Source organism: Camellia sinensis, chromosome 15 (genome assembly GCF_055761805.1).
Source record: "Camellia sinensis isolate YWXY chromosome 15, ASM5576180v1, whole genome shotgun sequence".
Taxonomy (NCBI): domain Eukaryota; kingdom Viridiplantae; phylum Streptophyta; class Magnoliopsida; order Ericales; family Theaceae; genus Camellia; species Camellia sinensis.
This window is the reverse complement of record NC_138975.1, coordinates 40,841,787-40,913,875: the sequence shown is the minus strand read 5'-3', so window position 1 is coordinate 40,913,875 and position 72,089 is coordinate 40,841,787. Positions and strand designations below refer to the sequence as shown.

Sequence of the window (72,089 nt, the reverse complement as noted above, 5' to 3'; positions counted from 1 at the left end):
CGGAGACAAAATCTTGTGTTAATTTAAAAAACTATGTTTTTCTGTTTTTCTGTTTTTGTACTGTCCGCTCGAGCGGAGACTCCTGAGCTCGAGCGTAGAGTAGCAGGTCACAGTAGTTTGACAGGACAAGCACAGATACTGGTGGGTGTGATTTTCCGCTCGAGCGGAAACTCCTACGCTCGAGCGCAGCTCTGTTTCTTCGTATGCAGTTTTTGTTCAGTCCGCTCGAGCGGGCTATGTTGAGCTCGAGCGGAGATCGCGGTTTCAGATTCTTATTTAAAGCTGCTAACGTTGTTTTGTTGGATACGTTTTTCCTAGATCTGATCAAAACAAACTAGGGTTGAGTTTAAAGTCTTCTTGGGAGATTTTTGAGAGTATTTCTTGATGTCTTGAGAAGAGTTCTTCACTCAGGATCTAAAATACATACATCAAGGAGTTGGTTTCTTTATATTCAAGAGAGAGTTCTCTTCGGTGGATTCCGAAGATTCTAGCATATAGTTTCAAAAGGTGTTTGATTCTATATGTGGGTGAGGTTGTGGAATCAACTTCAAGATTGATCAGTTCCGAGATGAAGTCGTGAAAAAGAGTTACAGAAGATTCGGAGACAGATTGACTAAGTTGGGTAATTTGTAAGCTATCTTTGTAATCTTTTTACTTCAGTAGTGGATTGATTTATGGCGTTTCGCCCGTGGTTTTTTAATCACAGTTGGAGGTGTCCAATTGTGGTTTTTTCCACGTAAAAATCTTTTGTGTCGATTTATTATTTAATCTGACAAAACAAACAATCTAAATCGCTTTCGTAAGTGCTTGTTGATTTAGATTGTGTGTTTTGGATTTTTGGGATTTGGAATATTTTAATCTTGATCTAATCACGAATCACTTAGATTTTCAATTGGTATCAGAGCGGGTCACTCTTTGTTTTTTCAAAACTATAGGAGTGTGATTTTGTGTGATTAGTATCATGGATTCTATTCGTGAAGGTAACTCCACTCATAGACCCCCTTTACTAGACGGTACAAACTATTCTTATTGGAAAGCTCGTATGAGAGCATTTTTAAAATCCATCGATGAGAAAGTTTGGCACTCCGTAATCTTTGGGTGGAGTGAACCTACAATCACCATTGATGGGAGTGATATTCCTAAACCCCTGGATAAATGGGACGCAATTGATTACCAGAATTCGAGTTGGAACAGCAAAGCTCTCAACTCCCTCTTCTGCTCTGTCACACCTGAAGAATTCCGTCGAATTTGCACGTGTGAAATAGCAAAAGAGGCGTGGGATATTCTTGAAACGATTCACGAAGGTACCACCTCTGTTAAAAGGGCAAAACTTCAACGTCTCACGTCCGCCTTTGAAACCCTTTTTATGCGCGACGATGAGACGTTCGATGAATTTTATGCAAAACTCAGTGATATCGTGAATTCCTGTTTCACTCTCGGTGAGAAAATCCCGGAAGCAAAAGTTGTTGGAAAAATTTTGAGGTCCCTTCCCGAGAGGTTCCAACCAAAGGTGACAGCCATTGAGGAGGCTCAGAATGTTGATACCCTCAAGCTCGATCAATTGGTTGGAAATTTGCAGACTTATGAAGCCCACCAAATTTCTAAGAAAAAGCAAAAAGAAAATATGGCCTTCACGAGTGCCCATGAGACTGCAAAACCTCCGGAGACTGAATTTGATTTAGAGTCTGAGATGACGGCTATGCTTACAAAACAGTTTAAAAAATTTTTGAAAAAGAAGCCGAATTTCAGAGCCCCTATTTCAAAAGATAAGAGTAATGACAAACCCAAAAATGTTCCACCAAAATTTGCTCAAACTACTGAAAAAAAGATTGTTAGGGGACCAGGGGTCAAGTGTTATGAGTGTCAAGGCTTTGGTCACATTGCCCTTGAATGCCCTTCGAAAAAGAATCGAAAGAAAGTCTACACTGTAACTTGGGATGATGAAAGCGGGTCGGAGCAAGAACCCGAAGAACCTGAATCTGGAGAAGACGGGGATAGTGCTTTTATGGCTTTTTGGTCCACTTTCACTCAAACTCTTCCAAAGCCAGCGGAGTTAGCTCGTGGTCAGAACTTGCATCATGCTCCTACTTTTGATGGGAGTAACTACCTGTTTTGGAAAATCAGAATGAGGGCTTTTCTGAGAGCCTTTGATCCAGAAGGCTGGCAGGCCATTGAAGAAGATACAGAAAGTGTTGACAGTCCGAGCAATCTGAGAGCCCTTAGCACTATTCGTAGAGCAATTTCTGCTGAAGAACAGCAACGGGTTGTTCGTTGCACAAAGGCTAAAGAGGCATGGGAAATTTTGAGCCAATTCCATGAAAGAGGAAACTCACATTCACCACCATTCAGCGACTTTTCAGTCTTAGTTGCAAGATTGGAGGAGGCAAAGGAGAATGAAGAGCAAAAAGAGGATGATGAGACATCTGAGGATAATGAGGAGATCAATGGCGATGAACTACAACAAGCCTACGAAAAGCTGTACGAGGAATCTTTGAATTTATCCAAACTCAACGACAGACTCTCTCTCAAGCTCAAGACATGTGAGAGTGAGAATGTCAGGCTGAAAGAAGAACTTGTAGCAGCAAAGCAGAATATTGTCAAGATCTCGAGTGACAGGCAAGACTTATGTGGAAAATTACTATCCTCTGAAACTGAAAGGAATGAACTTCTGAAGGTGTATTCCACATTTGAAGAAAAGCTTGAAAGTCTTGAGCTGTCACAAGCCAGATTGGAAGAGATAATCTGTCAAAAGGATGAAGAGCTTCGGGTTGCTAGAACCACTATTGCCATGTGGAACAAAGGTTCAAAATCCTTAGAAGACATCCTCGGGTCTCAACAAATGGGTTGCGACAAAAGCGGGTTAGGCTATGATGCAACAGCACACAAGGGACAGGCCTCTACTTCACATGACAAGAAGACTCAAGCAAAGGGAAAATTGAAGGTAGACCAGGCTGATCTCTCTCTCCGTCTACCGAAAGTTGGTAAAATCAACAAAAAGGAGGTAAAACCAGTTTTTATTTGTCATCACTGTGGTAGGTATGGCCACATTTGTCCTTACTGTTTTGAACTCTTTGGTAAGGTGTCTCAAAAGGGTAGAAATTCTAATACTTTTTGGGTTAGGAGACAACCTTACATGTCTAGGCTGAACACCAAGACTAAAAAGGTTTGGATTAGAAAAGAGGATTTGACTTGTTTTGTTGCTCACACTGCTCTAAAAGCACGTGATTCACACATGTGGTATCTTGATAGTGGGTGTTCTCGCCATATGTCCGGTAACAAATCCTACTTCACCTCCCTTGACAAATATGAAGGAGGAATTGTTACCTTTGGATACGGTGGCACTTCGAGAGTCATTGGTAAGGGCTCTATAAGTGTTGCTGGTCTTCCCAAGCTAGATAATGTTTTATTAGTTGATGGTCTTAAAGCAAATCTTTTAAGCATTAGTCAAATGTGTGATTCCCATCATGAAGTATTGTTTTCTAAAAATAAATGTGAAATTTTGGATAAAAAAGGAAATACTGTCTTACATGGGGTTCGCACATCTGATAACTGCTATGGGATTGTTACAACTAATGATCTCACTTGTCACTCTGCCATCATTAGTAACATTGATTTGTGGCATCAAAGATTAGGTCACATGAATTTCAATGACCTAACTAAGATTGCCAACAAAGAGCTTGTGAGGGGAATACCTAAACTAGGTAAGACTTTGAGCCATGTGTGTGGACCATGTCAGCTTGGAAAGCAAACCCGTGCTCCTCATAAAAAAGTGAACAGCTTTACAACCAAACGTCCTCTTGAATTAGTTCACATGGATTTAATGGGTCCTACTCGCACTGAAAGCATCGGAGGTAAAAGATACATTTTTTTAACTGTTGATGATTTTACTCGATTTTCGTGGGTAAATTTTTTAAGAGAAAAATCTGATACGTTTGATGCTTTCCAGGCCTTAGTCCCTAAAATCCAAAATGAACAGGGTGTTTCCATTGGGCGTATCATAAGAATCCGAACTGATCATGGTCGTGAATTTGAAAATAGTTCGTTTTCGGATTTTTGTGATATGCATGGAATCAAGCATGAATTTTCTGCTCCTATTACTCCACAACAAAATGGAGTTGTTGAGAGGAAGAACAGGGTTGTTCAAGAAATGGCTAGGGTCATGCTCCTTAGTAAGAAACTTCCTCCTAAGTTTTGGGCTGAAGCCTTAAATACTGCTGTTTATGTCATAAATCGCGTGTACTTAAGGCCCGGCACTTTACAAACTCCATATGAATTGTGGAAGGGGTTGAAACCTAATGTAAAATACTTCAAAACTTTTGGGAGTAAGTGTTACATCTTCAAAGATAGAGAGCCTTTGGGCAAATTTGACTCCCGAAGTGATGAAGGTATTTTTCTAGGGTATTCAACCACTAGTAGGGCATTTAGAGTCTATAACCTGCGAACTTCATCTTTAATGGAATCTATAAATGTGGTTATAGATGACACAGGTGCACCTACTCCAGCAACAAATGAGGATGATAATGATGAGTCTCCAATCATGGACACGGAATCACAAAATCAAGGAGAAGGTGTGGACCCATCACAAGAAATGGTTACAGAACCATCTTCACAGGTAAGGTCAAGTCCAAAGAGTGCTCCAAGGGACATAACTCCTGTTGCCCCGGTCACTGCGAGTCCTGAGCTTAAACCATCAGCTAGGGTGAAACTAAATCATCCAGCTCAACAGGTGATTGGAAGTGTCTCGGATCGAATGAAAACCCGAAGACAGATTCGGGATGAGGTATCACATATGTGTTATGTTTCTTTAATTGAACCTAAAAATTTTAAAGAGGCCTTGCTAGATGATAGTTGGGTCAATGCTATGCATGAAGAATTAGGTCAATTTGAACGTAACAAAGTTTGGACTCTAGTTCCCAGACCTAGAGACATGAATGTGATAGGTACCAAGTGGATCTTTAAAAATAAATCTGATGAGAATGGTACAGTTGTTAGGAACAAAGCTAGGTTGGTTGCTCAAGGCTACACACAAGTAGAGGGTGTTGACTATGATGAGACGTTTGCCCCAGTTGCACGTCTCGAATCTATTCGTATTTTGCTTGGTGTTGCATGTTTTCTTGGCTTTAAATTGTTTCAAATGGATGTGAAAAGTGCCTTTTTGAATGGATACTTGAGAGAAGAGGCATATGTTGAGCAACCAAAAGGGTTTGAGGACCCTAAATGTCCCAATCATGTCTACAAGTTAGACAAGGCTTTGTATGGGTTGAAACAAGCCCCTCGAGCTTGGTATGATAGACTTACTACATTTCTTCTTGACAATGATTTTCAAAGGGGTAGTGTGGATAAGACCTTGTTTGTGAAACATACTAAGTCTCATATTCTTGTTGCTCAGATTTATGTTGATGATATTGTGTTTGGATCCACTGCTGAACATCTTGTGAAATATTTTTCTGATTGTATGACACATGAGTTTGAGATGAGCATGATGGGAGAGTTGTCTTATTTTTTGGGTCTTCAGATTAAACAGTCTTCTTCAGGTATATTTGTGTCTCAGTCTAAGTATGCGAGAAATCTTGTGTCTAAGTTTGGTCTTGAGTCTTCCAAGCATGCACGCACTCCCATGAGCACCAGTCTTCACCTCTCCAAAGATTCCTCTGGTATTGATGTTGATCCTACCCTTTATAGGAGTATGATAGGGAGTCTTTTGTATCTTACAGCCAGTCGTCCTGATATTTCTTTCAGTGTCGGTGTCTGTGCTCGTTACCAAACCAGTCCTAAAGAGTCTCACCTTCTTGCGGTAAAACGCATCATCAAGTATGTTAATGGGACTTTGGGGTATGGGGTTTGGTTTTCCACTGACACTACAGCCGAAATTACTGGTTTTTCTGATGCCGACTGGGCAGGATGTGCTGATGATAGGAAAAGTACATCCGGGGGGTGTTTTTACCTTGGGAATAATCTGGTTTCTTGGCATAGTAAAAAGCAGAATGCCATCTCTCTTTCTACTGCTGAGGCTGAGTACATTGCTGCAGGGAGTTGTTGTGCTCAAATGTTGTGGATGAAGCAAATGCTTCACGATTATGGGATAGAACAGAACACTCTTACTCTTTTCTGTGATAACACAAGTGCCATAAACATTTCAAAAAATCCTGTCCAACACTCTCGCACCAAACACATTGACATTCGTCATCATTTTATTCGTGAGTTAGTGGAAGAGGGCCTTGTTGTTATTGAGCATATTCCCACTGAGCATCAAAAAGCTGATATTTTTACAAAACCCCTTGATCTTCTTCGGTTTGAGTTCCTTAGAAAGACCTTGGGTGTCATGCTCGATCACTAGAGTGTTACCTGTTTCTTGAGTAGGTGTAATTGGTTGTGCCTTATGAATGCTTGGATGTGATAATCTCATTATCATTGATATCTGTTTACTTGCATCCAATTTTTTTACACTACTCATGCTGCTTACAAGATCTCATTGTTCATTGGTCATAGCTCATTTTGAATGCCCATGCTCATTAATCTCATGATCTCATTCTGTACACATCCTTGAGATTAATTGTTGCAGGGGTTTCCGCACATGTGATCAAAGTTCTCTATGGACCACTAACAGTGTTTCTTGTACTTTTACTGTGGAATTGACCGATACTAGCATATCATGGGTGATGTTGAGTCTCTTAACCATCCACCATCTGTTTTCACTTCCACGGTTTCTCCCTCAGTTCCTTGAAGTCCGGGCATTAGGAAAAGGCTACCTCAGAGGCACCAACCAGGCCATCCTTTATGATTTCATTCTTCTCTGGTTTGGATTCCATACTCTTGAGAGTGAAAGCCACCAGTGAGTGCACAAAAACAAAAAAAAAGGGGGGACTCTTTGACTGAGGGGGAGCCTCCGCATTTACTCAACAAATACCCCGTGATTCCTAGTGGTTTGACTTTTCACTGTATTGTTGAGTTACTCTTGATGGAGGTCCAGCCATCCGATCACTACTAGGATTAACTCTAGCTCAGTGACCTCTCATGGATTGCACACACACACTTTTTATGTGAGCTCTCATTTGGGATTTTGAGGTGTACATTCTCATGTAGCTTATGATCACTGATTATATTTTTTTTGCTATGCTCATGATTTCAAGTGTCGTTTTCTTTTAAAATAAAAAAAAAGGTGCAAGTTCACACGATTCATGAATTGTGGATGATTTCATCGTGGTATTCATTTGGCTCTGTCTGATCATCTATTTTTGTTTCAGGTCTCACCCCGTGATTTTGCATATTGGATTGTTTTAAAAAAAAAAAAAAAAAAAAAAAAAAAAAAAAAGGGGTTTGTTTTTGTTTTGTTACGCTCGAGCGGCTTGTTTTACGCTCGAGCGTGGTTTTCACTCTTGCAGCAGTTTGTTCGTGTTTTGACAGTTCTGAGAGATGGTATTTTGAGCTCGAGCGGACTTTTTCACGCTCGAGCGTGAGTCTGCTTGCAGTATTGTACGCTCGAGCGGTACTAAGTACGCTCGAGCGGACCTGTTTCATACTTAACTCCCTCTCTTGCCTCTTCGAGGTATTTTTTTCTCTTCCTGTTTCATTCTCTCGATCTAGGGTTGGTCGTGTGGCTGCATTGTGGTCGATTCTCCTCCCATTCATCATCCTTTCCATTGATTTGCTCGTTGTGTCTTCTTCGGTATGGATCCATATCTGCTGCTATCTGCTGCTGCTGCTGGATATTTGCTGACCCATGGATATTGTTGATATATTGGTATATTTTGTTGATGGTTCTTGGATATTGTTGATATATTTTGTTTCGTTTTGTCTTTTGGTTATGATACATGGATATTTTTTGATATTTTGTTCCGTTGGTTCTATTGAATGGATACATTTTGTTATATTCTTATATAGTTCCACAAGTTTTGGTTTTTCTGGTATGTTGCTCGTTTTTTCACAGGTGATTGGTGGATGATGAATTGACTTGATGGATCGATATATGGCAAGATTGGAAAGTTTGTTTGTTCATAGATTTGTTTTGAGTGTGTTAGTATTAGTTTTTGAATCTTGTCTAGTGCTTGTGTTTAAGGATTTTTGTTTAGAGAAGTTTTGTCCGGGAATTGACAAAGGGGGAGATTGTTAGGTCCCTGTGTTGTCAAATCCGGAGACAAAATCTTGTGTTAATTTAAAAAACTATGTTTTTCTGTTTTTCTGTTTTTGTACTGTCCGCTCGAGCGGAGACTCCTGAGCTCGAGCGTAGAGTAGCAGGTCACAGTAGTTTGACAGGACAAGCACAGATACTGGTGGGTGTGATTTTCCGCTCGAGCGGAAACTCCTACGCTCGAGCGCAGCTCTGTTTCTTCGTATGCAGTTTTTGTTCAGTCCGCTCGAGCGGGCTATGTTGAGCTCGAGCGGAGATCGCGGTTTCAGATTCTTATTTAAAGCTGCTAACGTTGTTTTGTTGGATACGTTTTTCCTAGATCTGATCAAAACAAACTAGGGTTGAGTTTAAAGTCTTCTTGGGAGATTTTTGAGAGTATTTCTTGATGTCTTGAGAAGAGTTCTTCACTCAGGATCTAAAATACATACATCAAGGAGTTGGTTTCTTTATATTCAAGAGAGAGTTCTCTTCGGTGGATTCCGAAGATTCTAGCATATAGTTTCAAAAGGTGTTTGATTCTATATGTGGGTGAGGTTGTGGAATCAACTTCAAGATTGATCAGTTCCGAGATGAAGTCGTGAAAAAGAGTTACAGAAGATTCGGAGACAGATTGACTAAGTTGGGTAATTTGTAAGCTATCTTTGTAATCTTTTTACTTCAGTAGTGGATTGATTTATGGCGTTTCGCCCGTGGTTTTTTAATCACAGTTGGAGGTGTCCAATTGTGGTTTTTTCCACGTAAAAATCTTTTGTGTCGATTTATTATTTAATCTGACAAAACAAACAATCTAAATCGCTTTCGTAAGTGCTTGTTGATTTAGATTGTGTGTTTTGGATTTTTGGGATTTGGAATATTTTAATCTTGATCTAATCACGAATCACTTAGATTTTCAAAAACCCTAGAGTTTATTTTGTGTCACAATATAAGCCCCCCGCCCATCTCTGTTTAATGAAGTAACGGAGAAAGCCATTTTTGGCGCCTAAACCAACCCAAAACGACGTCGTTCTTTATTAGACCCATATAAAAGGTCCCATATCGTTCATTTCACTGATTAGGGCTACAATTTGCCCTAATTTCTTCAATTTCGTCGATTTAGGGCAAAGGGTTTATTGCGATTTGGAAGAAAATCTGGACTAGGGTTTGAAGTACTGTTGCTTACTGTTATTTGGAGTGTTTGTAAGTGATTTATACGATTTCTTTTGTTTCTTTCTTCATGTAATTTGTATATAAAGTTTTGTTTTTTCTTTTTCTGATTCTGTGAATAAAGTAATGGCAAACTTTGTGTTTGTATCTCACTTTATTGCATGAGTATGTATGTGTGTTGGTTACTTTATTGTCTTAGATGCTTTACCAATTTTTTTTTTATCTCCATTGATGGACCACTGCATTAACTAAGTGGTTGGACCACTGCATTGATTGAGTGATGAACCACTACTTATTATACATGTTTGACATCAATGATGTACCCAATTGGATGGTTATTATATATGTTTGGAATGTGTTATATATTGGTTTGAAGCAGGTTGAACAATGGCTTCTAATATGTTTTTTACATGCTTGGAACAAGTTGAACAAGTGGAACAGGTTAACCAATTGAATAGTTATTATACATGCTTGGATTGTGCTATATATTGGCAAACTCTGTGTTTGTATCTTACTTTATTACATGGGTATGTGTGTGTGTTGGTTACTTTATTGTCTTCGATGATTTATCAAAAAAAAATTTTATCTCCATTGATGAACCACTACATTAACTGAGTGGTTGGACCACTGCATTGATTGAGTAATGGACCACTACTTATTATAAATGTTTGACATCAATGATGTACCCAATTGGATGGTTATTATACATGCTTGGAATGTACTGTATATTGGTTTGGAGCAGGTTGAACAATGGCTTCTAATCTGTTTTTTACATGTTTGGAACAAGTTAAACAGGTTGACCAATTGAATGGTTATTATATATGCTTGGATTGTGCTATATATTGGTTCAAACAGGTTGAACAATGGCTTGTAATTTTTTTTTTCCATGCTTGTAATTTGTTTTTTCCATGCTTGTAACTTGTTTTCCCATCACTTGGACATTTTTATATGGGTCTAATAAGGAACGACATCATTTTGGGTTGGTTTAGGCGCCAAAAATGGCTTTCTCCGTTACTTACAAAGATAGACGGGAGGCTTACATTGTAACACGGAATAAACTCTGGGGTCTTAATTGTCAAAATTAAAAACTTGTGGTTTAAATTGCAAGACACGCTAAGCCTTGGGGTTTATTTGTAATTTGCACAAATTTTAAAAAATAATTTTTTCGAAAAAAATACTCATCATTTATATATATATATATATATTTGGCTGAAAATATCTTTATTATCAGCCTAAGATATTTTAGAAAAATATCCTAAAAAATATTAAGTAAAGTTACGTGATTGATTTCTAACTTTTTATTTTTTATTTTTTTTAACAAACACTTCAAAAATAAATTAGATTTGAAAAAGAGAAAATAACGGATCAGTGAAGTTTCAAAAATAAATTACAAATTAGTAAAAAAAAATTATCAATATTAATAATAAAAGTTTTAATTTTTTCATATATTTATAACTAGCATATTACTTGTGCTATGCACAAAATTTTGTGATCTGAAACGAGTCATTGTTGTAAAATTTATAACTGGTCCTTATCAAATAATTCTACATACAGTCATCTTATACGTTAATCTCTAGAATTGTTAACTATCTCTTACTAATAGGAGCATAAAAATAACAGATCAGTGAAGTTTCAAAAATAAATTACAAATTAGTAAAAAAAAATTTATCAATATTAATAATAAAAGTTTGAATTTTTTCATATATTTATAACTAGCATATTACATGTACTATGCACGAGATTTTGTGATCTAAAATTAGTCATTGTTGTAAAATTTATAACTAGTCCTTATCAAATAATTTTACATACAGTCATCTTATACGTTAATCTCTAGAATTGTTAACTATCTCTTTCTAATAGGAGCATGATACTATTTCCTCCAATAACCTTTGTCAAGTCTCCACCATTCATCAATCATCATCTCTCCAATTTTTATCTCCACTCTTTTGATCACATTGGCTCTTATTTAAAACAGTCATGCAAGTTGTTTGGGGTGTCTTAAATAAGTACATTTTTTGTCTTTTTAGACTAAAAAATTGAGAAAAAAAAATATGAATGTTTAGGTTAACTTTTTGACTTTTTATTAAAAAATATGTATTAAAAAATTGTACAAATTAGTGTGTAGAAGAAAATTAGGATTGAGAGTTGTGCATCCGTAATTTTTGACTTTTGGTAAATAGTGATAACTTTTTAACTTTTTGAATAACTTTTTGATTTTTTAATTTTTTTATAATATGCCAAACTTGGCCTTATTTTTTAACTTTCCTTCCTTACTTTTTCCCCTAAGTTAACCTTTACCCCCACCAGCAAGCTCTCTTCTATAATCTCATGTTGCCTCAACCTGTCATCTAATTCTGCCTGCTTGTTTGACCATTAAAATTTTGGTTAACCATTAATTGAGGGGTGGTTTGGGATGATCTAAATAAGTGTATTTTTTAACTTTTTATGAAATATAGGTTGGGTTTGAAGAGTAGTAGAGAGGTGATGTGACTTAAATAAGATGATGTGACTTATATAGGATAATGACTTTTTGACTTTTTTTGAAGATGCCAAACTAAGCCTAAGAATAGATTAGTTGAGTTGGTATAGATTCTTAAATAAATTCGAACTCTATTCATATAAAATAATAAATAATTTTGTATGCGTTATATGTACAAATACTAATAAATAAAAAATGAACAATTTAATTTTAAAATTTTTTGTAGTGCTTTGTTATCATTATTGTGCTTTTTCATCTATAAAATCATAATGATGAAATTAGTTGTTAGTACATGTTGTATAAGGAAATAAAAGAAAAAGAAAAATTTACTCACATAAAATAATTAAAGTTTGGAAAATTATTCACAAAAAATAATTAAAATCTAGTGGACTGCAACTTAATGTGCACACCAAAAAAATTAATTTCATAATTGAAAATTAAAAAAATATATATTAAAATAATAACACAATCAATTCACACAGAAAGAGCGAAAATTTAATGGATCATCATTGCCTGTAAATATATCCTTTTTAATAATCATGATCAATCAACACTAAACTAATAAAACAAAATACAAATAAATCAATTTCATAATTTGATTAAGTAATCATGGCAATTGAGAAAATCCATTTGATTTGTTTCCATCATTTTTTTTCTTCTTTTCTTTCTCCCTTGCTCTACCCTACCCCAACTTTTTTTCCATAAATAAAAAAAAGTAATGATTGAGACCCCCACCCTCATAAGACTCTCACAAGACTCTTACAAATGTAGACCACTAATAATGTGGACCCTACACATACATGAGTGGACCTCACACATACATAGAGGGTTAGGATCACTTTAGAGGAGTGGGGTCATCCCCAAAAGGAGTCTCAAACATTTTCCAATAAAAAATCACAAAAATTAAAAGCAAAAAATTCATGTAACGTCCTTTGTTAAATATGCTTTATTTTTATTTTGATGTCACAATCAAAACCACAATTATAATAGGGAATGGCTTTTGTCCAGTCCTTAATCGGAATGGACCGTGCTGTTGGGCCTGTGGAGGCCCACCACGGGTCTCGTTTTAATAATCTGAACCGTTCAATGTGTAGAACTCATCTAGTACTATATGCCTACAAAAAATCACGTTAATCGGATATCGATAGTTATGTGATCAAAACAGATTTTTATCAACCGTTAATTTATTCACCGTCTATTTTTTATACAAAACTGATTTGATCACATAGCTATCAATATCCGATTAACGTAATTTTTTATAGGCATATAATACTCGATGAGTTCTACACATTTAACGGTTCAGATTATCAAAACGGGACCCGTGGTGGGCCCCCACGGGCCCAACAGTACGGGCCAGTCCGATTAAGGACCGGACAAAAGCCATGCCCATTAAAATATTACAATCATAAAAATAATCACAATAAAATAATAAATGAGTACTTATTCATAAATCTCTCTTCACCTACTTATATTTCACTTAGTCCAAATTATTTTCTTATATTTCAATAAGTCCTATGAATGACGTAGTTACCAAAATATCCCTAATAATAATAAAGGAAACAAGCATTAATGTTCACATTGACAGTGCAAATATATATATATATATATATAAAGAAAATAGACTTTTTAGTGAGAAGCCTTCTAGGAGCTTCAAATCCTCATTCTAATTTTCTTGATTTTCTTAATTTTAAATAATTACTTTTATTTGATAATCTTACATCAGGCAAAAAATGAAAAAAAAAAAAAGAGTTGTTTTACTCGTATAAAGAGAATCTTATACTCCCATTCCATTTAGTAAGGAGTCTTGTGAGAATTTCAATATCTCATATTAATTTTCTTGATTTTCTTAATTTTAAACAATTAAGAAAATCTCCATTGGCTAACTTTTATTTAAAAACTCCACATCGAAAAAATAAAGAAAAAGTGAATTGTTTAGGTTGGAATAGAGTGAATTGTTTAGGTTGGAATAGTTTAGGTTAGAAGCTTTTGTCATAATTTAGATTGATGGTTCACCAAACTGTACGGTGAAAATATGTCTCTCTAATAAAAGGCCAACTTGTATAATTTAAAGGCTTTTTTAATAATTAATGTTATTATTATTATAATAAAATGGTCAAAATTTGGAAGCCATCACTCATCTCTCCCAATTAAGTCTATCTTGCTTACATGACTACAATAATTATATTTTAAAAATAATATTTTGCTTCAAATGCAATGATGCAAGTTAATTTCATGATTATGACCACATTGATGACAATGTAACAAGGCATATGTCAGATAGGAGAAGAGGTCAGTTGATTGACTTTGATTTATTTTCAGTTTTTATTAGCAACATTCTGAACAAATTAAAGTTCGATTTATTTTGAGCGAGACTATCATTTATAATTACGTAATTTTATTATATTTATTTTTTAAAATAAATAATATATATATAATTTTATAAATAGATCATATATTTTTATTAAAGATAAATATATTAAAATCACATGAACATGACTTTAGAATGAATTTGATTTTTTTTTTTTTAATATGCATATAAGTTTTCAAAATGATCGACTATAATAAATTCACCAACCTAAACTATGCATCTCTAATTCCCGTTGACTAGCTCGGAAAAAAGAAAAAGAAAAGGTGAATTGTTTTGCTTACAAAAGGTGAATCACATGCTTCCATTTATATAAGCAAAAATAGATTTTTAGTGAGAAGCCTTATAATCAATATCTCATACCCATTTTTTTGATTTTCTTAATTTTAAATAATTAAAAAAATCTTCATTGGCTAGCTTCCATTTAACTTTTATTTTACAAACCCATATAGTTTTAATTTTAAAAATAATTTTGTATGAGATTTTAAAACTCTTATAATATTTAATTTTAAAATAATTACAATCCCACATCGAGAAAAGAAAGAAAAAGTGAGTTGTTTCACTTATATAAAGTGTTATAATCTCACATCGGGAAAAGAACGAAAAAGTGAGGTGTTTCACTTATATAAAATAAATCTTATAAAGGGAGTTTTAAGGGAGAATCCTTTTAGAAGGTCCAAACTCTCATTCTAAAAATTATTGAATTTTTTTAATTTTAAACAATTAAGAAAATTCCTATTGGCTAGCTTTCATTTACCTTTTATTTTACAATCCCAAATTGGGGGAGGGGGAATGAAGTGAATTATTTCATTTACATAAAGTGAATCTTATGCTCCAATTTATATAAATTATTGAAATTTCTTAATTTTAAACAACTAAGAAAATCCCTATTCGTTAGCTTCCATTTAATTTTTATTTTACAATCTCACATCGGAAAAGAAGGAAAAAGTGAATTGTTTCGCTTATATAAAGTGAATCTTATACTTTCATTTATATAAGCAAAAGAAGATTTTTAGTGAGAAACCCTATAATCAATACCATTTTGTGTGTGTGTGTGTGTGTGTGTGTGTGTGTGTGTGTGTCTTTAAGAACACATGTACAATACTCCTAGCATATCACCTATGCTATGTGAAAGTGCTTTTTTAAACACAGTTTCAATTTACAATCCAATGTGCATATCCATTTAACTTTTACTTTACAATCCCACATCGGGAAAAGAAGGAAAATGTGAATTGTTTCACTTATATAAAGTGAATCTTATGCTCCCATTTATATAAGCAAAAAAAGATTTTTAGTAAGAAACCCTATACTTAATACCAATTTTTTTTTTTATTTTCTTAATTTTAAACAAATAAGAAAATCTCTATTGGTTAGCTTCCATTTAACTTTTATTGTACAATCCCATATAGACGTTTTGATTTTAATAATAATTTTGTATAAAATTTTGAAACTCTCATAATGTTTAACTTTAAAATAATTACAGTCACACATTGAGAAAAGAAGTAAAAAACGAGTTGTTTCACTTATATAAAGTGAATCTTATATTCTTATTTAATATTATAGTATTGTGCATGTTTCAGTTCAAGATGGTTTAAATTTTAAAATAAAATTTAATGGTTTTAATTAATTAATTTTGTTGTTAATTGGTTGATCTTTTGACTTAGCCGATTAGGTTGAATTGTTTTCGGTTTTGACAGATTCACTGGTTTAACCACAACTTTAGTTGTTTTATCAAAATATATTGCTCAGATTTGTTTTGTAATGCCCCGAAAATTGGGCAAGGTATATTTATTTATGTAACAAAACCTACCTGATAGACAAACACATATATATAGCTAACTATTCCATACACCCATTTCCATTAAATCTCAAATGCCAAATACATATTGATCACATCTCAATGCCCCAGTTCCCATCCCAAGCATGCATTTTACAACAAGTATGAAATGGAAACCAAACAGATAATAAGTGCCCTACAGGCTTACAAATTTATCCAAGAACATTCTTGGTTACACAAAATGGAGTTTCAACTCAATGCAAATACAACCCTGAGCTTACATTCAACAAATAACAATAAAACAAAAATGAAGCCTCAGCTCCGAGTCCTCCCAAGTTGTCACTCCCCCAAAATAATACAATAAAGATAACTCATATGCAGAATAAATATCAGAAACAACATACTTTCATATATCAGAGTTCACTGTTTAACAACCAGTTAAATGCCATGTAGGCTTAGATGTTTCCAAGTCATTACTTGGTTACATAAATTAAGTCTCGCTCATTACATCTTAAGCTCTTGGCTTTACAAATAACAAACATACACACATAAGGCATAATTAAGAAGCTCTTGCTTCCCAAAACTCCATCCACGTTATTACCTTGGAGGAAGCATCTCACATGTACCTGGAAATGGTATTCCCATATAAGGTGAGCCAACAGTCCAATGGAAATAATCTAACACAATTTATGAGGTTTAGCAAAGGTATAAATACCACGTACATAAACAATACCGATCCTGAAACATCCACAAGACCTGCATATCCATATGCCACTAAGACCAACCTTATTCCATTTTCCTTTAATTTCATTTTCAGTTCATATATGCTACTCAATTCATGAGTTAAATTCTTTATTTTTCAACAATCAAAATGAGACTACAACTCAATGATTTTTCAATTATGCAGAACTCACATAAACACTTCAAACCTGCCATTTTATGGATATTTCGTCCGAAGGAATCGGCACCCATTTATATATAAAATTTCGGGTCTTTTACCCAGGACACTCCGGCCAACTTACTTTAAATGGAGTCCATCCCCTTTCTCCTCCCAAACAAATATACATATGTAATGTATTTATAAACATAATCACATATGGAGTACATCCCCTTTCTCCTCCCAATAAACATACATATACAATGTATCTATAACATGGTCATATTCAATGGCACCAAGAATTGATTAGCATTAAATCGCCTAATCTTCATGTAATTTCTACAACAATCATAGATATCCTCCACCGATAGCCCAATGCAATTATTTCTAAAGAGATGTTCAATATCAAAATAAATAGTTTATTCAAAACTTCCATAGGTGAGATAATACATATCCAATATCACAATTTATAATCACACCTTCCAATTTCACGTTTTCAATGTTAATCCTAATTATTTATGCAAAATAATAATTTAATCGAAATTAGGGCAGAATCCCCCTTTCACCAAATATCAACCCAAACACCAAAATCAACTATTTTGGCACAACATGATCTTATATTCAAGCCTCATACTCATTTACCTCATAATTATCAAAACCCCTCTTTTCATTTCACACCCAAATCCTAGATTTATCTAAACCACAACCAAATCTCATCATCTATACACAATAGCAAATAACTAAGCTAAAAACCATATTAGAGTGTAGAAAATCCCTACCTCAAGTTTTGAAGAGAATCTGAGATGAAATCTCAAAATCTACGGTGTCGAAACTCGATCTCCACCACACATAATGAAGCCCTCGAGGTGATAACCAACTTTGGTGAAGAACTTAGATCTAAATCCCAATGGATTTGGAGAAATCAAAGAGAAAATATGACTTCTAGAGAGAGAAGCTCTAGACCTGGAAATTTGGAGAGTCTTAGAGAGAGAGGGGGCTGCAAAAAGTGATCTGAAACCCTGATTTACGGACTGATATAACAAGGTCACTCGAGCGTGAAATATACTTTCCCGTAAGCAATTTCGAATGCATTTTGCATTTTTGCTTTCGGTGAGCTGACCGGGCAGCTCGACCCCCGAAGTTGATCGAATCAAAATCGGGATCACTATAACCTGCCCCCCTTAAAGAATTTCGTCCTCGAAATTTCAAATCAAACCACCCAAACAAAGGGGTTTCTAGCGATCAAAACCACGCTATTTCATTTCTAAATCACAATGTTAACTCTCAACCAATTTTTTTTTTTTTTTTTCTATTTCCATCATGGTTATCTCATCAACAACAACCGTCCACATCAACCTAAACATGAAGCAAAGAAATGACAATCCGTAACTACTTCATGCTTAACATAACAATATACATAACAGCATGTGGTCAACAATTTTAACACATTTCCCTCAAACACTAGGGAATATCACAAGGAAAACAACTTAAGCATTTTCAAACAAATCCGGATACTTAGAGCGGACTTCTGCCTCCCATTCCCACGTCGCTTCTTCAACCCCATGGTGTCTCCATAACACCTTTACCAACGGTATAGTTTTTCCCCATAGCACTTGCTCCCTGGTATCTAATATTTGAACTGGTCGTTCTTCGTAAGAGGAATCCTCATCTACCTCCAAGTCAACCCAATCAAACACATGACAAGGGTCGGGTTCATACTTCCTAAGCATAACTACATGAAATACGTTGTGAACGCCTGAAAGTTGCGGCGATAAAGCTAACCGGTATTTCACTTCCCCAATTCACTCTAAGATCTCAAAAGGCCCAATGAACCTTGGAGATAATTTACCACTCTTACCAAATCTCATCAAACCCCGCCTTGGTGAGATTTTTAAAAACACATGGTCACAAACTTCAAAAGATAAAGGTTGTCTCCTCTTATCGGCATAACTCTTTTGTCGACTTTGGAGAAATCAAATAAAGAAGATGACTTTTAGAGAGAGAAACTCTAGACTTGGAAATTTGGAGAGTTTTAGAGAGAAAGGGGGCTGCAAAAAGTGATCTAAAACCCTAATTTACGGATTGATATAATAAGGTCACTCGAGCGTGAAATACACTTTTTCGTAAGCAATTTTGAATGCATTTTGTATTTTTGCTTTCGGCAAGCTGACCGGGCAGCTCGACCCCCGAAGTTAACTGGGTCAAAATCGGGATCGCTACACAAGTCAATGTCTTGGCGAAGGCAAATCACCTGTACCTGAAATGGTTTCCCTTATAGGGTGAGCCACAGCCCAGTAGGGATATACTACACAACATATGGACCATGACAAGACTAAAGAGGAGTATGCTCATGCCATACTCATGATAAAACAGTTTATCTCTCTTTTTATAAAGCATGCAATGCCGAGATGCAGCAACAGATATAAAACCATTTCCATTTTTAAACCATATCTGTTACATGAATACTGGCTCTGTGAATCTCTAGGTGAGTTTCTGCAAGTAGCCCCTAATGCACTACCACTGTCATTTTTACCAGTAAACTGGAAGGCTTGACACCTAACCGCGCGGTTCTACACCCCCTACCCAGATTTACCAAGTATTCATCTTTTCGCAAACAGACACATTTTCAAATATTTCTCAAAAATAAATACATTTCCAATGAAATGAATGTAATGCAATGTCCAATGCAACAAATGGGGAAATGTGGTTCAATTTACCTATGTCTCATGCATTTCTACAACAATTATGGCTATCATCTACCGATAGCCCAAAATAGATATTTCTAAATAGATATTTAAGCAATTAAATTCCAAAAAAATTTCAATAAATACCATCTATTCCACTTCTCATCCAATATGAACAATTACACTAGTTTTCATATCACAATCACGTCCGGTAACCTCTCAAGGTCCATTTCTAACTGTATCGGTTTTATTCCAACAGATATGTTAAACAAAATAATGCCGTTAATGCCCAAGAAAACATCATTTTATTTCCAAACTCATTCTCCAAGCATTATTCAATTATCATATCCTATTTTGATCAAAAGCCCCAAAAGTTAAACATAATTCCTTTATTTTCTTTAAAAATGCTCTTTTGGTCACAAACCGGTAAAATTTTCAAAACCGATCGAATCAAAGTCCGTTTTGTTCAACTTTAAAACATAACTCTTTCATAACCTTACAAACATATTCCATGTTTACACTTTCACAATTTGGGCATCAACTTTTTATTTTTTCACAAAATTTCTCTTTTAAGCAAATAAATCACAAATTTTTCAAAAATTCTAATTAAATTATATACAACTCTAAGCTCCCTATAATCAAGTAAAAGTGCATAAAAAAGTGTTGGAAAAATTTCTACCTCGAGCCAAGAAGCTTTCAATTTTTGTTGGCAACAGAAATTATATTCGTTCAGAGCCAAACGACGCTATTTTCCGCCCTCAATTTCAAAATGACTGCTTTTCCCTCTATTGTGTTTACTCACAACTTCTCAATTCAAGAACTACAGAGGTTCTTTAGGTCTTCCTCCTTGGCATACCTGCTTGGTATTATCTTTGAAATATGGGGATAAAGATCCTTGTATGAATTTCTAATTGTCCCTTCTGCAACTCCGATTACAATTTAAACATCTTTAGGGGGCTTCTATTCATCTGAAAGTTGTGTTACAATGTAAATGACAACAACTGCAATTGATATAGGGCTCCTCCTTATATCAAACTCTTCCGACTTCTAGACACTTTCTTGGGCGGCTTTAACTGCTTGATTGTTCATACCAAAATTTGAGCAAAAGAGTCTCATAAAATCCCCAGCATGTATAGTACCCATCTCCACTGATTGACCCATCTCAAGCTCTAGCTGTTTCACTATGTATTCTTTTGCTTGGCTAATTTCTTTCTTTGTCGCTCCATTGGCAACAGAGCAGATTTCCTTAACAGTGTGTGGCTTATCTTCTTGCCGACAAGCTATGTACAGGCAAGCAGCCAAAATTGCGTCCTGGTTTCTTCCTCTACTAGATTTTTGATCTTCTACCTTCTTGAATAACTCATTGGCTCGATCCTTTATTGTTGCAACCAGGCCCAACCTATTGGACATGGTGGCGATGGTCTTGAAGGCTAAGATGAGGGATCGATCGGGATTAGAGTCGCGATTTTGCCAACAGCCGAGGGAGGAGGAGAGGAAGTCGGAGATGACGCCGTTAGGCTTCGAAAAGACGGTGGAGAGGCCTCCGTCGGTGAGAAGTGGGTTGGTAGGGCCACCAACACGAACTGGGTCGTTACCGCTTAACTCATTGGCAAAGGTCCTCCACTCGGAGGTCTTATCGATCGAGTGTGATTCCAACATCAGACCACACACCGAGCACACTGGGTCTCCGGTGGAATGATCGAACACCACCTCCGTCGCTCGGTTGCAGTCCGAGCAGTACACATTGCCCATTGATTGGATTCCTAGACAGATCTAAGATGAGATTTGATGCAGAGGATTGGAGAAAGGGTTTTGATTTATATTTATATTTATTCAGTTATTTATTTAATTAATTATTTTTTTTATTTTTTTGGGTCATTACATGTTTGATTTAAAATAAACTAAGATTGACCTTATTAAAAATTGAACAATTGAGATTGTTTGATTAGAAATGAACTTCTCGTCCAAACAACTATTAACTTTTATTTTATAATCCCACATCGAGAAAAGGAGGAAAAAATGAGTTGTTTCACTATATAAACCTTATGCTCCATTTAATATTGTAGTGTTGTGTATGTTTCAGTTCAAAACAGATTAAATTTTAAAATTAAAATAAAATTTAAAAGTTTTAATTAATGAATTTTTGTATAAGTTGGTTGGTCCTTTGACCTAGTCAATAGGGTGAACCGTTTTCAGTTTGATTGATTCGCTGGTTTAACTGCGATTTTAATGGTTTTATCAAAATATATTGGTTAAATTTGTTTGATTCGAAATAAATTAAAGATTGACCTAATTAAATATTAAACGGCTAAGATTGCTTGATTCAAAATAAACTTCCCGCTCAAATAATTGTTAACTTTTAAACAATTAAGAAAATTCTCATTGGTTAGCTTTCATTTAACTTTTATTTAATAATCTCACATCGAGAAAAGAAGAAAAAAGTGAATTGTTTCACTTACATAAAGTGAATCTTATACTCCCATTTATATAAGCAAAATGAGATTTTTAGTGAGAATCCTTATGATCAAAATCTCATACTAATTTTTTTTTATTTACTTAAAATTAAACAATTAAGAAAATTTTGATTGGCTAGCTTCTATTTAATTTTTATTTTACATAATATAAAAAAATTAAATATAATTATCATATTTTTCTTAAATAATATATTATTTTATCTCGTGCATAGCACGAGTGATATGCTAGTATTCTGTAATGTGAATATTCACATTGTCAGATATGAATGTTCGCATCACCAAATTGCTAAGGGTTAAAAAAATATTTATAAGGGTAAAATTATTCAAAAAATACCTTAAATATGAGAACTAGGATTTAGTGAATCAAATGTCTAAATAATAGGACTTATTGAAAGACAATAATATAGAAATCCTTGAAAGATGATTTCCTAGTAAAATTTCCAACAATAAATCTCATAATAATATTTAGATAATGTATCATCCTATGCAAATAAAATCTATATATGTAAGGAAAAGGGTCTTTCTAATGATAAGGCTTGTGGGAGCTCTAAACCTTCAAACTAATTTTTTTGATTTTTAAATAATAAAAAGCATTCTATTGGTTAAACTCTTATTTAATCATAACAATAAAACTCTACTATATATGGAAGCAACTCACTAAAATCTAATTATTTTTTATTTTTAAAAAGGTCTATTAGTTAACTATAATTTAACAATAACAATTAAACTCTAATTATTTCATAAATTACGACTTCTAAAAAGAAAGTATGCTCAATTATTTTAAAATTTAAATTTGTGTGCCACCAATATGGAAGCAATTCACTAAAATCTAATTATAATCATAAAAAAAGCTCTAATTATTCCATAATTTATGATTTTTAAATATATATAATATTTCAAGATTTAAAATTATGTGTTATTAAATATGATAAACAATTCAACAGAATCTAAAATTTATAAAAAAAACTTTCAAATGGTCACGTTATCTATGCTATAACTAATATACAAATCTTTTTTAAAATTTAAAATAATGCTCCTTTCAAAATTCAATATAGTAAGCTTTTAAAATTACATTATTTATTTATTTATTTCCAAACTCACATACTAAGTTTCTTGATTAATTTTTATTTATTATTAAAAAAATTAAAAAAAAAATCTATTGGGTAAAACTTTCTCAACAATAAAAATATAACTATCTAATGATTTATGAAATTTAAAAAGAAAGTATACTAACCCATTCAAAATTCAAAAGTGTGCCATATAACTATTAAAAAAATAATAATAATCTAATTTTCTCATAATTTATGACTCTTAAAAAGAAAGAAGACTAAATCAATTTTCAAAATTTAAAATTGTGTATCACAAATTATGAGAAACAATTCACATATCCCATAAATCTTCTCTGTTGCACTTATTGAATTCTAGTCAAATTAGAGTCGGTGTTCATCAAGTGTTGTAACTGTTAGTGATGGAGCAATTGTGAAGAATTCAATTGATAAATTTTTTTCATTGTAAGTTTATGCTTTTTTATAGAGATCAATTTCTAATCTTTAGCCTCCCACATCCTTATTTCTATTATGCATTTAACAATTATGTTAATTTTTAAAAATTTATTGCATGCTTATTTAATCTATGTGTATTTTATAAAATAAATCCCCAATCTCTTCGGTCGAGGTTCAACGGTTTAAAATCTATATATATCAAGTACATAAATATGGATGATATAGGCTATTGAGAAAATGTGCATACTTAGGCCTCGTTTGGGAACAGGCTAATTTAGTAACTTTTAGGCTATTTGGCTAAAAATGTAGGTAAAAAAAACTTATATGTTTGGAATGACTTTTTGGCTAATTACGAAAAGATGTGTAAAAAGTAGAGAAAAGAGAATTTTTGACTTTTTAGTATGAGTTGTTGGCTTTTTGGCTAAAATGGTAACTTTTTGATTTTTTAGCTAAAAAGCTAAGCCCCCAAACGGGGCCTTATTAACAAATTTTCATTGTAAGTTTATTCTTCTGTTGGATGATGCATATGGTTATAATATTACTTATGCATTTATGTTTTGTAATTTCCATAATTTCATATTTCAAAATTTTCATGAGGTTTGATTTTAATTTTCAGATTTTATAGTTGGTGCACTTTTTCTCAAATAATGTTATACTTATTATATTTTATTGTGTGACTAAGTTTATTTGGTTGTAATTTTAAATTATAATTTATTTGATATTTTTATAGCTTATTTGGCTAAAAAATAGAGGTTTTTCAAAATACAATTTGTGACTTTTTTTTTTTTTAAACTTATTTGAAATCCTTAAATACATAAGAATATAAGAGTCTCATATCTTTCATCTTAGTAATTACTTTTAAGGCATTATGTATATTTACACAATAAAAATGTTATATAGATTATCAAAAGTTACATTGCACCAAATAAATTTACAACTTATTTTAAGTTAATAATTTAAAATTTTACATATAATTTATAACCATTTTATGGGTCATGCTAAACATTAAACAAAATTTTAAAAATACAAGGTGCATTTAGATTAGGGCCTAAGTTATACAAGCTTTGCACTAACATGTGAATAGTTTTACTAAATAAATATTTGCCAAAATTTTGAATGAGAAAATTTTGTTTAAAAAATGGATAAATTACAAATACACCTCATGAGGTTTACTTAAATTACAAATTACCTCCTATGGTTCTAGAAATTACATTATGCCCCCAAGGTTTCTTATTTCATAACAAATAGGTGTAGGGCAATCTTCACTGTATTTAAATAGATTAAATTCTGTTGTGTACAAAACAACAACAAGAATAAAAGAAATAGATAAAAGGAGAGAATTTGTTTGATTACAAAAATCAAACTCGAAATAATAATAAATAAATAAAACCACAGATTTTATTTTGTTACAAAAACAAAAATAAAATTTGATTAAATAAACAAATAAAAATCAGAATAAAATTAAACAACTTACTTGGTTAATTTATTTGAATAACTTTTCTAATCAAGTCCAGTGTTTAACACTGTGTCCTTAAGACAGATTCGTCCTCTCCACGGTGCTTTCAGAATTTGGACGTCTATTTCCCAGGATGAAATGATCTTACTACAAACAATAGCAGCACTACAAATTGTTTGCCTTACGAACACACTAAGTGTTTACACTCTTTCTTTCGGAAATAAAATGCAGCAAGATGAAGAATATAATTAGCAGAAGTGAAATACGAAATTTCTGAATGAAAAACATCAAATGAGGGTGGTCCTATTTATAGATGTGAAGGTGGCTCTTGGTTTTGAATTGAACAGGTATGTGGCTCTTGGTTTTGAATTGAACAGGTATGATACCTGTTGGTTTTGAATTCAAACAGATAGAAAAACGGGAAGGGCTCTGTTTGGATGAGCAATAAATCCAAATCAGTTTAATTCTGTTTGAAAACGGGAAGGGCTCTGTTTGGATGAGCAATAAATCCAAATCCGTTTAATTCTGTTTGAAAACGGGAAGGGCCCTGTTTGGATGAACAAAAAATCCAAATCAATTTAATTTGAATTCTGGATTTTATTTTAATAAAAAATAAAATTAAATTCAAATATTTTTGGCCCAAAAAGATTAGAAGCCACACACCCGCGCGACCAGACGGACGGCGGCGGCGGCGCGCGCGCACGTGTGTGGTGATTTTTGGGTCCAATGGGTCTAGCCCATTTTGCCCATAACCTCTCCCTCTAAAACACTTGGGTACCCCTTGGGGCACACCCCAAGTATCTCACCCTAAGCCTTATAAACCCTTTCAAAACTTCCCACCAAATCAATGTGGGACAAGCCAATTTACAACCTTAAGGAATTTCCACCAAAACTCCATTTTCGTGGAGCACACTTTGGCTTCAATTTTCCATTCACTCGGTAATGGTTTTGAGCAACCAAATATACCACGTGAATCACAACGTGGTATAGAACGCGTTACCACTTTGACCCGAGTAAATCGACACTCGGGGCCCACCTAAAAAATAGACCGAATTTAGGAAAAAATTCTGGTTTTATCCAGAATTTTATAACCATTTCCAACAATAGGTTCTTTTATTAATAAATCATCAAGTTGATTAACAATTTTTAATAATGTTAAAATTTTATTTTAATTAATAATTCAGATAATTTTATTATTGTATAGGTGAACAGTTAGAAATTTCACTTTTTTTAATTAATTCTGTTAAATAAAAAATTCTAACAGGGAACTATTTGTAATTTTCCAAACCACAGGAGACAATTCGTATTTTAAGCAAATCTCAGGGAGTGTATTCGTAATTTACCCTTAAAAAATAGGTTGATGATTAGATTTAAAGCATATTTGATAAAACTTAATTATTGATTTTGTAATGCTACAAGTTTTAATAAAGTATAAAATTTTTAAATTACATAAATTTATTCATAAATTTTAAATGTGAAACATGCTTGGAGTATTTGAAAATATTAAATTTATTCATAAATATTAAATTTTCAAATGCTAGAAGAACTATTTGATTAAGTATAGAATATTTTTTAATAAAAATGGTTTATTAATAAAGTTATTTCATACATATTTATAATGTATCATGTCTTATTTTATTTTATTTTTAAAGTTTGTGATTAACTCTTAAAAATTTATAAAATTCTTATTTGAAATGTGGATTATGCATAAATTTATTAACAAATGAGAAAAAAAATATATAAATTCGCATATAGTACATGCATTACCTTTTATTTGAACCATGTTAACTGTAAGCTAAGTAATCATTCTGCCTCAAGTTACCTACTGAATAAATATTGAGATTTAGGTACTAGCCACTAAAATGGTCTAACACATTTTCAATCAAATACACTATAAAAAAAAAAAAATTAGGCCTATGGGCTAGAGTTAAATTGTTTTATATACATATTCAGTTTAATTTATTTGTTTAGTATATTAGTTGTAAATTTTTTAAATATAAAACAATTAAAAACATAAAAAAATTAAAAATTAAAAATGATCTATATGGAGTTCAAATTAAGAAAATGGCTTTAGGGTTTGCAAAATGTTCAATTGGTCTAACCTCTAAAATATTAGTAAATATAATTAAATAATATTTAATGAGACTATTTTAGAAGTTATCCCTAGCAGGATTGAAATCATCAAAATCATATTGGAGGAGTGGATTGAAGATTGGAGTTACTGATACTCTATTTTTTTTTTTTATTCTTCAATTTTGATTTATTGATAAGGTAATTGATTTTACATAATAGATATGAGATAATTGGTAAATTAAAAAGCTAAAATTACAAAATTCATCAAGACAAAATATATTTATATTTTATCGTAAATATAATTATTATATGGAAATTAATTAATGTTAAATAAATTTTATTTTATATTATAAATAAAATTTTTGTTATAATTTAATTTTAAAAATAATTTTTAATTATTTATTTTAACCGCGTGCATAGCATGGGTATTATACTAGTATCAAAAAAGAGAAATTGGCAAACTGCAATTGAGAGTAGTAGTTTGACTGATAAAATTATTTATGAATTTTGAATTGACATTGTATGTATAGCGATCCAGGTTTATGTTCCTTTGATTGTTGTATTCCAGACTTAGGTTCTGTGGAGTTGGTGGTTGTATATCTTGTTGTTATCCTTTAATTCCGTGTGTTTGAGTTTTAGGATGTGTTGGGTGTGTTTCGAATAGGTTGGTTGAGCTTTAGTCCCATTCCTTGTTGCCCAGATTTTTGGTGGTATGCTCGAGCAGGTCCCTTTGCGCTCGAGCGGAGTTTGATTTTTGATTGTCCGCTCGAGCAGGGCTTATTGCGCTCGAGCGGGGTTTTCACACTTTCAACATTTCGTGCCTCTGCAAAACTTCTGCAGGTGTGTTTTTCACGCTCGAGCGGATTTCCTTACGCTCGAGCGGGTAGTTCATTGTCTGTAAAAGTTCTGGAAGGGGGGAATCTACGCTCGAGCGGCCTTCCCTTTGCGCTCGAGCGGGTGTGTTTTGCAGTTGTGTCTTGGCGCTCGAGCGGGTCTAGTTTTTGTGTCTGACGCTCGAGCGTCCTATTCTCCACTCGAGCGGGTCATACGTATATCAGATATCAGCTAGGTCTTTTTAGATCACTTTTCAACTTCCTCTCTCTCTCTTACTTTTCTGAAAAGCCATTTTTGAGAGCTTCTCTCACTACTTTCTTCTTTCTCTCTTAGGATTGATCTAGTAAGAGTGATTTTCTACCCTTGGGCCTTTGTAAAAAGTGTGTTGATCATTGAGGGCTACATTTTGATCTGAGAATCTTGGGATTTGGAGCATTTTCTAGTTCTTCATCATTTCTTTTGGGTTTCATCTCTTGAGGTAGGGATTCCTACTCATCTTTATGATCTTTAACCTAAATGTAGAGCTTTTGTATAAATGGTCTGGTTTGGGAAGTTAGGATTTGTAATGTATTGTATTGAAAAAGAGGGGTTTTGTCTTTTTGACTCATATGTATATATATATATATATATATTTGGGGTCTTAAAAAGAGATTATTGATGTTGTTGGTAATATTTGGACCTTTGGGTCAATATTGAGTTTAAAGGGGAAAATGCCATATTTGGGTATATTTGGGTCATTAGTGTAATTAATGACATTTGTTATGAAATTGAGTTGAGGGATAATGAAATTTGATCATTAAGAGATAGAATGGTGGAGTTGGATTTATAAATCGCTCACTTTTGAATATGTCAATTATATATCTGTTGATGCGTTTATTATCTGTTTAGAAATAACTGCTTTGGGCTATCGGTAGAGGATAGTCTTGATTGTTGTAGACATTGCATGATGATTAGGTGAATTGAAACTAATTAAGTTGTGTATTTGAATACACGAGTGCCGAATCCCGCGGACGCAATTTCCGTAAAATGGCAATCCGAATATATCTATACATGGGTGCCGAATCCTGCGGATGAAATATCCGTAAAATGGCCATAAGAGAATGGAAATACATGGGTGTCGAATCCCGCGGACGCAATTTCCGTAAAATGGCAAGTTGTGGTATTGTTGGCATGAGATGTAGCCTGATTTCAGTTATTTGGCCAGGTTCTGAACCATGTTTATAAGTTGAGTTTTGTTAAGTTGAACATTTATCAAGTGCTAATGTTTTAGTTATTACTCATATTATGTTTAGTATATCTCTACTGGACGTTGGCTCACCCTACATGGGACATCATTTTCAGGTACAGGTAGCATGCCACCTCCAAGAACGTAGCTTGAGAGGCTTAGTGGCAGGGACATTTTTTGTGATTACATTTTTGTATTACATGTATATCAAGCTAAGGGCTTCTTTTGTGTAGAGTTAGTACTCTCCTTTTGTAACCAAGTGTTGACTTGAAAAGTTGTAAGCCTATAGGGTATTTACTTTTGTTGTCAACATGTAATACATTTTGTAAGAATACTCTGATGGTTTTAATATGAGAACTCTTTTACTTATCGTGAATATATGCTATGATGGGTTTATTTTTTAGGGCGTTACAGTATGTTTTAGATTTTCATTTTTCTTTAAATGATATATATAGCATAGATAAATTATCGGATAATACTATATGAAGTGTTTACTTTTTGAAATCTTAAATCATGGATAATAGTTAGTAATTTGAAATTTGAATTGTGATATCTATGGATAAATAAGAAAATAAGCTACACAAAAGTAAAAATAAAATAAAAGATAGATATCAAATTCAAATTTTGCATTAAGTTATGAATGTGTATCATTTAAAATTTTAATTTTTTTTTTTAGATATTGCTGAATAGATCAATGAAATCACTCATTTGTATTTTTTCTATTTTAAAAATAAAATATTAATAATTTTTCTTTGAAATTTTGGAACTATCACATCACGGTCAATTTTTTTTTATTATTATCAGAATCTTAAATTTTGCATTAAGTTATGAATGTGTATCATTTAAAATTTTAATTTTTTTTTTTTTAGATATTGCTGAATAGATCAATGAATATCACTCATTCGTATTTTTTCTATTTTAAAAATAAAATATTAATAATTTTTCTTTGAAATTTTGGAACTATCACATCACGATCAATTTTTTTATTATTATTATCATAATCCTATTATAGAAATCGACCCATCTTGTTAAAAGCTCACTTTTGCATAAAATTTGAGAAAATATTAGAGATCTTAAATATTTTATCAATATTTTTATTAAATGTTACAAATTTGATAAAATATTAATAAAATAATTGAAAATCCTAACATTACTCTAATCAAAATCGATTGCTAGCGGCGTTAAAAATTCCATTGTCAAGTTTGCTTCTTTTTCTCAAGTAGAACCTTACAATGGGGAATCAACTACCCCTACAGCAAGGGGAAACATTTATGGGAGGAGTGAATTGATTCATATATTTTAATCTTACTTAAATTTAAAATTTAAAATAAATTAGTTTATTTTCCTTTTGAAATTCTTAAATTAGGATAATTAGATTTTTGTATAGTAAATTTGAATTTGAAATTAAATAGTTTACTTTCTTTTTGTGGGATAATTAGGGCTTTTTAGGGTAAATTATACTTACACCCCCTGAGATTTGGGTTTAATACATATTACCCCCTGATGTTTGACAAATTACACTAACCCCCTGTCAATGTAATTATTTAGACAAAATGAAGACATTGAACTTGTTAGACTTATTTATTTTGATGATTTATTTAATTATATTTTAATTTATTTGAAAAAAAAATAGAATCCAAAATTTATTTTGATGATTTATTTAATTATATTTTAATAGAATCCAAAATTTATTTTGATGATTTATTTAATTATGTTTTAATAGAATCCAAAATTTATTTTGATGATTTATTTAATTATGTTTTAATTTATTTGAAAGAGAAAAATAGAATCAAAATTTATTTTATCCTATTATTTCTCACCTAAACTTTTATCCTAAATATTGTTTGAATGTATTTAATATTTGCTTAAATCAGAAGTTCATTTCAACCCAAATATAATGCCCAAACCAGAGGTTCAAACAACCCAAAACAAAGGTTCAAACAACCCAGCACAGCAGCAGGCTAAAAGGTTCAAGTGGAAAATATTCAAATTAGTAATGATGGAGTAAAAGATATTCAAATTAGTAATTACGAAATGGAAGATATTCAAATGAATACAATGGCTATAAACGGCTATAAATACAACGGCTATAAGTTTCATTATATATATCAAAGCCTCTGATGTGAACAAGTTACAACTACTACAAACAAGTTACAGAAACCAAAAAAAATTCTTTAATCTAAAATCACTCTCATCTATTCTTTGAAAATTTTTCTAAGAAGTGTTCTTCAATTTTTGTTTACATCCTCTCTCAGAAATTATATATTAAGTCGTATAGCTTTAAGCCCATCTTTCCTTTGTGAGGATTACAGCAAAATCAGAGTCTTATTTTTATATCTATCTTTGAGAGATAATTCTTGTAGCTTTCTATGAAAGCAAAAACACATTCTTTTCAATCCTGTAAGAGTGTAGTACTCTCAGTATTTTTTGGACTTAGAAAGTCTGTGTAAAATCCATGGAGGATTGCTTCATCTGTGAAAAGGTTGCTAGCACCCTATGAAGCTAGAGAATAGTGAAAAATCTCAAGTGAAGTTTGAGGAGTAGACGTATGCCGAGTTAAAACCGAACCACTATAAATTTATTTGCCTCTCTCTCCCTTATCTCTTTATTTTATTTAAATTGCTATACCTATATTTCATATTTTTATTATGCTAAAATCATTAATTGACATAGTTGTTAGAATACTTGTTTTAATTATTTTTATTTCATTAACTATATTTATCTATTGTGCTAGTCATAATTTTTATTAGGATATTATTATTTTTATTTGTAAAAACCTAATTCACCCCCCTCTTAGGTTGTCTTTTGGGTAACAATTGGTATCAGAGCCTAGACTCTTATTTCAGATTTAACCATCTGGGAGTTTCGATCCATGACAACCTTAGCTGAAGGACATGCCACAAATAAGCCACCATTATTTGACGGAAACAACTATTGTCATTGGAAGGATAAGATGACCCTATACCTACAAGCCACTGATTATGCCATGTGGATTATTGTCAACAAAGGTCCAAAAATTCCTACTAAATTAGTAAACAATATTAGTGTACCTAAAACTAAAGATGAATGTGATGAGAGAGATCATAAATTATTGAAAGTCAATGCTAAAGCCAAACTCACCCTTGTTTGGGGATTAAACTTTAAGGAGTATAATAGAATTTCAAGTTGTGATTCAGCAAAAAAAATTTGGAACAAACTCGAGGTAACGTATGAAGGTACAAACCAAGTAAAGGAATCTCGTATTGATATGCTTGTTCATAGTTATGAATTGTTTAAAATGAACTCTGATGAATCTATTTCAAGTATGTTTACTAGATTTACTGAAATTGTAAACTCTTTGAAATCTCTTGGCAAAACTTATACTAACAGTGAGTTGGTGAGAAAAATTCTCAGGTGTTTACCAAAGAATTGGGAAGCAAAGGTCACGGCCATTATAGAAGCCAAAAATCTCTTCACACTTGGATTGGATGAGCTTATAGGTTCCCTTATGACTCATGAGATCACCATGAAAGGACATGAGGATGTTGAAAATAAAAAGAAAACTAGAATTACATTCAAAGTCTCATCAAATGAAGAAGAACATGAAAACTCTAGTGAGGATGAAAGCTATGTCATGTTTAGTAGAAATCTCAAAAAGCACTTCAAGAAAACAATTATAAAGGAAGAAGGCCTTTCAAGAAAGAGTACAACAAAAATAACAAGAAAGAGCCTATTATTTGCTATGAGTGCAAAAATCCTAGACATATGAAGATGGATTGTCCAAAATTGAAGAGTCATGGAAAAGACTACAAAAGAAACAAAAAGGCCATGGTAGCAGCTTGGGAAGAAAGTGAAGATGAAAGCTCAAGTGATGAAATTGAAAATGAAGTAGACAACTTATGCCTCATGGCTCTTGAAGATGAAGACTCTACTCAATATGAGGTAATTACTCTTTATGAAGAACTTGAAAGTGCATTCCATGAACTACAAGATGAAATTAGAAAAGTTTGTGCCAAAAATAATGTGTTAAAGAAATCTGTTGCATCTTTATCTATTAATGTAGAAGAATTAAAGAAAGAAAAAATTGTTTTGAAAAATGATTTTGATACTATTTCTAATGAGAAAACTATTTTAAAAAACAATATTGATGATTTAACAAAAACACTTGAAAATTTTGTAAAAGGTAGAAATAATCTCAACATGCTTCTTGGAAATCAAAGATGTGTTTTCGATAAAACGGGTATTGGATATGACCCTATTAAAAAACAAAAGAATCTCGATACAATTTTTGAAAAGACACCTCTCATGACTCACCCTCATATTACTTATTATTATTGTAGAAAGAAATGCCATTATATATCTTCTTGTCCATTCAAAAATAATATAAACATGGGAATTAAAAAGATTTGGATTATTAAGGGATCTAACAAAACTAACCAAGAAGGACCCAAGAAACTATGGGTACCAAAAACCAACACTTGATTGTCATCTTGTAGGTTTGCTTTAAGTCCAAAACTAAAGAAGGGAAGTGGTACCTTGATAGTGGATGTTCCAAACACATGACCGGAGATAAATCATTCTTTATTACACTGTCATCCAAAGATGGAGGCTTTGTTACTTTTGGAGACAACAAGAAAGGAAAAATCATCGGTATTGGTAGTATCGGTATTTCTCCTAACCCTTTTATTGAAAATGTTTTACTTGTTGATGGACTTAAGCATAATCTACTTAGTATTAGTCAATTATGTGATAAAGATAATCGAGTTAATTTTGATAAATCACATTGCACAATTGAAAATACAAATGATCATAAAGCTTTATTCATTGGTAATCGTCACGATAATGTTTATGTTTTTCATCTCAATGATCTTTATGCTAGTAATGTTAAATGTCTATATGTTAATAATGAAAATAGTTAGTATGGCATAGAAGACTTGGTCATGCTCATATGGATTTAATTGCTAAACTTTTAAGAAAGGATTTGGTTATTGGACTTCAAAAAATTAAATTTGAAAAAGATCATCTCTGTAGTACTTGTCAATAAGGAAAACCAACTAAAATATCATTTAAATCAAAATCTCATATTTCCACAACTAAACCTTTACAACTACTGCATATGGATTTATTTGGTCCCTCAAGGATATCTAGTCTAGGTGGTAAACATTATTGTCTTGTTATTGTTGATGATCATTCAAGATTTACATGGGTTATGCTTTTAGCACACAAAGATGAAACCTTTTCTTCTTTCACAAAACTCTGTCATAAAATTCAAAATGAAAAAGGCTTTCTTATTACTAATATTCGAACCGACCATGGTAGAAAACTTGAAAATGAGAAATTTGAATTGTTTTGTGATAAACATGGTATTGGACATAATTTTTCAGCACCTAGAACAATACTTTGCGAAAATAATTTTTCTAAATATTTTTGGGCCGAAGTCGTTCACACTGCATGCTATATTTTAAATCATGCATTGATTAGACCTATTCTCAAAAAGACTCCTTATGAACTTTGGCATGATAGAAAGCCCAACATTAGTCACTTGCATGTTTTTTGTTGTAAATATTTTGTGCATAATAATGGTAAGAATAACTTAGGTAAATTTGATTCAAAATCTGATGAAGCAATTTTGCTTGGCTATTCCTTAACTAGCAAAGTTTATCTTGTTTTTAATAAAAGAACTCTTATTGTGGAAGAATCTATACATGTGGCATTTGATGAAACTAACATCTCTGCTCAAAAGCAAATTATTAGTGATAATATAGATTTGGAACCAAATGTGGAAGATTCAAGTATCTACAAAGAAGAGAACCAACCATGTAAGTTGAACAAAGAGATTGAACAACCTATTCTTCCACCTCAAGAAGAAAGAGGAAACAATGATGATTTGCCAAGAGAATGGAAGTTTGTTCATAATCACTCTAAGGATTTAATCCTAGGTAACCCTACAAAAGGTACTGAAACTTGCTCTTCACTTAGAAATATTTATAGTAACTTGGCTTTTCTCTCATAGATGGAGCCTAAAAACTTTCAAGTAGCCGAATTCGATAAACATTGGATGATAGCTATGCATGAAGAGCTTAACCAATTTGAGAGAAACAATGTATGGGAACTTGTGCCAAAACCTAAAAATCATACCATTGTCGGTACCAAATGGATCTTTCGAAACAAGCTTGATGAATCTGGCACAATTATAAGAAACAAGGCTAGACTTGTTGCAGTAGGATACAATCAAGAAGAAGGTATTGATTTCGATGAAACCTTTTCTCTGGTTGCTAGATTAGAAGCCATTCGCATGTTACTTGCATTTGCATGTTTTAGAGATTTCAAACTTTATCAAATGGATGTAAAAATTGTCTTTCTTAATGGTTTTATAAACGATGAAGTTTATGTTAAACAACTCCCAAGTTTTGAAGATCATGCTTTTCCAAATCATGTTTTCAAACTATCAAAAGTTTTATATGGTTTGAATCAAGCACCTCTTGCATGGTATAAACGATTAAGTAAATTTTTGATTGAAAATAATTTTTCTAGAGGAACGATTGACACAAAACTTTTTGTTAAAACTAAAAATGATGATTTACTTATTGTGCAAATATATGTGGATGACATTATATTTGGTGCTACTAATGAAACCTTGTGTAAGGAATTTGCTAAGTGTATGCAAGGTGAGCTTGAGATGAGCATGATGGGGGAGCTAAATTATTTCTTTGGGCTTCAAATCAAACAACGTAAGGAAGAAATTTTAATCAATCAAGCTAAGTACACAAAATAACTACTCAAAAAGTTTGGTATGTATGACTCAAAAATAACTGGAACACCTATGAGCACATCCATTAAACTAGACAATGATGAAAAAGATAAGTCCATTGATCAAACAAAATATTGAGGTATGATCGGCTCACTTTTTTATTTAACTGCAAGTAGACCCGATATTATATTTAGTGTTTGTATGTGTGCTAGATATCAATCAAATCTTAAGGAATCACATCTCAGTGCTGTTAAAAGAATTTTTAGATATCTTGTTGGCACTCAAAATTTGGGACTATTTTATCATGGAGGTGTTGCATTTGATTTAATTAGTTACTCAGATGCCGACTTTGCCGGATGCAAACTTGATAGAAAAAACACCAGTGACACTTGTCATTTTCTTGGTAACTCATTAGTATCTTGGTTTAGCAAAAAGCAAAATTTTATTGCTTTATCAACGGCCGAAGCTGAATATATAGCTTCCGGAAGTTGTTGTGCCCAAATACTTTGGATGAAACAACAATTTGAGGACTTTGATTTGCATTATGATCATATCCCTATTAAATGTGAAATTACTACTGGCATCAATTTAAGAAAAAATCCAGTTTAACACTCACGAACAAAACATATTGAAATTTGACATCATTTTTTAAGAGATTATGTTCAAAAAGGGGATATTGTACTTGAATTTGTAAACACCGACAAGCAATTGGCGGATATTTTCACAAAACCCCTAAGCGAGGATCGTTTCAATTTTATTCGTGGCGAGCTTGGAATGTCGATTTCTACTTAAAAAGTTTTGTTATGAATGTGAAACTTGAATTTTGTTAAAATGATATGTGTATTGCGACATTGATATGGAAACATTTATATCAGTTGCATGCTCTCAAGTCCTTCATACATTTATTATCCTTAATAGTTTTCTATTCTCAACTGTGTAATTTTTTTTGGGTTCTGCATCTTGAGGTAAAATTAACTTTGCATACATTGATTTTCTTTAAAACCCTCGTGGTATTTTTTTTTTTTTGGCATTAACCTTCCAGCAACATCGACGGATTAAGTATAATTTCTGCTGGTATTATTTTATTTTAATTTATTTTTTTATTGCCATTAGGCTTAATATCTTCTTCTTTTTTTCTTTTTTTTTTTTTGTTGTTGTTTTACTAATAGGCTTCATTTCCTTTATTATTTTTTTTCTTCTTTTCTTTTCATTTTTTTTTTATTTTTTTTGTTGTTTTGCCTTGAGGCTTAATTTTGATTTATTTTTCTGCACTTTGCTTTCATCTTCAAGTGATTACATTAAACATAAAAACAAACACAAATCAAAATATACATATTTACATTAAAAAAAAAAAAAACAAAAAAAAAATTCCCTTCATTTTTCTGACCATTGGCCGACCTCACTTACTCGCCTCTTCCACCGCTCTCTTCTTCTTTTTATTACCTTGGCCGACCCTTGACGTCCCTGCCCCCGTGCTTTCGTCGAGAGTGAGAACTCCCCGCAGACTATCAAAAGCCAAGAACGACGTTACTCCAAATCAGGCCATGGAAGTAGTCTTCCGTTTAAGCTCTTTATTTTCGGCCTTCAGTGCGCAAATCTCTGCTCGCGCATCCTTGTACATGCGTTGGAGCAAAGAGAGTTGGGCGTTGACCTGGTGGAGCTCACTCTCTCTGTTCTACAGTCGATAAGCCAATTTTGTGACTGCAGTCATCGTCTCCATACAGGACGTCAGTGTGAAATGATTGGCTTCAATATCTGATTGCGCGGCCATTATTTGCTCAATCGACATCATAGGAAGGTTGGGAAGAGTAGGCGTCGAGGCACTCGACCCAGTAGTGCTTGAGGGGTCATTCAGGTCCGGAAAGAGAATGAGAGGATGGGGCGAGGCCATGTGGTCGACAAGAGAGATGTAATCAAAAGGAGGGTCATTTTTGGCAGACTTTCTGCTTTGCTCAATCTCTCTGCTCTATCTCTCTCAAGACGACGTCGAAAGGGATACAAGCGAACGAGGAAGAAGAAGGAGAGGCGAGCGATTAAGAAGAAGAAGACGAAAGAGAAGAAGACAAGAGGGCGAGAGAGCCGAGGCAGTTGATTAACCCGTCTCGCTTTTGTCAGTCGACTGACGCAAAAGCGAGGTCGCGTGTTCGACGCGATTTTTACGAAAAAGAGAGAGGCGGACGCATCATATATATATGTATATATATCTGTTTTGATTATCTATTTTTAATACCATTTATCACTATCATTTTCCTCCTCCTCCTCCCGATTCTGAGCCATGATTTCCTTTTGATAATGTCATAGGGAAAGAAAATTATGATGTTATGTATTATGATATTATATATTATGATGTTATATATTATGGTATTATTTTCAAACTAATCTGATGTTATGTATTTATAGTTTGATAGCTTAATCTTATATTATGTTGTTGATTAAAGCTTATTTATTGCACATGCGCTAACCTATGTATTTAAAAATGAATTCAGGGAGCATGACTTGAGGGGGAGCCTTTCTTATTCTCAAATCAAATCAAAACATCATTGTGTACCATCATAAAAAAAGGGGGAGATTGTTAGACTTATTTATTTTGATGATTTATTTAATTATGTTTTAATTTATTTGAAAGAGAAAATAGAATCCAAAATTTATTTTGATGATTTATTTAATTATATTTTAATAGAATCCAAAATTTATTTTGATGATTTATTTAATTATGTTTTAATTTATTTGAAAGAGAAAAATAGAATCAAAATTTATTTTGTTCCATTATTTCTCACCTAAAATTTTATCCTAAATATTGTTTGAATGTATTTAATATTTGCTTAAATCAGGAGTTCATTTCAACCCAAAAATAATGCCCAAACCAGAGGTTCAAACAGCCCAAAACACAGGTTCAAACAATCCAGCACAGCAGCAGGCCAAAGGTTCAAGTGGAAGATATTCAAATTAGTGATGATGAAGTAGAAGATATTCAAATGAATACAACGGCTATAAATAGTTATAAGTTTCATTATATATACCAAAGCCTCTGATGTGAACAAGTTACAGCAACTACAAACAAGTTACAGAAATCAGAAAATATTCTTTAATCTAAAATCACTCTCATCTATTCTCTAAAAAATTTTCTGAGAAGTGTTCTTCAATTTTTGTTTACATCCTCTCTCAGAAATTATACATTAAGTCATATAGTTTTAAACCCATCTTTCCTGTGTGAGGATTATAGAAAAATTAGAATCTCATTTTTATATCTATCTTTGAGAGATAATTCTTGTAACTTTATGTAAAAGCAAAAACACATTCTTTTCAATCCTGTAAGAGTGTAATACTCTCAGTATTTTTTGGACTTAAAAAGTCTGTGTAAAATCTGTGGAGGATTGCTCTATCTGTGAAAAGGTTGCTAGCACCCTGTGAAGTTAGAGACTAATGGAAAATCTCAAGTGAAGCTTGAGGAGTGTACGTAGGCCGAGTTGAAGTCGAACCACTATAAATTTGTTTGTCGCTCTCTCCCTTATCTCTTTATTTTATTTAAATTGCCATAGCTATATTTCATATTTTTGTTGTGCTAAAATCGTTAATTGACATAGTTATTAGAACACTTGTTTTAATTATTTTTATTTCATTAACTATATTTATCTATTGTGGAAGTCATAATTTTTATTAGAGTATTATTATTTTTATTTGTAAAAACCTAATTCACCCCCTCTTAGGTTGTCTTTTGGGTAACAGAACTCATACACTCTCTTTTTTCTTGCTTTGTTTTACTTCCTTTATGATTTTTTTCTTTTTTTTTTCCTTTACTTTTGTTTTTTGATGTAATTTTCTTTGTTTTTTTACTAGGAGTTGTTGCCTTTTATATAAGTAAGGGGTTTGTGAAATGAGACTATTAACCATAGGGGTAGGAATGTAATTTCTAAAATATCAAGGAATGGTATGTAATTAGACTAAATCTCGGGGGGTGTCAGTGTAATTTACCCTTTTTAATTGTTGAATAAAAGTTAATTGTCAATTGTTTAAAACCTTAAAAAAAAAATTAAGATATTTAGTATGAGGCTTTGGAACTCTCACAAAGCTAAAAGTCACTTTGCTATGATTTATACTTGTTGGAAATAAGCTATTTTAGTTGACTTTTTTACTATTTTATCCTAGCTAAAAATGTTGTATTTGGGAATATAGTTGATTTTTTTTCTCTTATAATTGATTTCATGATTGTAAGAAAAAAATGTGAAATGATTATAGTTTAAATGTAACATTTTGTCTTATTGATTATTTTAGCTTATTTTGTCTTTATTGGCTATTTTAGTTCAAATTCAACTTCCCATACAGGGTATAGTGGGCTTGTTTGAGAACTTGACTATCTTAGTTGACTTTTTGATTATTTTAACATGATTAAAAAAGTTGTGTTTGGAATGATATATATATATATATATGTATATTATAATTGATTTGATAGTTATGAAAGAGAAAATAAAATAATTATGATTTAAATTTAATATTTTATCTTGTTAATCATTTTAATATATTTTATTTTTATTAATTATTTTAACTAAAATCCAACTTTCCAAACGCCCCAGTATAAATATATTTTTTATATTACCACTAGATGGTAATTCCCTTTTGGAAAATAATCATTTAAAAAAACAACAATGCTAAGTATGATAAAAAATCTTTCATGAAAATAATTATAAAAGTATTGTGATTCTTGGATTACACTTAGAATAAAGCACCATACACTAATTAAGATAATTCAAGAATCATAACTCTTTCATAATCATTTTCATGAAAAAATTTTCATTATCCCTAACTTTTCTCCTAAAAATAATGTGATTTGGTCTGTTTCCCAACTATAAAAAGGACTTCACAACATATCGAAACGTGAGAATGAGAGAGCGAGAGAGAGAGAGAGAGAGAGCTAAAAGATAAGCAAAGAAAGAGTGAAGGGACACTCTGTTAACGTTCATTTTCTTCAATCACTCTCACCATTTTTAGAGCTCAAGGTACAGTACCAAAGGTTCATTCATTTCCATCAATTTTCTCATCATTTTCCCTGTAATTTTCCTTCATTTTCCATTTCACTCTGTTTTCACCTGTTAAATCATATATTTTGCATACACAAACAGACACGCACATATATTATAACTGCATGTATGTGTATTCGTGTTTTGGTTACAAGTGTTTGTATAGAGCTTCGAAGTTTCAATGTCTCATTTGGAACAGAGTTCTACAGTCACTGTAAATGGCGCCTGAGCAGCCGCAATTCATCGCCAGCACTGGGAACCAGAGTCATTCGAATGAGCTTCTGATTGAGAATTTGGGGTCCGATCAGATTGTTGTACCTGATGTGAGTCTCACTCTCTTCTGTTTCCGAATCGTATTAGTATTCAATATTTACATTTTCATTCTCTGTTTGCAATATAAATTCGAAATTTATGGGCCTAGGGTCGAGCTCAATATGAACATTAGTAGCTTCATTATGAAAGTGTTGCATGCTCCTGTGTTTGGATCATAGATAAAGGTATCGTTTTGTATTATTCATTCCTAGTAATACTAGGTATTATGAAAAAAAATATCATGAAAATGATTATGAAAGATTCTTCACTATCAGATTACACATACAAGAAAACATCACACATTAATCAAAGGATAAAAAATTTTCATGAAACATTTCATGATATTTTTTTTCATGATCTATAGTATTATTCATTCCCTTCCGCTTTCCGAATCTCTACCCATATTTATGATCCAAACGCAACGTAATGGACCTTCAAGACCCTCAAGGAAAGCATCATTGTGCTCCTTTTGGGAGTTATCTGTTGCAAACTTGCTAGAGCCTCAAAAAGGTGTATAAGAAACTCATTGCATGATTGATGATTCCAAGTCTTTCCATAATTTTACTTGATATTTGACAACTTGGCCTTTTTAGTGGCTTTTTAGCTTTTTAATGAGGTGACTAAAATTAGTGAGTTTGGAATGGTTTTTTCAGTTAAAGATAGTTACAAGAGAAAAGGTGATTAATTGATATATATATATGATGTGACATTTTGACCTTTTAATTTTTTTATGATATTTTGACTTTTCAATTTTTTAAAATTATTTTTTAGTTTTTTTAGCTCAAAAAAGCCTAAAGCTAAACGAACCCCAAGTCATTCACTTTTGCCTATGTTAACTGCACTTAGGCCATAATATTCTGTGTGATTTTATAGTGTACAACTAAAGTTGCCTTAACATTGGTGGATTCGGCCATAAGAGTTGTAAGAATCTTGAATAGCTCACTGCAACATATAAGAGTTTTAGAAATTAAATTTTTTGGTCTTTAAAAGTAAAAATTTTGTTGTAAAAGATATTTAGGGACTACTTTCTATTGTTGTGAGGATAGTCGCTAAAACATCGTCCCGAAAAGTAAAAAATAAGGTTTTTAGCGACAAAATTTTGAAAATATCACTAATAAATACACTTTTAGGGACAAAATAATTTGGTTTCAAAATAGTTTATTTTTTGAGTCAAAAAATTTGGTCTCAAAAAGATAATAATTCATCACTAATGTCAAATTTTCGTTGCTAAAAATATAACAACGATACTTTTCGTAACAAAAATATTTGATCCCTAAAAAATAATTTTGTCCCTAAATTTTAGTTTCTAAAATCTTCATATTTGTAGTGGGTTGATTGTAAATATCCGCAATGATTGTCGATTTGTCTAACCTTTTGATGCAAAACATAATTTTCTATCATCTGCCCTTCCATTCCACCTTCTTTTGTTTCCAGATGGATTCAAGAACAGTGGCTTGCAGCTTTAGAATGAAAGAAAGCTTCCATCAATTTGATGAATTTGATGAATGCGCTTTTTTATTTTATTTTTTTAAAGAGGAGTTTATGTCTGGGACCAATTGCTGAAGATCTAATTGGAAATTAGCTTTGTAATTGCAGTGAGAATTGCTTAATTGATGGATTTTTATTTTTTATATATGCAGAAGAAAAGCTGGAGAAACTTGTTTGCATACATTGGCCCTGGGTTTCTTGTTTCTATTGCATACATGGATCCTGGAAATTGTGAGACTTGCTCTTTCTTAGTTTGTTTTACATGGATCCTGGAAATTATTCTTTAGCTCTTTACCATCATTCTCTCACTCACGTAATGTGGTTAATTTATAGTTCAAACCAACTTACATGCAGCAGCACAGTACAAATATGAGGTACATATATCTTTTTTCTGTGGAGATTTATGTAATACGAGATTAAACAACACTTGAATGTTTTAATATAGTCTCGCAGGCTAAGAAGCATGACACAACATGGATGAAGACACAGATACAGCGATTTGGAAAAATTAGGATACACACCAAGAGGGAAAACAGGAAAATTATTTATATATTGTATACATAATTATGTTTGCTATGCATGTAAATATAAATAGTATAAATTTAAGGCACATATATATAAACATCAATGTATATGTCGGTATATTTTTAGTGACGGAGCCAAGAAATTAAATCAGAGAGGGCACTTATTAATTACAACATTGAAAATTTTTATAAAAATATTTCATGTAAATTTTTACGATTGACTTCAGGAAAGATAAAATAAATAAATAAATAAAATAATATTATTTGTATCTAAAATTATGGATATAAGTTTTAAAATAAATTATATAATGATAAAGTAATTTTTTATACAAAATATGAGTAAAAATTCAATATAATAGGAATATCACGTCATTATCACGTCATCATTGACATATGATATCACAAAGTAATAATAAAGAAACACATGGAGGATGAACCCTACATGTCAAATGTAATTAACAATTTAATAAATTTCATATCTTTATTGAGATTAATTATATTTGTATGTCAATAATAATAGATATCATAATTATATTGAAATTTTTATAACTAGTCACTTTATTTTAAATCAAAACAATCATTATTGTTTTTATAATTTTAAAAATGTCATTGTAATTTTTTTTTATTTAAAACATTTTCTTTGTATTTATAAAAAAAAAAAAAAAAATTCCAAAATCCAGGGGACACGTGACCCTTAGATACTCTTTACCTTGGCCCTTATGTATTTTAGTTTCTTGCACTTTCTCCCCTTTCTATTTTCGTATATTTTACTTTGACCCCAACTTAGTTTTCCAGAATTAGAAGAAAAAAAATAAAATAAAAACAGCAAAAAGATGTGTAGAAGCGTGTCCAAATGCACACATGACACTTGTGTGCATGGAGTGTCCTACACACAAATAATAACTAAAAAAATTGCAACAATGATTCATCCCTCTTTTTCCCCATCCCCTTTGACCCCCTCTCTCTCTCTCTCATTGGTTATATTTTCTTTTTCTTTTTCTTTTTTTTCCTACTCCTCCAATCACCACCCGCCACGTGGCAAAGGAGGTGAGGGGTGACCCCCAAAAGGGGGTCCCAAGCATTATTCAAAAAATTGACACACCTGGAAATGCTGTACATCTATGACACTGACAGAAATTTAATCATCCATATCTCTGAAAGGCTGAGAGAACGAGTCCGGATCCTCTGCCGTCGTCTCCTGCGGCGGTCCCCTGCGGTGAACCAAAACGACGTCGTTTTGGGGCAAGTTTTCAAAAAAAAAAAAAAAAAAAAAAAGAAGAAGATAAAGAGGCAAGAACCAGAGAAGCGAAGAAGAAAGAAGAGAAGGCAAAGGAAGAAAGAATGCAAGGAGGAAGAAAGAATGCAAGGAGGCATCGCACGGGCTTTCACCCAAGGCGCCACCATCTCCCCGCCATCGCCGCTGCAACCCACCATCGCCACTCCCACAGCCACGAGCCCCCTTCTCTCTCTTTCGATCTCCATGGCCAGCAACCATCTCGATCTTTTCTCCTCTTTTCTTCGTCGCCGGTGTACCGGAGGGAGTTCGTCGGTCATCCTCGTTGCCGTTAGTCGATTTTCCCCCTGATTTCAACCTAGATCTGAAATGGAGAAAGATGGGTTTATGAAGAAAAGCAAAGTTTCAAAATCTCTACGAAAGATTTGAGATCCAAAATCAAAGAGAAGAGGAAAAAATTCTTTGCTTTTGTTTCTATTGATATAATTTTTAGTCAATTTTGATTTATCATTTGGATGTTCAAAGTGTTAATATGTATATGTATATGTATATGTATATATATATATATATATCTTAGATTTGGTTATTAATATCTATCCCAAAAGAACACCCAGTGTTAATATTTATCATTTGGTTGTTAATTTTGAATGGTTGTTTGAATGTTTGAATGGGTGTTTGAATGGGTGTTCTTCCACTGCCTTCTCTTCTCTCTTCTTCCCTCTCTGGTTCTGGTTCTTGCCTTTTTTCTTTTTTTTTTTTTTTTTTTTTTTTTTTTTGAAAACATGTCCCAAAACGTAGTTTTGGGGGCACCGCAGGAGACCACGGCAGAAGATCTGGACTCCTGAGAGAACATACTCAAAATTGTGTTATTTTTATAACAACAATGATACATCTCTTTAAAATTAGGCCCCGTTGCTGTGGGAGATAGAATAGAGGGGATGGATAGTGAGAGGATGGTCGGTAAAGAGATTAATAATGAGGAATTATTATATAAAATAATAAAATAAATAAAAAAATATAAAAAATTTAACATTATATTTAAAAAAAATTTAATATATAAAAAATAAAAAAATTTCTAATCCCCTCATTATTTTCTAATACCATCTCTATCTCTTCTTTACCAATCCCCTTTTCAAGGGTATTAGTAATACCAAGGGACTAATAGTCTCAAGGTTATTTCTGCAAATTTTAGTATTACTAGTCTCAATACCCTCCCCATAACCTAAAACAAACGGGATTTAGAGTTTTAATAAGGTGAAAAGTAAAAAAATAAAAAAAAAACAAAAAACAAAAACAAAGCCAAAACATTACATCAGATAGACCTCACATACACATTAGAGCCATTAGACCTCACAAATTAGAGTTCCAAAGCATTGTTGTTCTCATAAATATATATTTATTTTCCAATCTTTACTCGTTCATGTCCATGTTTGTGTATTAACTTGAAATTTGGTATCTAGAGGTCATACCACACTTTCTCATGGACTCTCTGCTTTTCAGTTACTTTGGGTTATATTAGTGGCTTCATGTGCTGCTCTCATTATTCAATCTCTTGCAGCAAACCTGGGGGTGGTCACTGGTATGTGATCAATTCATCAACCAATCTTTGTTTATCTGCACTGCAGCCAGCTGTTTCCAAATCACTATTACTGATATCCTCATATTTTCATTATACATGTTTTACGTTGTAGAAAAGCATTTGGCAGAACATTGTAGAGCTGAATATCCAAAGGTGCCAAACTTCATCTTATGGGTTCTTGCTGAAATTGCCATAGTTGCATGTGACATTCCTGAAGGTATGAGTGCTCTTTATGAAATTGGAATGCAAAGTTGTGAACTCATTCATCCTTACTACAGTATTTGAAAGCTTGGATGAGGCAAAAAATGATTCAACACATACAATTTGTTTTTACTCCAAATCTTATCATGTTTTCCGAAAAGCATCCAGATGATCAAACTCATTAGAATATTCTATTTACCATTTCTACATCTTCTAAAACTATTTGAATAGGCATGCAATGGTTACATGGTGAAAATGATTTGGTCAGGTGTATGCTTGATCTATTTTGATTTTGTTAACTGTTGCCGTCCTTTATTGGAAAGAATGCTGCCACCCATGGGGAATCAATAGAACGTATTATCCTTATCTTTATGTATATTAATTCTTAATAACAATAAAAATAAAAATAAAAATAAAAAAGAGAGAGAGAGAGAAAGTGGTGCACTTGGGAAGATCAGAACATCTTTCCAATGAAGAAATGGTTGTTTTTGTTAGGAAACCATAATGTCACTTATGTGGAACTGAAGGAATTATAGATGAGCTTTGTTCTCTTGGTTCATGAATATGCTGCGAGTTTTAAGGCTTGTGAAAAAAATTGTTTTTCCTGTAATTTTTCATTTCAGGGCATTTTCATGTAGTTTGTAATATTAAGGAAATAAAACTTGTGTATTGGATTATTTTACTCAAATCACCGCATCAAATGGGATTTCTGATACAGCCTTTCCACCTGAATTGGATGGAACTCTGACTTTGTCGCGTACAATCTATGAATGTTCTTTATCTATTTGGCTTCAACTTCAGCCTCAAGCTAATGGTGCGTCTTTGGGCTTGGATAGTTGAGTTGCTTGAATTCATCCTTGCCCGAAAATTTTAGTTGTACAAGGACAATGTAAACTATTCTGATATGTAAAGCGTGGATAATGTTTATTGAGGTGTTGGCTTATACACACAAAATATGATCATTATCTACAGTTCAGATCAGATTCATAGTAGTAAACTGCAAAATGAAAATATACATGCAAGAAAATAAATTGCGAGAAATGACAAAAAAAAATTATGGGTCTCCAGAAACAAGGAACCTAGTTTCCATAGGTCTTTTGTAGGATGTTTCTGTAGCTCTGCAAGACATGTTAACCTCCCTCATCCCATACTAGGTAAATATTTCACTAATATTTTTACTATTGGTTTGATGCAAACTTCATTCATCATCTGTGCTGGAACAAATATATATGTATTATTTTATTTCGTAGGGGCTTCTGATATATCTATATTCTTATTGCTCTGTTTATCATGTCCAGTTATTGGAACAGCCTTTGCTTTAAACATGCTCTTCAAAATTCCAATGTGGGTTGGTGTTCTTCTGACGGGGCTCAGTACATTGATGTTACTAGCATTACAGCGATATGGGGTAATTTAAACAAGTCTTTTACTCCATGCATTGTGGCATTAAAGTAAACACATTTGAATTGAAGTTTTAACTATCAAGTTGGCCCTTGCCAACAGCTTGATGCACTATCTCCCTTCAACCCTTTGAGCGAAATGCAGTAATGAAAAAGGAACTATAATAATTGTAATCTTTGTGCAGGTGAGGAAACTTGAGTTGTTCATTGCATTTCTGGTAGTTATAATTGCTGCTTGCTTTTTTGTGGAGCTTGGATATGTGAAGCCTAATGCTTCAGAAGTGTTGCATGGGCTTTTTGTTCCCCAATTGAAGGGGAATGGTGCTACTGGCTTGGCAATTTCACTCCTTGGAGCTATGGTTATGCCGTAAGTTTCTTATATTTATCGTAATGGTAATGGTTTATTCTGCTTCAAAGTTTTTCATTTCCTTAATTGTCTTGCAATTGCTGCAGGCACAATCTCTTCCTGCATTCAGCTTTGGTCGTTTCAAGGAAAATACCACGATCTGTTAATGGCATCAAAGTAATTTTCTTTTTCTTTTTTTAATCTTCAATGGGCTAATTTACCTTTTAGTTTTTTCCGTTACCTAAAAGGCAACTTTGGACTAATTATTCTCACATTATTTCATCTTTCCTACTGCTAAGTAAATTTCTTCAAAGTTGGAGGTTGTGAGTTGTTTATTTTACTTTCATTTGGAAGGGGGAGAAGAATGATTCATCTTCAAATTATATGACAGGAAATATTTGTACAAACATAAAGCAGCTTAAAAAGTTAGAATTAAACTACTTAGAAAATTTGGTCGATAATTCTGGATTTGTTAAACTTAAAGTTGTGCACAGCAAAATAAGATGCATGCACTGACAAATAAACAAAACATTAAAGGAAAAGGAAAAAATAAAAAAATAAAAAAATAAAAAAATAAAAAATAAAAAAATGGAAAAATGACAACCAAAAGGTAAGAGAATCTTACCTTTGTCCTGCGGAATTTTTTCGTCTTTCATCGGTATTTTGTGCTAGTGGCTCTTTTACAAATAATCTTAGGAAGAAAATGTGCTCAGGTTTATATTTGCTACATTTTATTCATTATTATTTATCTGTTTTAAGTTTAGTAATTTATGTCTATTTGGAATTGAATGATGAGGTTAATTGGATTGAAGTTTTACCATACACTACAAGAAAAAACACCTTTGGCGACTACATATTTAGTCGCCAAAGGTCCTATTTTAGTCGCCAAATGTCAAAATTTCACTTTTCCCGACTAAAAAGTTTAGTCGCCCGTGTTGTCGCCAATAAATAGTCGCGAATGCTTTTGGCGACTAAAACACTGTTAGTCGCCAATATATATGTCTTCAGCGACTAAAGATTTCGTCGCCAATAGTCAATTTATTTATTGGAAATTATACCTTTGCCGACTAAACTGTTAGTCGCCAATAGTTCATTTTTATTTTATTATTTATACCTTTGGCGACCAATAACTTTAGTCGCTGAAAGTATTTTCAGAAAAAAAATTTTTTTTGCCTCCGTTGCTCCCAACAGGTTTCGAACTTGCGACGTCCCTTTGCACACGCCAAACCCTTTGCACAACACTCCCTCCACTATGCCAGTACATCATCACATGATTATATATGCAATATATATTATTTATATACTATATTAACCTCAATTAATACAAAATAATATTTATAAATATAATTTTTTTAATTCAATATAATTTTTGTCAAAAAATAAATTATTTACTAAAAAAAAAATTAGGCGACTTTTGGCGACTAAAACCATTTTTTAGTCGCTAATTGTATTATTTTGGGCTACTAATTATTTATTTGTCGCTAAAAAAACAAGTTCTCAAATAAAAATCAGCACTTTTGGCGACTAAACAGAAATTTCGTCCCCAAAACCACTACTTTGAGCGACTAAAATGGATTTTCGTCTGCAAAACCCCCACTTTCAGCGACTAAATTGTTTTTAGTCGGCAAAACTGCTATAATCAGCGACTAAACCTGTTTTTAGTCGCCAAAACCATACCTTTTCGCTACTAAATTATTTTAGTCGCTAAAAACCGTGACTTTTGGCTACTAAACAAACTTTAGTCGCTGAAAACCCTATATTAGGCGACGAAACTTCCTTTTAGTCGCTAAAAACATGCTGTTCGGCGACTAAACCCTTTTAGTCGCTAAAAACCTGCTTTTCGGCGACAAATTCCAATTTAGTCGCCATTTCATGCACTTTCAGCGACGAAATTTCATGTTTTGGTCGCCAATTCTGTTTTTTGTTGTACTGATATCAAGTTGTAGGCACCATGATATCATTTTGATACCTCAAAAGACCCTTTATGAAATTTGATTTTATTGTTAGGGCATGATTCTATTGAGCACTAAATGACAGTTTATTTTGTTTACAGGACGCTTGCAGGTTTTATATGATAGAAAGTGGCTTTGCTCTAATGATTGCCTTTCTCATTAATGTATCAGTCATCTCAGTAAGTGGTTCAGTTTGCAATTCCTCGAATTTGAATCCAGATGATCGGAAGAACTGCCAAGACTTGGACTTGAACAAAGCCTCATTTTTACTTAAGGCTAGTGATCTGTTGTTCCCCCAACATATGTGATATTCAGTGTTCATTTTAGTCCTTTGGGTTCAGTTTCATATATTATACTAAATTTAATTTTGGTTAAAATCCTTGTTATTTTGCATTTTCTTCTCAAGTTACTACAATCCAGAGTGTTCCTTATAGCAATATAGATATATATATATATATATATATATTCCTGTTTACAGAATGTGTTAGGCAATTGGAGTTCAAAGATCTTTGCAATTGCTTTGCTTGCATCTGGTCAGAGTTCTACAATAACAGGGACATATGCCGGGCAATATGTTATGCAGGTATTCAGTTTTCTGATTAATCTTGTTGGAAGGTTAAATTTTTGTCAGAGATTATTACTGCCTTCAGAGAATCGGGTCCAACCTACTTCAAAAAGCTTTTGTGCACCGATGGAGCACCGACACTTCAAAACAAGTGCCGTAGTGCTGTTGGACACTGGGACATAGTGGGGGGGGGGGGGGAGAGATACATACACACCACAAGGCATAGCCCTTTATTTAATTAATTAATTTTTTCAAGGACGTGCCAAATAAATCTTTTGATTTGATGGATGTTGGATGTTGCATGTTCATTACTTTTTTCTTAAATTTAAATAATTAATAGATTATCCATAAAATGACATAAACGATATGAGTTAACTCAAGAGTATCATTTATTTATTTATTTATTTATTATTATTATTATTATTATTGAATTAGTGTTAATTTTTGTTAATTTTAATTGATTGTGGATGTAATATTAATCTATATAGCAAGTAAGAATATATATATAATTTATTGTCATGTTCTCGCCATGCTCATTTTTGTGAAATCACTGTTCACGTGCTTCTTAGTATCACACAATCAATGTTTATTGGTATAATTTTTTTTTATACTAAAAAAAAAAATACTTAATAGTGAGTTTTTTTAAAATATATATTAAATTAGCCTTCATTTTTGTTAATTTTAATTGTTTGCGGATATAATATTAATCTACATGGCAAATAAGAATATATACATATAAATTTATTGACATGTCCACCCTATGCCCAATTTTTTGAAATTACCGTGTCCCATACCCGTGTTTCTTAGTATCACAATCAATGCTTACCAGCATAATTTTTTATGCTAACATATTTTTATCTCTTAGGTTTTGCCATAAAGGATGTGAAGTGATAGGATATACAAGAAGATATTTCCATGGCTCAGTGAATTACTAGTTAATAACTGAATTACAAACCAATATCATATGCTGTGATAACTTTCTTCCCAAGTCACTTCATTGATGACCTTTGAGTTGCAATGGATTGTCTTAAAATCTCAGATACAATTTTTCCTTTAATTCTTATCACGGAATCTATTGGAAAACATCGTTTAAGTAATATATGTGTAGACGAATGTGTTTCAAAAGTTATGCAACAGAAGCAATCCGATGTTGCCTATAAATCCCTTAATAAATTGGAGTATCAGTTTATCTTGGTACCATCTGGTTCTGTTGATAACTATAATCAACTTAATGATTTTGTATATTCCTTGTTTCAGGGATTCCTTGATTTACGACTGAAGCCATGGATTCGCAACTTTTTAACTCGATGCTTGGCAATAGTCCCTAGTCTAATAGTTGCAATAATTGGTGGCTCAACTGGAGCTGGACAGTTAATCATTATTGCTTCGGTAAATATTCTTCCCTTCATTCTCTTTAGTTCTCAACTAACAAACACAGACACTTCTAAAAAAGTGGGGTGGCGTATCGGTGTCATGTTTGAGTTGGACACCGACACTCGTTGGACACTTTCCCAACATGTGTCCGACATTCATCCAATCATGTCCTGTTTTTATAAAAAGAGTTGGTAAAATATGTGAAACTAGGGTTGGATTATAGAGAATAAGAGAAGAAAATACGATTTTTGGGATATTAATTAAACCCTCCACCAGCAGCTTGTTTTATATGAAAGAAAAGATAGAAAATACAATGTGATCATAGTACCCTCAATACCACTATTCTAACACTCCCCAATATAGAGGTTGAACATGGCTAGCTTGGTAGATAGTCACTGAAAGAAAGACTTAGTTAATGGTTTGGTGAGAATATCACCCAACTGATCATCAGAACAAACATACGAAGTGATAAGTTGCTTTTGCAATAACAAGTCCCCAATAAAGTGGCAATCAATCTTAATATGTTTCGTGCGTTTATGAAACACAAGATTATTGGCGATGAAAATAGTAGCCTAATTATCACAACACATGCTCATAGGAATGGGAACAAGGACATCAAAATCCTAGAGAAGAGAGTGAACCCATAACATCTCAGAGGTATTATGGGTCATGGCATGATACTCAGCCTTGGCACTGGAGTGAGCAACAACAGTTTGTTTCTTACTATACCAAGTGACAATGTTACCACCAACAAAGGTATAGTATCCAAAGGTAGAACGATGATCAGTCTAACTGCCAGCCCAATCAGCATCACTAAAACCAATGATAGACAAGGAAGAAGACGGACGATAGAGTAAACTACGACCCAAAGCACTCTTTAAGTAACACAAGATATGACACATAGCATCAAAATGAGGTTGGCAAGGAGCGTACATAAACTGATTGACCACACTCACGGTGTAGGTAATATCCGGATGAGTGACAGTGAGATAAATCAATTTCCTAACCAGACGATGATAACGACCAATATCAGGAAACAAAGCCCTAGTCTCTCCATCAAGTTTAACACACGAGTCCATGGGGGTATCTATAGGACGAGCACTTAAGAGACCAGTCTCAAAAGAAAATCAAGTACATATTTGCGTTGAGAGAGAAATAAGCCCTAGGAATTAGAGCCATGAGAACCAGTATAAGACCCACGATGACTTGAGTTGCCATGAAAAGCACCACTTATATGACCATGGTCACCACTACAAAGATCAATGCAGACGAGCATACATCTTGAGAAGAGAAACTAGATATAACATGACTCTATATCCCAATGATGAACACAACAAGCGAGAATAAGCATTAGCAGCAGAAGGTAACGTCTCACTAGCAACTACAAATCAGAATCTAGGCCTGTGAGTAAGGATGCCATCATAAACTGTTCCCAACATTTCTTCTATTTCGCCAAATCCGTAGTAAAGGAACGATGTTGCAATAATTGATCCCACAAGTTCTTAAGGATATTGTAATAGTCCAAGACCACCCAATTGAGTAGGAAAGATCTATTATGCAACTCATATTCTTGAGAAACATTACTCTGATTAGAAAATGACTAAACAAGTCCCAAATTTGTTTAGAGGTTTCACAAAATTCAACGGTAGTAGCAACCTAAGGTTCCAAACTATGCCAAAGCTACCCCATAACTTCGGAATCATCACTAGACCAATCATCATACTCTTTAGCATCTGGTTTGGGAGAGAGTTCAATAAGAAATCGTAATTTCTTCATGCCATGCAAGAAAATTTTCACTACGTGTGCCCAAGCCAAATAGTTCAAACCATTTAATTTCTTAGTTGTAAATGGATTTAGGCATCTCATCATCTTCAACCAGTAGGGGCTTTGCCTCAACCATGATAATCATGCACACAAATATCAAAAGCAGAAAGCAAATATATGGCAATATCATAAGCAACAAAGAAGCCCAACCAACAATCTTAACAAAGAATGACCCAACAAACGCCCAATAATTGGGAGAATACCAACACAACAGCAAGGAAATTATAAAAATAAAAAAAATAAAAAAATAAAAAAACTAGTGACTTAATCAATTGAGAGATAGAACTTTCAAACACCGTGAGGAGCCAAACAAATAAACTCCAACCCAACACCAACAAATCAACAAAAACAACCTCAAGGATGCCTCTCCTATCAATTTTGGAACCTAGGATTTGTGTTCCAAGCAGTAGAATCCTTGGGTAACACTCCAAATCGTAGATAAAAAAATGAGACCAAAAAACTCAAAAATCATTCAAAAATCAGAAACTCATCAATTGTTGTCAAAAAATTCCACAAAAAATTCCATTTTTGTCAGGTGGGAAAAACGAGCCTGAGGAATGTCAGTTTATAAAAATTAGTGTTATATTGCATTTACTTATTATCTTAGAATGATATATTTATATATATGACATATAATAAAGCTATAAGATTATATATTTTGTACATGTCTCCCACGTTTTGTGTCCTGCATGTTTTATAAATTGTCATGTTGATGTGTCTGTATCGTATTTGTGTCGTGTTACGTGTCCGTGTCGGTGCTTCTTAGGTTCTCAGAGATTGATGCCCTTCCTAAACTTCTATATTTGTTCTTCTACATGGAAATATACTAGGTTCACACGGTGATACACTACATGCTATTTTCCCAATTTGGTATCAATATAATCTATCATTTATGCATAATTTCAGTATTATGTGAAAAAAAGAAGCTTGTAACTTGATCCTTGGCTTCTAAGTAAGCTAGTTCTTTCTGAAAGTTTAGAGTACTGGCTTTTAGTCTTCGTTGCATTAGTTTTCCATCCATTTTTCTTTTTATTGCTAAGATAACCAGGAATAAAAGGAAAACCAAAGCTTTCAGATATATGTCCTTTTTATTTTGGTTCTCAACAAGCCAAAGCCTTGTACTTCACAATTTTTCTCTGTGCAGGTGTATTGAGGATTTTATATAGTCAAAATTTTCAGCTAAACCATGCAGTTTCTTTAATGTTTCCTTTGATTCTAAGTGGCTAAATGTCAATTTAACATTGAATAAATACTTTGTCATGTCAAGCCAAATCCCTAGCTGCAAAAATAAAGACAATTGTTATAAACTATTGATTTTCATTGTTTCACGCACATGACTCACAAAGGAGATGAATCTTTTGTACAAATGGAGTCATGGCTTTGCACATCTACAAGCTCAGAACAGACTACTTTTTTCTTGTTATGTTGCCAACATTTTTAATTTTTAAAGCAAGCTAACCTTTGATGTTGTCTTGACAGATGATTTTATCATTTGAACTCCCTTTTGCTCTTATTCCACTTCTCAAGTTCACAAGCAGCAAGACCAAGATGGGGGCATATGCCAACTCAATTGCTGTAAACTTCTTCTCAACTGACAAATTATATTGTTTTTCTTTCATAGACATGATCTGAGCATTGTATGATTTTTTGCAAAGCTTGGTGCATGTATGTGTATATGTGCACCTACTCATGCACACAAGGGTGTGATAAAGTGAGGTCTTCACAGAAAGGTTTTGTTTAATTGTTGCATTTACTGGTTGGACTTGAAATCAATAGATGTTAGTTCAGCTTAAAGTTTCGTCAAAATTAGAAGACACCAAAATCTGGAGACATGAATATGATCAAATAGCCCGTTAATCATTGCCTGTATGGATTTCCTGCCAAAACATTCTGATCATTGTACACAAAAGTCAGTTGTTCCAGTTGCTCTCTCTCTCTCCCCCCTCTACACACACACACGCGCGCGCGCGCGCGCACAAGATTTAATTCAAAAGTAAACCAATCAGTGAATATAATTTCTACATTGTAAGATTTTGGATGTCGTAGTGTGTACTCTAAAGACCTGGATTTCATCAGTAGAAAAGCCTCCTATCCTATGATACATGAACTCTTCAAAATAAATGAAATAAACGTGTTTGACACCCAACAATTAGACAAGGATGTGATAAACGTGTTTGATACATTCCATCGGACACTTTTTATATATTTGAATGTAACACTATATGTATTTTTGTATAATTTCTATAAAATTACTAAAATGCCTTTTTAACATTGTATGTTATATATAACACTATTTTTTATCTCATATAATACATTAAAAATATGAAAATTTGACTCTTTTTGCCAAGTCCGTGTACTCTGGAATTGGAAATTTGATGGGTATGACTTCTAAGTATGCACTCACATCACACTTAACACCCATACCTAATTTCATGTTTTTGTGCATACTGCATAGTTTTTTTTTTTTTTTTTGCAATGCATGGCTCTGCATAATTTTTTTTACATCTCTTTATTTTATCTTTTTGTAGATTTCAGTAGCTACTTGGACCATTGGATCCATGATTATGAGCATAAATATATACTATATTGCAACCAGCTTTGCCAAATTGCTTGTTCAAAGCCATTTAAAAGTCGTTGGCGTGGTGTTCTGTGGAGTATTAGGATTTTCGGGGATGTTGGTTTATTTGGTCGCAATTGCGTACTTGGTCTTCTATAAAAATAGAGAGGTGACACACCTTCTGGCATTAACTGCACCTAAAAGTCGGCAAATGGCAAATGGGGGTGATGATAGTCTACCTAGAGAGGATATAGTAAGCATGCAATTGCCTCAACGGATGACTAATGTTGATGTTGACTAATGGACAAGTAAGCAAGGTACATTATGAATATATAATCTAAATCATTCATAGTTTGATGCTCTGAAATTCAGTTCTATATGTGACTTTTTGCCTTTCATCATTTTGAATATTGAGGACAGTGTGTTTGAGAACTCAGTGTTTTAGCTAGGTCATTTTGTTATTGTTTATCAATTACCATTGAGTCTTGAATTGCAATATTAACTATGAAAATAGTCTAGCATGTCTATTTGAAACTGGTAACTAGCTGCTAGATTATAATGTAAGAATTGTATAAATCATTATTAACTCGGGTTTGATTTAATAATTTAGAAATAGGTGTATGAGTCATGATAGAAGACAAATACCATATCGTGCAACATTGATTATTATGTTTTGTTAATATGTTATCATAAATATATGATTTTGTGTACATGTTTTTGGAATATCATATAGAATCATTGTTCAAAAGTTTCACTTCAATCATTTTATGAAATCTGAATAGGAACTTTTGAATTGTTCCTAAAAGTTTTGTACAACCATCTGACAAGCATATTCCATGCTGTATGCATTGAACACGGTACATGTGCAAAATGCGACCCTTAGATGTCCATAAAGTATTAAGAAACCTTAGGGTGTGTTTAGTTTATGGATTTGGGGAGGATTTGGATACGGAAAGGGCGAAAGTGTGTGAAACTAGGTGAGAGGTAGATATATTTTATTCACATTTCACTTACCATTTTCCTTTTTCTTTCTAAGTCTTTCTCCAAATCCTTGAACCAAATATAGCCTTAGTGAAATAATCTTTACGTAAAGTATTAAAAAAATGGGCATTTACTCATAAATTCCTCCTCACCTATTTATGTTTCATTTATGTTGTGTTTGGTTAGGGGATTTGGAAAGGGATTTAGAAAGAGAAATGAAAAAGGTGTATGAAACTAGGTGAAATGTAGGTATATTTTATTCGCATTTCACCTATATTTTCCTTTTCCCTCTTCAAATTCCTTCCCAAGTTTCACACACATTTTCCCTTTTTCTTTCTAAATCTCTTCCCAAATCCTCCAACCAAACACAACGTTAGTCCAAATTATTTTCTTATATTCTAATAAGTTCTATGTGTAACATAATTATCAAAATACCCCTAATAATAATATTCACATTAACACCAACAACAAAATTGACTTCACCATTTAACTTCACCTTTACTTTCTTTGATATTGAGTTTGCACTTGTTTTTAGGCTGTATTGTACTTCTCGTAGTTCATTTTGTCACCAGGGGCTTTAGTTTTGAACCCAGCACAACAGTGTCAGTTTACCAAGTTGTATTAGCGAGGCTACGACGGTTGTAATCGCGCCCGCGAAGTATGAAAGTCGTACCTACGAGGGGCAACAACCAGAACTCACCTTCAAGTCCCTTCCCTATGAGAAGTTATGTGGCCCGCGTTGGGCCACGGAAGGAGCTGCGACCTGTGTGATTGCACCCGCGGTGTGGGCGACCAAGGCCGCAATTGTGTCTTCCGCGGCTACGATTTGTAGTTCGCACTCGTGATGTCCTAGATTATAAATAGAATCTTAGTGCGTGAAAGGCTAAATTTTCACTCCTATATTCTTCTTCTCTCTCTTGTTTTGCCATTTTTTTTATCCATAAGCCATAAAACCTGGTTTTCATCTCTTTTTACACATTTCTTACCCATAGTCCTTGAGGGTTAAAGGTAGAGTGTATTGAGGGCTTCGTTTTGATATGAAAATTGTAAGCTTTCGTCGCTGCAGATTTTTGGGCATGATCTTTTCTCTCTCAATTTCCTCTTTTTTTCTTTGGGGTATGGATTTTCTTAACAGCGTGCATGTTATTTAGCGTTCTTATATTCTATTCTTGATAGATAAGAGTTTTTGAAAAGGTAGGTCTTAACTATATTTATATTAATGCATGAATTTAGGGAAAAACTCTTATTTTCGGTTGTGGTTTGAATTTAGATATCTCATGGTTGTTTGTATAATGAAGTTTTGAGGAAAATCATGTTTTTGAGAGAGAAAAAAAATCCCTAAGGTTTTATTACCTAGGATGATTTGAGTTTTGGAAAAATGTTATGGATTTATCAATATTGTTGGATCTTGAAAAAATGACATGTTTTGTTTACAATCGAGGGTTTGGTTGGGAATATTTATGAAACTTTTGAAAATAATGAGTATTGATCACTCTATTTGAAATGTTGAGTTTTAATGAGAAACCTATTTGATTTGGGAATTACATATAAAATGTTGAGATTCATGAGACTCTTGAAGAATGTTGAACGTTAGTTGTTGAGTTTGGAAAATTCTAGAAGTTTCAGATTTTAAAATCATGTTGGATTATATTATTGTTATTATCTTTTAATAATTGTATTAGAGATAATTGTTTTGACTATCAATTGAGGATAGTTTTGCTGTATGTTAGAAATTGCATATAATTTAGGCAATTGAACTATTTACAATCATACATCTCATTGTGCATATCATAGATTTGTGAACTTGAGGCTTTACATTTTGAAAATATTGCGTTGAGAACACTTGCATGGTTTTGAGAAAAATTGGTGAATATCATAGTGAATCTAGTTAAAGGGTGTGGTTGTGGTTAATTAAGTTGGCATTTGTGTCCTTGGTGAAAGTTTAGAAGTCCGCACGGTTGGGATGTCTTCATTCCAATTAGTTGCCAACAACGTGACTTTGGTAGTGCTTTTATAGATTACTTTCAGACACGTACCTAGACATTCACAGCGTGTGTATTGATTGCCATACTTTTTATTTTAAAGGAAGGAATGATGAATTGTGATTTTGAACTCTGGCATAGCAATGTTTCCAAAAGGGAAAAAATACATGTTTTGTCATGGCATTTCATATACATTCACCCTATAACTTTGTTTAAGCACCATACATGTCATTAAGATTATCTCTACTGAGTTTTTACTTACCCTATATAGGCAACTATTTTCAGGTATTGATGGCGTGCCTTCGCCAAGACAGTGACTTGAGAGGATCTTAGAGCTTAAGGCTCATTATGTTGTTTTGCTTATGTTGTAAAACCTAGGGTTTCTTTGTATTAAGTTTTTAACTCTTTTTTTATATCTAGGCAAGGCCTTGGAAACTTGTAGCCTTTAAGGCAATAACTTGTATTAGTTCAAGTATTCAGCTTGTTTGGTTTGGTTTTTCATGATTCACTTTTCAGAAAATTAAATTTTTTTGTTTTCTGTATTTTTTGTTTTCACTGAATTTTTTTAATATTCTAAGCAATTTTTTTAATTTGTAGATACACTTAACATAAATACAATTAAAAATTATAATATTTGTGAAAAAAAATCTTTAGAAAATTCACTAAATACCAAAAAATACAAAAAAAAAAAAAAAAAAAAAACCCAGAATTCAGTACATTTTCGTATTCTTGTGTATTTATTAATTTTTTTTAATATTTTTTACAAATATTTTACTTTACATTTAAGTAAGGTGCATCTAAAAAAGAAAAAAAATGCTTAAAAACAAGAAAAATAAAAAATTCGATTTCTAAAAAATTGAATTCAGAAAAATTAAAACTAAATACGGCAATTATTCTTTTAATCATACGCTATGGTTTCATGTTGTAGAACCAATGAATGTAATGAAGCATGTAATATAATTTTGTAAGAATGCAAGGGACTCTTATGTATGAATGTCATATGATTGAATATAATGGGGAGCTTCTGCATCTTTCAAGGGCGTTATGTCGAATTTGAATGTCTATTATTTTGGGGCGTTACACTCATGAAGCATCTCCATGTTTGTTCTACCACTATGAATTTCATAGATGAAAGACACTTACATCACAGCATAATGACAAATGGTGAAGTCAATACATGACAATTTTGACTTGGTGAACCGGTTATGATATTTGAATGTCTGGTATAGTTTTTGTGCAAATGTTTCATGTGTTGATCTTGGAAACATGCTACAAAGAATAAGCAAGTCAGCATCTAAAAAAATCAAACTAAAGAGCAAATCATTGCATACAATCTGAATGCACTACTTAGTTGAAATGATAAATTTACAACAAGAGTATTTGTGTTTCCTATTCATCTTTCATACCAAGCCTCATCCAGGAACATATACATATATATTTTATATTACAGGCACATATATGAGAGTATTTGTTCTTAATCGAGTGCGAGGTATTCTATATTTGTGTACAATTTGCTGTTTATTTTGAGAATCAAGTGTTTGATTTCTTCATCTTTCTCTTTCTTGTTATCTGATTTTTTCTTGGCAATAAACAGATAGTGGCTTTGTTGTGTTTGATTTAAAATTGAATAGATAATTTTGATCTATAGCTCTTGTCATGACCCAGCTCTAGTTGCTTAGGGTTGGAATAACAACTTGCTAATTAGTTTTCATTTTAACAAATTAAGTGGCACATGAGGAGGCGAAATAAAAGTAAGAACATAAGTAAATAGATAATTAACTTCATTAATTAACCTACTATTTTAATAATGTTGGGGTATATCTCCTTATTGGAGTATGGAATCCAATTAGTTTATTAAAATATTTAGATTTAGTTCGGTGTTAGTTATAATATATTTTTATGTATTATATCTAACTTGTGGAGTCCTAATTTAGTTTCGTAACAGTTAGGGTTTTGATAACAAAACTCAAGAATCAATAATATATATATATATATATATGTATATATTTGGTATTGTTTTTCCCAAGAAAAAAAAGGACTATACGGCTGCTACAGGTGGTCTTCGGTGGGTTTTGTTCTCAAAACAAGTTTGCTGTGTGATTAGTTTCTTGGGTGTTATTCACCCAAAAAGTTTCTTGGGTGCATATTCAAGGTTCGGCAGTGTGTTAAACAAGTAATAGTGCTCCTTGTTCGTCTAATTCAATTTTCGATTTAAATTTGGTTCGTTATTTTGGGTCTTCTTCAACTCTGGTTTCGAAGACTTTCGTTCATCTATTTAGTGAGGTCTTTCTTCTTGTTTATTTGTGATTATTTGGAATTCACTTAAAGGTGGTTTGTGAGACCATTCGTGTCTCGTTTGTAATCGTTTGGAAACTTATTTGGTTGATAGTGGAATTGAATTTCGATCCCATGGACGTACCTCACACTAAGGGAACCACGTAAAATTCTTGTGTTACTTTTGATTTAATTTTTTCGCATTAGTTTTTATTCCCATTGATTGATTTACTTGTAGGAAATCATTAATTTTTCCTAACAACTGGTATCAAAATTTACGGTTTATTTGGGTTTAATTGTTTGTGTAAATCAATAGAGGAGAGTGTAGGTCGTATGTCTAGCTTCAATGGAAACAATTGGGTAACTTGGAAAACTAAAATGGAGGAGCTATTATTTTGTAAAGATTTGTATCGGCCTATTGAGGGTGATAGTAGCAAACCTGATAATATGAAAGATAATGAATGGAAAAGGCTTAATCAAAAAGCCGTTAGTGTTATCCGTTAATGGATTGATGATAGTGTGTTTCATCATGTTGCTACTGAAACCTCGGCACATGATTTATGGAAAAAATTAGAACGCCTTTATGACAGAAAATCAGCCACAAACAAAGCTTTTCTGTTTCGTAAGTTGGTTAATTTAAAATATAAAGAGGGTAGCCCTATTCCGGAACATTTGAATGAAATAAAGAGTATTATTAACCAATTTACTTTTATGAAAATTATTTTTGATGATGAGTTGCAGGCTTTGATGCTGCTTAGTTCTTTACCCGAAAGTTAGGAGACTTTGGTTGTGATGGTTAGTAATTCGGCACCTGATGGAGTTGTCACAATAAGCCAAGTCACTAGTAGCTTGTTGAATGAAGAAACTAGAAGAAAATCAGCAGGTTCCTCTCATTCGGAAGCATTTGTTGTGAGAGGCCGAAGCAAAACAAAGGGGGGAGTAAGACTCCTCATGGTTGTAATCAAAGTAGTGACAAATCAAGAGATAGTTCTTTTTCAAAGAAAGACATTAAGTGTTATTATTGCCATGAGAAAGGGCACATGAAGTGGGAATGCCGAAAGCTCAAGAACAAGGAGAAAATGCGTAACAAAAGTATAGATAAGAAGCAAGAAGACACAACGGCAGTTACTACCAATAGTAATCTCATGGTCGTTTGTGAAGATGATTGTATCAATTTTGTGGGCCAGGTGATTGATTCTAGTGCTTCTTTTCATGTGACTTCTCGAGTTGATTTCTTCACTACCTACACCACAGGAGATTATGGTTCTGTTTGAATGGGTAATGAAGGTTTGTCCAAGATTATTGGCATTGGTGATGTTTGCTTGGAAACAAATTTGGGCTACAAGTTATTGGTTAAAGATGTGAGGCATGTTCCCGACATTCGCCTCAATTTGATCTCTACCGGCAAGCTAGATGATGAAGGCTTCAATAACAAATTTGGTGATGGAATATGGAAGCTCACAAAGGATTCTTTGGTGGTGGCTAAGTGCAAGAAGACTCATACACTTTATTTGATGTAAGGAAAAATTTGTAAAAGTGTTGTCAATGCACTTGAAGATGATACTTCTACCGAATTGTGGCACAAGCAGCTTGGCCATATGAGTGAAAAGGGGCTACAAGCTTTGTTCAAGAAAGAGCTTCTACCCGGTTTGAAAGGTACACATCTCAAAACTTGTGTTCATTGTTTGGCAGGTAAACAACATAAAGTTTCTTTTCATAAAAATGTTACTTCTAAAAAAGAAAATATTCTGGAGTTGATTCATTCGGATGTTTATGGTCCTGTGAAAGTTAGAACACATAGTGGTGCACTTTATTTTGTTACTTTCATTGATGATTATTCAAGGAAAGTTTGGGCTTTTATACTAAAAACTAAATATCAAGTTTTAGAAGTATTTAAGCATTTTTAGGCCATGGTTGAAAAAGAAACATGGCAGAAATTGAAGTGCATCCGATCAGACAATAGTGGTGAATACATTGGGCCATTTGATGAGTATTGTCGCAGCCAAGATATTCAGCACCAAAAGACAGTTAAGAAGACTGCTCAACAAAATGACGTTGCCGAGAGGATGAACTGCACCATTGTGGAAAGAACAAGGTGTTTGCTTTCACAAGTTAAATTGACAAGATCCTTTTAGGGTGAGCTAATGAGGACAGCAGTTGATGTGATCAATTTGTCTCCTTCCTATCCTTTGAATGGTGATGTTCCTGAAAGAGTTTGGACCGGCAAAGTTATGTCTTATGAACACTTGAGAGTGTTTGGTTGCCAAGCTTTTGTTCACATTCCAAAAGATAAGAGGTCTAAGCTTGATAGTAAGTTAAGACAATGTATTTTTCTTGGTTATGGGCGTGATGAATTCGGGTATAGATTATGGGATCCGATCGACAAGAAAGTCATTCAAAGCCGTGATGTTGTGTTTCTTGAAGACCAAACAATTGAAGACTTTGACAAAGGTGATCAACCGGAGCCAAAAACTAGTGATCTCATTGACATGGATCCATTTCCTTCATCTTCAGTTGATGATGAAAATTGGGGAGATGTGCAGCCACCTATTGAAGATGTGGAGGATGATACTAATCCTAATGAAGTTGAGCCAAAAAATGAGGAAGAGCATCGAATTCAAGAATTGCTACCACAACTTGAGTTAAGGAAATCTACAAGGGACCGACAACCTTCAAGAAAGTATCCTCCCAATGAATTTGTATTGATATCTGTAACGCCCCAACTTTCGGGCCGTTAAATACGCACAATAATACAACACAAGTAGGATAGATAATCAGAACATCTTAATATACATATATAACCAGAGTTAATATCACAGATAATTCGTTTATGTTCCATTACAGGATTACCAAAACATTGCCAAACCAAAAGTCAAAAGGACAAAAAACAACTAGTCTAAGTCTTCAAATGAACCACAGCTCTAACACTTCATCTTGTTTGCCTTCGAAATAACCTTCACCATTGTAAATTGCTTCATCACCTGGCATGACACGCCATGAGCTTGGAATGCCCAGTAAAAACACACACACCCCCATATCTTCTATCAACCAATCAACCATACACAGAACAAAAGAGGTAACACAACATACAATATTACAACAAGGGTCTATGAATTAGTAGTTAGACTAGACATCTAGAATCCCCCAAAGAGATCCTTCTACCCAACCACAAGGATTGAACACAGAACTATTCGAAACTCCCCCTTTTGCTACTTTGCAGACCTTACCACCTATGCCCACCTCCTGGTTATATACCGGTCAGTGACATTGATGGACCTCAAAAGGGACGGCCAAACAAGTGGGCTCGCTTACACCCAAATCGTGCCTAGGGCTCGCTTACACCCTGCACATACCATAAGAAAGGGCTCGCTTACACCCTGCACATGGCATACCAAAGGGCTCGCTTATACCCTGAAACTACCGCATAGAGTTTGAATACATCTGTGTCAACCTAGGGGCCCACTTAGACTGCTTACGCAAGACTTAACTCATTTGGTTTTAATCTCATTCACATGTATATTACATAAATCATTCTGAAGCACAAGGGTGAACGTCACTCATTACCAACCCCTTTCCATTTCCCGTTTATTAGATCTTTTGCCAAGCAAGTTAGTCACATTTGGTAATTCGATAATATAAAAGAGCATGAGACAAACACAAGAAAGGAAATCTAGCTCATGATAGTCATACATAGGTATGGTAAGGCAAGAAAATAACATTAGGAATGCTTTGAAACACTTAGAGACAAATAACACAATAAAACACCATTTCCAGCACTGTTCGATTCAGCAGGGCTAACAAGAGTACTTTGGGAAAAATACTTCTAGGTAGAATTAGGGGCTGAAATTGCACAGAAATAGTAATTAACCTGTCTAGTTTCAACTTCAATTCTCAGAATTTGCACATCACCTCCAGAAATTCAGCTACAGGCTATATTCGAAAACCTGTCCAGATTTGTCACCCTTTGGGAAAACTAGCTTTCCTCTCAATCTACCCAATGATTTTCACCCAAATAAATTCCATTGGAAAGAGGACTCAGAATTCTAAGTTTTGACAGAAGAATCAACATGAGATGATTTTTATGGAATTTTATAAAATTGAAAGAAGTGGATTGTTTTTCAGAGACTCAGGACCAGATTTCTAAATAAAATATCCAAGCCCTAAAAACACATAATTAGGGGCTAGTAAAATTATCACAAGCTCTAAACACACCAAATAGCCTACACTAAATTCAGATTTGAAAAATAAATAAGTTTGGTATTTCTTTAAAATTAGAGAAGTTGCAGCAGTGCATAATTTGGAAAATTTGTAAGGCAAAGTCACTAAATCAAACCCAAACTTTCATATACATCAAAAACCCTATATACCATTAATATGCAACACAAGAGGGTATCTAGACAATAGGATGAAATGGGTGAAAGAATTGGAGAAGACATGAAAGGGTGTGTTCTCACCTTGACCCTGGAAGGCGCCATTTTCTTCCTTTTCTTTTCTTATTTTTCTTTTCTTCTTCTTTTTTACTTCCCTCTAGTCACACTCTCTTCTCTCACCCTCTCCTTGGTTGCTGGTATGTGTGTGTGTGGAATTGAGACAAGGCTCCTAATTTTTAGGAAATAAGCTTGGTCTTAGCTTAATGACTAAGGAAGCATAAATATCTATATATTTTTTTATTTTGTTTTTCAATAAATTTTCCACCAAAATATTATTTGTGACACCTATGTACATAATCAAATAAATAATATTCTATTCAAATAAATAATAAATATTCAAATAAATAATATATAAAAGAACAACAAAAACAAAAATAAAAATAAAAATAAAATGTATGAATTAATTTATAAACTAAGAGGTAAATAAATAAAAACTAAGTTTTAGGATATTTCCAATTATAAGGTGGTGTTCTCGGTTTAATTTTGATAATATACAGGAAAATTATTCTTTATTGGACCATTTTGCAGACTTTTACGAAACTAGGTGCTAAAATGTTATTAAACTAAGGCTCAGGGTTTCATGTGTAATTATAAAAAATTAGGGTCTCTATAATATCCGATCAAGGGGAGCCCGAGAGCTACCAAAAAGCAATTGAGCATGCAAAGAAAGATGACTAGAAAAAGGCCATGGAAGAGGAATTGAATTCCTCGCTTGAAAATCACACTTATGATTTAGTGAAGTTGCCTAATGGGAGGAAAATTTTGAAAAATAAGTGGGTTTTCAAATTGAAGAATGATGGCAAGAATCTGAGGTACAAAGCACATCTTGTTGTGAAAGACTTTGCGCAAAAGAAATGTATCGACTTTGATGAGATTTTCTCGCCAGTTGTGAAGATGTCTTCTATTCGGGTTGTACTTGGCATGGTTGCAAGTATGAACCTTGAAGTTGAACAACTTGATGTGAAGACCGCATTTTTTCATGGTGATCTTGAAGAAGAAATTTACATGGAGCAACTAGAAGGTTTTGTGGAAAAAGGAACAGAGAAATTTGTTTGCAAATTGAAGAAAAGTTTGTATGGCCTCAAGCAAGCCTCGCAACAATGGTACAAAAAATTTGACTCTTTCGTGATTAATAATGGTTTTTCTAAAACCACTTGGAACCGTTGTGTGTTTGTGAAAAATTTTTCGAATGGCAAATTTATTATTTTTTTTCTTTATGTTGATGACATGTTAATTGTGGGTCAAGATTCTACCATGATTAACAGGTTGAAATTGGAGTTGAGCAAATGTTTTGCTATGAAAGATTTGGGACCGGCAAAGTAAATACTTGGTATGAAAATTGTTCGTAATCGCAAAGAGGGGCTGATTTGGTTGTCTCAAGAAAGCTACATTGAGAAAGTTCTTGAGAGGTTCAACATGGATAAAGCAAAGCCGGTTGGTTGTCCACTTGCGGGTCACTTCACGCTTAGTTCGAATTAATGTCCTACAAGTGAGAAAGACAAGGAAGAGATGCAGAAAATTCTTTATGCTTCAGCAGTTGGTTCTTTGATATATGCCATGGTTTGTACAAGGCCGAATATTGCTCACGCCGTTGGTGTGATGAGTCATTTTCTCTCTAATCCGGGTAAAGAACATTGGGCAGCGGTAAAATGGATCTTAAGATATCTTCGAGGGACTTCGAAGGTGTGTTTGTGTTTTGGGGATGGTAAGCCGATGCTTGTTGGGTTCACGAATTCTAACATGGCCAGTGACGTTGATTCTAGGAAATCTACTTCGGGATATTTGATGACATTTGCAGAGGGAGCTGTGGCATGGCAATCTAAATTATGAAAATGTGTTGCTCTCTCAACCACTAAAGCTGAATTTATTGCCATTATGGAAGCTTGTAAAGAAGAGTTATGGTTGAAGAAATTTTTGCAAGAATTGGGTCTGAAACAAGAAAGGTATGTGCTTTATTGTGATAGTCAAAGTGCTATTCACTTAAGAAAAAATTCTACATTTCATTCGAGATCGAAATACATTGATGTAAGGTACCATTGGATTCGTGATGTGTTAAATTCGAAATTGTTGTAACTCGAAAAGGTTCACAAAGATGATAATATTTCGGATATGTTGACTAAAACTTTGTCGCCAGACAAACATTTAAAGTGTCAAACTTTGGCAGGTATGGTTGCTATCTCCACCTAAGCCGATAGGGGGAGAATTGTTGGGGTATATCTCCTTATTGAAGTATGGGACCCAATTGGTTTATTAAAATATTTAGATTTAGTTTGGTGTTGGTTATAATATATCTTTATATATTATATATAACTTGTGGAGTTCTAATTCAGTTTGGTAACTGTTAGGGTTTTGATAACAAAACTCAAGAATCAATAATATATATATATATATATTTGGTATTGTTTTTCCCAAGAAAAAAAAAGGACTGTACGACTGCTACAGGTGGTCTTCGGTGGGTTTTGTTCTCAAAACAAATTTGCAGTGTGATTAGTTTCTTGGGTGCATATTCAAGGTGTGGCAGTGTGTTGCTTGGGCAAACAAGTAATAGTGCTCCTTGTTCGTTGGTTCAATTTTCGGTTTAGATTTGGTTCGTTATTTTGGGTCTTCTTCAACTCTGGTTTCGAAAACTTTTGTTCATCTATTTGGTGAGATCTTTCCTCTTATTTGTTTGTGATTATTTGGAATTCACTTAAGGGTGGTTTGTGAGACCATTCATGTCTCGATTGTAATCGTTTGGAAACTTATTTGGTTGATAGTGGAATCGAATTTCGATCCCGTAGGCGTACCTCACATTGAGGGAACCACGTAAAATTCTTGTGTTGCTTTTAATTTAATTTTTTCGCATTAGTTTTTATTCTCATTGATTGATTTACTTGTGGGAAATCATTGATTTTCCCTAACAACAAATAAAAGGAAATACACCCATCGAGTTTTAATTAGTTTTTTTCTTGGTGATAGACAATTATTACAAAATGAAAACAAAAAACAAAATGACCACATTAGGTCTTGTGCTAATCCCATTATACAAGGTTACCACTTTTCCTTACACGTCATCACCTGAAAGGGAATAACAGCTATAAACACATAGTAGAGTGAAAAATATTATATCAAGAGTATAGGGCATAAAATCACCATGAATACTTAGTTAGGCTAAAATATTATGCATTATTTAATTTGAGTTGAACAAATAATTGAAATAGCCGAAATGAATTTCAGAATAAACTAATTATAACCACAGTACAGAACTGAATAGAACAGAGGTTACAAAAGTGACAATCATAACAGAGATCAATGGATCGACGACAAACAGAGGGCCACAAAGTGACCAAGCAGAGGCCAATGGTTATTTAAGTCCTCAAAAACATAGGACTCATGTGGTGGTACTCAAATAAATTCTAAAATTTAAACAATTATATCCATGGGTTTCAATTTAAGCAAATAGGTTGTATAAAATCATTATCGTAATTGAAACATGAATATAATTTATAAAACATGAATTGCATAAAATAAACCGTGGTAACTCAAAATATAATATTACTCATCTTATTATTGAGTCCTACTATTTTCTTCCTATTTTCTTTAGCTTTTCAAGACTCCTTTCTTTGCTACACTTTCCTTGATTTTCTTTCTTTTGTTGCCTTCGGTTTTGCTACCGCAACTCGCTTAATATACACAAGGCCAGGTAATGACTCACCATTTGGTGCGTATCTTCGTGTAATTATGAATAGATTCAGAGTTATCTTTACTATATAGGTGGCTTATCTAACTAATGCCATATTTCTCCCTAATTACCTTTTGGCCTAATAGTTTAAGTAATTACATTATCAGCTATTTTAAATTAAAGGGTAAATTACACTTTAATCCCCTGTGGTTTACCCAAAAAACATGGAGGCCCCTTGTAGTTTCATTTGTAACATTTAAACTCCTGAACTTCATATCGAAGTGCAATTTCAGATGGAACCGTTTGTTTCAACAGAGCGTGTGTTGTATGACCATAAAATCAAAATTTTCCCTCCTCAACCACACTAGATGATTCCTTAGCTTCTTCTTCTTTCCAATTTTTTTGAAAACTAGAAAAGTTGGTTCTCTCTCTAAAATGACTCCCTCTCTCTCTAACTTATCTCCCTCACTTCTCCATCTTTCTCTTTAATTTTTGTTTCATTATTCTTCTAGAATCTATGTCTATCATTCTCTTAACTCAAATAAAGTTAACCAAGAAATTAAAATTAAGCTAGCCAAGCTCAACCCAGAAATTAAAGTTAATCACAAGATCACTTTTTCTTTTCCTTTTTTTCTCATTTCTTTTCCACTAGCTTACAACCTATACCTCTTCTTTAAGCTAAAAGAATCAACCCAAAAATTTTTCAATTTCAATGCACATACCCATTGCCTCTGTTTTGTAGATCATAATCAAAATGTTCAACAGTTTTTGTCCTTTCCTTCTTTTCTTTTTCTTTTTCTTTTTCTTTTTTTTTCCTTCTTCTTCTTCCTCTTTTTTTGTTTTTTTTTTTTTGGTGCATGGAAACTACCATGGCTGCCAAGCCAAATTAGGTAAGAAAAAAGACCCCACACAACTCACGAATATATAAATACATACATATATATTCAATAGCCATGGCAAAAAGGAAAGAAAAAAAATTAAAGATAGTAGATAGTGGGTAGTGGGAAAAAGAAAGTGGGTAGCGGTGGGTGTTGTTGAGTGGAGAAGATAGGATGAGGTTGGTAGGTGTTTGCAGCTATGGATTGTTTGTTTGGGTCTAAATTCCAAAGACAGAAAGATTAGTGTTTGTTTGGGTTTAAATTCTAAAGAGTGAGAGACGAGTATTTGTTTGGGTCTAAATTCTAGAGAGAGAGAAAGAGAGAGATGTATTTAATGATGGTATGAAAGGTGTGTGGTTTGTCATGAAAGAAGAAGAAGAAGAAGAAGAATACAAAAACTTTAAAGAAAAATGAGAGAATATTCTAGTTTGTAATGGCATTAACAAGAAAATTAGAGAAAGAAATGTAGCTAATTTAGACTTTTTACAACTTCTGTTACGTCCGTCCAAAATTGCATTTTGGTATGAAGTTTAGGGGTTTAAATGTTACAAATGAAACTACAATGAGAGGCTCCGTGATTTTTGGGTAAACCACAAGGGGTTAAAGTATAATTTATCCTAAATTAAATTATTGTCTAGCACATATAACTATAAAATGGCATATTATTATTAGTATTCTTTTTATTACTTTTTTTATTAGTTAATATTAGCGCGGTATTAAAATTAATTAAACATTTAGGGTGCCACAACTCTAATATATATATATTGTGTTTTGGACAAATAATGTTGTGTTTGATCTAAAATTGAACAGATAATATTGTGTTTGATACAAAAATTGAATAGATAGGTTAGAAAATTGAACAGATCAAAATATAGATCAAAATTTGAACAGATAAGATCAAAAAATCAAATAGGTAGGATCAAAATTTGAACAGATAGATTAAAAATAAGCTTGGTAAATTTTAATAGACAGATTCAAAAAATTCCAACAGATAGGTTCAAAAAATTTGAACAGATAAATTTTTTTTCAACAGATAGTAAAACAATTCTAACAGATAAATTAAAGGTAAAATTGAAAATAAAATATCCTTCAAAATAATAAAAGGCTTACCAAATTATTTCACAAATAGTGGACCTCTCACTAACAAAAAAATATCCACTGGACCTAATGTCTTATGCAATTGTTAGAATGGATTTGTCAACAATTTTCTCAATATATTAACCTCTAAGTAAGGGTAGGCAAAATTAAATTCTTTACAGAATAGATGATTTTAATGATTTGAACAGACGAATACATGTATATTTTTCTCAATCCGCTTAAATTCAGATGGATGGAGGATAAGATGCTACCCGATCCAACCTGATTTGCTAACACTCCTAAGAAAATGAAATTCTGCATTTATACTTTGTGTGTTGAAAAAATTTTATTTAGTTATTATATTTGCTATTTATGAAATATGAAAGTTGAGTTTTTTTATTATAAAAATTGACCAATAAAAAATTTTGAGCACAAAATAATAAAGAATTAATGAAAAATAGTTTCGAAAAATAACCCTCAAAGAGCCCAAACCGTTTAATCAATCTGACTCCATTTACCAACTTGCACAGTCCATTCAATCCGCATCCACTAACTAAGCGGACATTTGTATATTGATTTTTCAATCTGCCTAAGTTCAATTGGATGAGAGGCTACCTGACCCAACTCGATCTGCAAGCATCCTTACCTATAAGTATAATAAAATTATTTCACAAACAACTAAAAAAAA

At 33.0% G+C, this 72,089-nt stretch overlaps 1 protein-coding gene and 1 pseudogene across 8 annotated transcripts; one reads left to right on the top strand and one right to left on the bottom strand.

Annotated features, from left to right (window-relative positions):
* Positions 1–20,266: 20,266 nt before the first annotated feature.
* Positions 20,267–21,205, bottom strand: LOC114284656 (transcription initiation factor IIB-2 pseudogene; annotated as a pseudogene).
* Positions 21,206–40,604: 19,399 nt separating this feature from the next.
* LOC114284669 (metal transporter Nramp1-like) lies at positions 40,605–59,582 on the top strand. Of its 8 annotated transcripts, none has more exons than XM_082909544.1 (15): positions 40,605–40,741; positions 40,962–41,085; positions 42,715–42,793; positions 42,896–42,936; positions 45,821–45,899; positions 46,012–46,116; positions 47,399–47,508; positions 47,686–47,867; positions 47,954–48,023; positions 49,900–50,073; positions 50,277–50,381; positions 51,621–51,752; positions 55,041–55,136; positions 56,090–56,435; positions 59,367–59,582. In XM_082909544.1, the coding sequence occupies exons 2-14, from the start codon at positions 40,981–40,983 to the stop codon at positions 56,417–56,419; spliced, it is 1,608 nt and encodes a 535-aa protein (XP_082765670.1). In that variant the 5' UTR covers positions 40,605–40,741; positions 40,962–40,980; the 3' UTR covers positions 56,420–56,435; positions 59,367–59,582. The 8 variants fall into 8 exon arrangements, with proteins under 8 accessions (XP_082765670.1, XP_028083417.2, XP_082765671.1 ...); XM_028227616.2 differs by having other exon boundaries at positions 40,614–40,755; XM_082909545.1 differs by having other exon boundaries at positions 40,614–40,755; positions 59,353–59,582.
* Positions 59,583–72,089: the final 12,507 nt, after the last annotated feature.

What these genes read in the sequence shown, in the direction of transcription:
- LOC114284669 (XM_082909544.1), top strand. Translation starts at nt 40,981, where the DNA reads ATGGCGCCTGAGCAGCCGCAATTCATCGCCAGCACTGGGAACCAGAGT. An exon ending in TGCATGTGACATTCCTGAAG is followed by an intron (nt 46,117 to 47,398) that starts GTATGAGTGCTC and finishes TATCATGTCCAG; the next exon opens with TTATTGGAACAGCCTTTGCT. An exon ending in CTTGGAGCTATGGTTATGCC is followed by an intron (nt 47,868 to 47,953) that starts GTAAGTTTCTTA and finishes CAATTGCTGCAG; the next exon opens with GCACAATCTCTTCCTGCATT.